At 35.5% G+C, this 72,089-nt stretch overlaps 3 protein-coding genes across 6 annotated transcripts; all 3 read left to right on the top strand.

Annotated features, from left to right (window-relative positions):
* The first annotated feature begins 3,749 nt into the window (after positions 1 to 3,749).
* Positions 3,750 to 4,430, top strand: LOC110466119. Its single transcript, XM_021522449.1, has one exon. The coding sequence runs from the start codon at positions 3,750 to 3,752 to the stop codon at positions 4,428 to 4,430; it is 681 nt and encodes a 226-aa protein (XP_021378124.1).
* A 10,591-nt stretch (positions 4,431 to 15,021) lies between these two features.
* Positions 15,022 to 41,952, top strand: LOC110466095 (helicase with zinc finger domain 2-like). 3 transcript variants are annotated; one of them, XM_021522398.1, is made up of 12 exons: positions 15,022 to 15,113; positions 15,331 to 15,398; positions 16,451 to 16,679; positions 28,620 to 32,122; positions 32,416 to 32,501; positions 33,059 to 33,202; positions 33,298 to 33,435; positions 35,222 to 35,847; positions 36,980 to 37,219; positions 38,947 to 39,121; positions 39,290 to 39,457; positions 40,670 to 41,952. In XM_021522398.1, exons 4-12 carry the CDS (start codon positions 28,788 to 28,790, stop codon positions 40,762 to 40,764), a joined length of 5,007 nt encoding a protein of 1,668 aa, XP_021378073.1. In that variant the 5' UTR covers positions 15,022 to 15,113; positions 15,331 to 15,398; positions 16,451 to 16,679; positions 28,620 to 28,787; the 3' UTR covers positions 40,765 to 41,952. The 3 variants fall into 3 exon arrangements, with proteins under 3 accessions (XP_021378073.1, XP_021378075.1, XP_021378074.1); XM_021522400.1 differs by lacking the exon at positions 15,331 to 15,398 and having other exon boundaries at positions 16,615 to 16,679; XM_021522399.1 differs by lacking the exons at positions 15,022 to 15,113; positions 15,331 to 15,398 and having other exon boundaries at positions 16,354 to 16,679.
* An 18,263-nt stretch (positions 41,953 to 60,215) lies between these two features.
* Positions 60,216 to 68,778, top strand: LOC110466096 (kynurenine/alpha-aminoadipate aminotransferase, mitochondrial-like). 2 transcript variants are annotated; one of them, XM_021522401.1, is made up of 12 exons: positions 60,216 to 60,515; positions 60,735 to 60,834; positions 61,239 to 61,335; positions 61,918 to 61,986; positions 62,170 to 62,302; positions 62,599 to 62,673; positions 62,998 to 63,273; positions 63,942 to 64,024; positions 64,956 to 65,052; positions 65,502 to 65,628; positions 66,508 to 66,713; positions 66,906 to 68,778. In XM_021522401.1, the coding sequence occupies exons 1-12, from the start codon at positions 60,513 to 60,515 to the stop codon at positions 66,957 to 66,959; spliced, it is 1,320 nt and encodes a 439-aa protein (XP_021378076.1). In that variant the 5' UTR covers positions 60,216 to 60,512; the 3' UTR covers positions 66,960 to 68,778. The 2 variants fall into 2 exon arrangements, with proteins under 2 accessions (XP_021378076.1, XP_021378077.1); XM_021522402.1 differs by lacking the exons at positions 60,216 to 60,515; positions 60,735 to 60,834; positions 61,239 to 61,335 and adding an exon at positions 61,703 to 61,751.
* Positions 68,779 to 72,089: the final 3,311 nt, after the last annotated feature.

Here is a 72,089-nt window from a genome sequence, read left to right as displayed (position 1 = left end):
ACATTACTATTTGGGATATGTACATGTAGGAAGTAAATAAGGTAATAATCGTTATTCAGGGGGGACGTTACTTCTGATTAAATAAGTTATTGTTCCGTATCTCATTCGCTTCAAAAATGAAACCGGTAATATTTTCCAATGTACTCATGCTCGTAGACGAAAATTAATTCCAATAACTTTAGTCTATTTGGGTGATGAAAATACCTTCTCTTGATATACATGTGTCTTATCATTATGAGTTAAAGGAGTCATAAATAGCCGTTATATGCACATGCGTAGGTAAATCAGGTATACCTTTCTGTTTCTATAATAAATAAAAGGAATATGATATGTACATTCATAAAAATAATGACTTAGGTGTAGCAGTTAAGTATCATGTTTGTTAGAAGCTCAGCATTACATAGCAGGCTTGCGTATAAATCAATTATTGACTGCAATCAAAAACTACGTCGAAATATAAATTTCATCCAGTGAAATTTGATAACTCGTTAAAAATATAATCGCACCTGTTACTTAATTCTCCTGTTAAGTTTTATGTTCATAATTTGATGCTGACTATGAATAGCACATAAAAGACATATCGCTTCGAATACACACATCGTGTTACCACCCGTGTGGCTTCACGCATACAAAGTATTTGCCGTAAACTCGGTCCTTACATTGTACACGTTGACCTATACTTAGCACCTGTTGTCGCATATGTACACGGTACAATGATTTTTGGAAAACCCCGAATTCGCCGCCATATTACAACTGACTGGAGAGTAAACAGTCATGGTAGTAGCCAGTTAGGAAAATGGCATAAAATGGCGTCTCAGGCTCCCGTACCCGGATGTCTCCTCCATCCAGGAATGGGGTTTGTTTATATATGTAAGTCGTGTGGACACCAGTTATTGTGTATGGATTGTGTGGTAGAGAGTCATGATAGAAATCACACGCTCGGTAAACTGACTGATTACGTGTCGAAATAAAAACAGGAAATACAGCAGTAAAAATTGTTGCTTTCCAAAAAAAAAATTCTATTCCAAAAATTGAGAGAGATATTCAACAAAAGGATCAGGAATTTGAGACAGAAAGGAAACGCCTTCAGGAAATGAGTGAAGATATTTAATTGAAGGGACAATAGTTGCAAAAGGAGATTGACAATCTCACTGATATGTAAGTATCATTAAGCGCTGACCTTCAAAAGAATAATGCTGACATAACTGAGAAAAACCAAACTGTTTTACTTAAAATTCTGAAGGAAGAATTAAAACCGAAAGTAGACAGATGTCAACAAGTACTGACGTCTAGTACTAACGATGACGTCATTACTCTAGGGCGGGAACTGCGAAGTACCCCAACTGTCCAACCCAATCTTGGAACTTTAAAAACGATATCCTGTTAACCTGGGCCAGTGTCGTCTCACCTCCTGAAGCGTATGCTTGGTACTAGACTTGTCAATGGGGAGTATCAGTTGTCAAATCTGTGGTGCTAGTTGACAGGATAACGGGACGCTTTATGAGAACTATATACACCTCTGTTGGAAGCAGACCTCGATGTATCAACCTGCATAAGGACGGCAACCTCTTAGTCGGACACGTGGACGGTGTAATGCAAGTCATAGACTATGACGAGTAGACGTGTCAATATATCACAAATCATTGTATGTTACACACGGATGACACGTTCTTGTAGTAAATAACATCTCATTAAACTAAGGACAAACTAGATTACCTTAGGACATGCTCATTGATATCCTGATGTATCGGATTACCCTCGGACATTGATCCACTGACGTATCCAATTACTATCGGACATTGATCCACTGACATATCGGATTACCCTCGGACATTGATCCACTGACATATCGGATAACCCTCGGACATTGATCCACCGATGTATCAGATTACCCTTTGACAAGAACATTGATAACAAGATATATCGGGCTATCCTCGGACATTGATATCAAGATATATCGGGCTATCCTCGGACATTGATATCCTGATATATCGGGTTATCCTCGGACATTGATAACAAGATATATCGGGTTATCCTCGGACATTGATAACAAGATATATCGGGTTATCCTCAGACATTGATATCAAGATATATCGGGTTATCCTCGGACATTGATAACAAGATATATCGGGTTATCTTCGGACATTGATATCAAGATATATCGGGTTAACCTCGGACATTGATAACAAGATATATCGGGTTATCCTCGGACATTGATAACAAGATATATCGGGTTATCCTCGGACATTGATAACAAGATATGTCGGGTTATCCTCGGACATTGATATCCTGATGTTTCGGGTTATCCTCGGACATGAACATTGATATCCTGATGTTTCGGGTTATCCTCGGACATTGATAACAAGATATATCGGGTTATCCTCGGACATTGATAACAAGATATATCGGGTTATCCTCGGACATTGATATCAATATATATCGGGTTATCCTCGGCCATTGATAACAAGATATATCGGGTTATCCTTGGACATTGATATCAATATAAATCGAGTTATCCTCGGACATTGATATCAATATATATCGGGTTATCCTCGGACATTGATATCAAGATATATCGGGTTATCCTCGGACATGAACATTGATATCCAGATGTTTCGGGTTATCCTCGGACATGAACGTTGATATCCTGATATATCGGATTACCCTCGGACATTGATCCACTAACATATCGGATTACCCTCGGACATGAACATTGATATACATAGATTACGATGTAAACTGTTTGTTCGTTAGAGATTGAATGTCTTTGTTAAAAACTATCAGAATTACTTGTAGTTTGTATCAATATTCTTTAACATTCTCTAAAATGTTCGCTTAGATTTAAAAAGAAAAGTATCTTCTAGTCCATTGGCATCAATAAACAAAACGTCCCTGATCCGGCTTTTTAAACTTTTTGCATAGTTTCTCTGTATCTTATATCTTTCTGAACTATGAGGCAAAGCAACGCGAGTTAATATAGACGATTTCTAATCTACTTCCATTTCCCAACTCAGGCATGTTAAAAAATTATGCAGGAATGCTATCTCTGTAATATCGATACACTTATCTTTTAAATGGTCACACATTTTATCAGTAGAACCAAAGTTGTAAATGATAACGAAATAAATAGATAAAGTCTCAAATTTATTCATGGAATTTTCTTTCCATAAATAAATTTGGGACTTTATCTTATCAAATACAGTAGTCAATAATTGCAGTTTTTGTTATCCTATTCTCCTTTCTGATATATTATTTCAGCATATCATTAATTTGAATTTCAACAATGGCTGCGTTGTCGTCCGAAAGTTCCCCTTCGTTTCGAATGATATTTAAAATAAAAAGTATCATGGCAGTTTTCATGTACAAACAGAGCCCATCGTTCAACGGGAGGTAACTCGAAAAAATAGACGTTCGATATTTATATAATTTCAACCGGTTGACGGTAGTAATTAGGATGTAATTATTTTCTCTTTGGTATGAGAAACGCCAATAGATGGCGATATTTGTGGTATTTGCACGTGGAAATGGTCTGGGTTGTTACCTATACGTGTCGTTCAGGCGACACAGGAAACAAGAAGCACACGTGCATTTTTAAATTTTTAAATGGGGTTATTATATTGAGATTAATAGGTTAGGAGTTATATGTTTGTGTGTGAGATGTGCATTATTGTGTGATTGTGCTTATTAATCATGATGATTGTAAATAAACATCGGTCAGTGCCTATGTCGCTGGGAAATACAGTTTTTATATGGAACAGAAAGGGTTGTTCCTGGCGGTATCATTAAGAGGACAAGCACAAGATGTCCTTGGAAAGCCCGACGACCGGCAACAGCATTACTCAATACTGATAAAGTCTCTCGAGGATAGGTTTGCGCCGCCACACGAAACAGAACTATACCGTGTCCAATTGTGGGGTAAGAGGCAAAAGCCTGGGGAGACCCTGCGAGAGTTAGGGCAGGCAGTACGGAGACTAACGACCCTAGCGTATCCTACAGCACCAGAAGAGATACAGGAAACACTTGCCAAGGAGCAGTTTATCGACCCTTTAATTGATTCCGACATGCGTATAGGAATAAAGCAATGCCGACCTTCTAACTTGAACGAAGCGGTACGCTTAACACTAGAGCTGGACATGTATAAGCGGGCTGAAAAACGTCATGATGACGGGACCGGCTTCTTGCGACAGACCGTTGTAGAAGACGAGGTCACAGAGAGTAGCGCACCGGAAAACGAGCTGGGGTTAATGATAAAGGCATTGACAAATCAACTGGCAACCTTACAGAAGGACGTAGGTAAATTGAAGTCTGTCACTGCATCAAGTACTCGGGATCAGCAAAGGAAAGAGGCTGGAGAGACAAAAGGCAATGGGAAGTTCCGGTGCTATAACTGTAGAGAGCAGGGGCATAGCAAACGGAATTGTCCAAAGTGAAAGAAAAGCACAAATAAGCAGGTTACAGCCACAAACAGTGACACCGATGACGAACAACGCTCTGTGGGCGCCGCATCATGTTCACAAGAGGCTGGTATGTTTATTACAGTCTATGTACAAGGGACTAAGGCCAATTTACTCGTTGACACTGGGGCCACGGTTACACTTATGTCTATCTCACTTTATGAGAAAATGGTAGATAACGTCAGTACGCAAAGTATCACAGAAGATAGTGACAGCCAGCGGTACGCCATTGCGTGTGAGGGGCAAAGGTGCATTTTCGTTGTATCTTGAAGATAATGTAAGGTATACTGACGCAGTTGTGACTCAGATTGGTGTTGACGGAATACTGGGATTGAACTTTTTAAGGGCAAACCACTGCAAGGTGGATATGGACAAGAACGTGTTGATAATGAATGGCATCAGCATACCTGCGCAGATTAGAGGAGAGGTTGGATGTTACCGAGTGAGTATTACTGCCAAGATTGAGCTTCCAGCGCGCAGTGAGGTGATCATACCGGGGCGTGTCATAGTGCCTGACGGTGCCCTAGAGCAAAGCACAGATCTTATGCTAGAAGCCTCGGAGAAATTCCTGCAGTCAGATAAAGCACTAATAGCAAGGTATCTGGTTAAGTATGAAGAAACTGTTCCAATACGTGTTATGAACACAGGGGATAAACAACAGACAATTTACCCTGGTACATGTGTGGCTACGGTAACGAAAGTTGAGGGTGTACAGCAAGACAGGGAATCGCAGGAGAATGCCTGGCGAAAAGACATCGAACAGTTAATAGATCGGTCCAAGGCCCATTTATCTGATGAGGAATTAAATAAAGCGAAAAGACTGCTGTTCAAATACAAGAATATTTTCGCTGCAACAAACTCCGACTTAGGGCGCACAGACAAAGTGAAACACCAAATAGACACGGGCACCGCACGGCCCATCAAGCAACGGATGCGACGCATCCCAATTCATCAGTCCGTTGAAGTAGACACGCATGTGGAAGATATGCTAAAGAAGGGAGTTATTGAGCCCTCAAACGGTCCATGGTCCTCTGATGTGGTATTAGTAAAAAAGAAGAACGGCACCACTCGTTTTTGTGTCGATTACCGCCGTCTAAACGACGTGACAGTAAAGGATGCATATCCGCTCCCGCGGATTGACGATTCGCTGGACAAACTTGCGGGGTGCTGCTGGTTCTCTACACTCAGGTTATTGGCAGGTCGAAATTGGACCCCAATGATAAACCTAAGACGGTGTTTACCACCAGGAAAGGTCTATTTCAATTTCGAGTGATGCCTTTTGGTTTATGTTGCGCACCAGCCACATTTGAAAGGCTGATGGAGTCTGTACTTGCCGGTTTGCATTGGGACATCTGTGCAGTATACCATGTAAACAGTGTGGATACCGGTCAGATTGGGAAGAACAATCTCTTGCTACAATCAATGCTGCGGCAGCCGCCGACAGCAAATGCAGTGACCCTAAATCTATAGAAAATGACCCAGTCATACGCCAACAACAGACAGCTGACAAAGATTTGAGCATTGTAATACAATGGTTATAGAGAGGGGAAATGCCTTCATTTGAAGACATTCGAAGTCGGAGCTTTGTGATTAAATCCCTCTGGTCACAATGGAATCAGCTCATGTTGGAACAAGGAATTCTGTACCGAACTGGGGTTCTGACAAATCTCAAGGCACTCTACAGGCCATAGTACCTTGTCTATCCGTCTATCTGTCAACTCATTCTAAAGTAGTGGACCAATTTCAACGAAAGTGTCCAGATATCATAACTGACACCTGAAGTTGTGCATCCAGGTATTATTTTTTCATTCTGACAGAGAGGAGAGCCTTCCTACAACAATGTCATGACAGTAGGACAGCAGGGCACCTGGGAATGCGGAAAACTTTCAGCAAGATACGACAGGGGTACTATTGGTCTGGCTTACAGGGGGACACTAGGAAGTATGTTGCCGGGTGTGAAGTTGGTGCAAGGCGTAAGAATCAAGTAAAGAAAAACAGAGCGTCGATGCAAATTGTACAGTCGGGGTTTCCAATGGAACGAATAGAAGTCGACATATTGACTTACTTACCGGAAACAGAGAATGGCAATAGGCATGTACTGGTAGTAGGAGACTACTTCACGAAGTGGATGGAGTGTTTTGCCATGCCCAATATGGAGACTAAGACTTTTGCGGCGGTGATAGTCTAGGAAGTCATATCGAGGTTCGGTATGCCTTATGTGAACACTCCGATCAGGGCGCTCAGGTTGGAAGTAGGTTGTTTGCTGAGATGTGTCAACTCCTAGGTATCAGGAAGACACGCACTTCCCCATATCATCTTCAGAGTGACGGAATGGTGAAAAGGTTCAACAAAACCTTGGTGACAATGCTTAGTGCTTTTGTCAAAGACCACCACACAGACTGGGATGAGTTTCTGCCATATGTAACAATGGCCCAATGCTCAGTAGAGCAGGAGATCAAGGGTTGCACACCAAATTACCTGATGCTTGGTAGGGAGATTACAACACCACTGGACAAACAGTATGAGATGCCAGTAGATGGCAAAACCACACCTAAAAAACTGGGTATGGGAGCTACATGACCGAATGGAGGAGGCCCGTCGTTTTGTGAGACTACACACGGAAGGGGATATGAGAAGACAGAAGAAATATGACCAAAAAGTCTCCTGGAGCAAGTTTCAGACAGGATATAATGTATTTGTCTTCTTTCCTCACGTCAAGCCTGGGAAATCCAAAAAACTAACCTCCACGTGGCAGGGACCGTTCAAGGTGACGGAAAAGTGTACGGACGTGACGTACAAAATACCTTGTGGGTACCGAGGAAAGCAACAGGTAATACATGTGGACCGCATGAGGCGACATCGGTCACAGATACTGCGCGGCGAGACCGAGTTGCAAACTTTAGAAAGCCAGTCTCCGGAGGGCGATGGGGAAGAGTGGACGGAAAGCAAGGACATCGTCGAACATCAAGAGTTGGTAGAAGATACAGAAACCGGCGGCGCATCCAACATGGGGCTTGAACCCTCACGCGATCGTCCGCGACGTTACAGACACCATCCAAGCTGGCATCGCGATTTTATCTGTTAGGGACACAAATGCATATATTGTATGTTATGCGTTATTTTGTTGATAGCTGATTTCCCTGAGTGAAAATGCACGGGTTCTCTTCATTAGATGTTTCAGGATCATGGTTAAAACCAAGACAACTCCTAGGAAGACAGGGAACCGCTGTCCGGTGTGTGCAGCAAGGTTAGATGACACGGCGGAGTGGTCAGAGCACCTGGTAGAATGTGGAAACCGGCAAAGAACATTAAAGAAAGGTAGGGTCAACGCCTATGGAGATTTAACATTAGCGTCGGCCCCACTTGGAATTTCAAAACAAGAAAAATCCAAAAAGGTATGGGTATAGGAAGCTTAAATCAGGAACAATTAGTTTCAGAATTTATTTGATGATAAATGGGACCTCCTTGACTTACACCTGTGTGGGTGTTAAAGTTGCAGTAATACAATTCCTCCTAGAGCATTTAAATGGCACAATAACTATTAAATTATACCATCATCGTGTGCAACGTATTTCAACTGTTATTTTGATACCGAATATTACACTATTTCAATAAAGAATGGTTCTTTTTATTTAAGAATCAAACAGAAAAATGTGTGAAATTTCATTTCTTATGAGAAATTTTTTCATTTTTGACACGTCGATTCATATAGTTCCAAAACTAGTCTATTTTTCTTACTTGTTAAAAAGTTGGCTACCAATAATGTCTTTCAACATCAGGAATTTCCAAAAAATTGAAAACCGGTTAATTTGGTCCAAAATAAGAAAAACATAGCTTTCTTTCCACATTTCCTTTAACCTAAGTTTCTTCATGACTAAAGGTCATTGGGTGTTGATATTTGGTAAGAAGGTTGTTCATGTAAATGAGTCTAAGTGTTGTAAATTTTGATGACATTGACCTTTGTTCAAGGTCACAAAAACCAAATGTGCCGAAATGGTTTTTTTGTATGGAGAGTCAGACAAGGGTATCTTTCCTTGCTCTATTTGTTTAGAGTTAACGATATAAAATAGTGTAATATCCATTCATTTTTGTTAAATAAATGGTCAAAAGGCTAAATAAATAATAACTATAACTGTAAGCCAAAGGTTAACTAAGGCAAAGCATTGCAAATTAATCCATAGTCTCCCACCAGTAATTATATATGTATATATGTCACTGACATACTTCTTGTACTCCCTCCCTATGCCAAAACATACTTTCATACCACATCTTGTTAGCCTAGTTGACCCACTTTTGCTGAAATCGTTCTAGTAGTTAAGGAAGAGTTATCAAGACAAAGATTTTTAACAAAGGGCCATAACTCCCTAAAAGGGTCGAAATGAACAAATACTACCCTGATGCAAAACATCAGGGGTAATACCATATCTGTAAGCTTTCATGAAATTCACCCAGAAGTTCAAGAGGCAGACAAAGTTTTTTTCAAGAAAAGGTCATAACTCCTTTTTAAAGGGTCGGAATGAAAACATACTTCTTGGATGCACAATGTCAGGGGGCAGTTACCATATCTGTAAACTTCCGCTGAAATTGGCCCAATAGTTTTGGAGGAGTTGTCTGGACAAGAGTTTTTCAACAAAGGGCCATTACTCACCGTAAAAAAAATGGTCAGATTGAAAAAAGAATTCCTGGATGCACACCATCAGACGGTTATAACTATATCTGGAAACTTTCGTTGAAATTGACCCCTTAGTTTTTTAGGACATAGCAGGACAAGGATTTTTCAACACAAGGCCATAACTTTGAGGGGAAAAAAGGTCAGAATGAAAAAATAATACCTGGATGCACAACTTCAGGTGTCAGTTATCATATCTGGAAACTTTCGTTGAAATTGGTCCACTACTTTAGAATGAGTTGACAGATAGACGGATAGACAAGCTGATTCCAGTATACCCCACCCCCTCTACCCCCATTCCCACCCTAACTTCGTTGCGGGGGTATAATAAAGTGTATACTAGTTTTGTTATTAAGATTATTTTATTTATTTTTAGATAATTGCATAGCTTTGTCTATAACACAATCTCAAACCTAAAGTAGTTCTCCAGAGGAAAGATGACTATCACAGATATCATATTCATGAGTTATTACTACTGTTCATGACTTGAAAACATGCCTAACATAATAAAGTGTTTTAGTATGACACAAAAACAGAAAAAGTATCGGTATTTATCATAATAAACATTGATAATCAAATCTTCAAGGTTATGTGAAATTGGGCATTGATCATGTTTGGCATGCTAAAAAAGTACATTACCGGTTTTGATATTACATAAAAATGATTCTGTAGACAGAATACATGTATAGGAAGTTTCTAAAGAAGTTTAAATTATCGACTACCATTGTAACTATATAAAGGCAAGTTGACAATGTTAGTTTTATTTTAATTTTTGTGAAAAATTTGCATGTTTTTCCAATTAAAAGTATCACTACGTCTACTTCATGTCTACCAATATGACATATTTAGTATCAAAATAACAGTAATTTTATACACTATACACTATCATAATTCATTTCCAAATTAACATTTGCCTGTGATATTAACCGGTCATTTTGTTAGGATACCCCCGTCACTCAACCTGGTGTTATGCAAGGAGGTCCACTACGGTTATCAGTGACAATTATGAATAATCATTTATGCAGTTATTGATCATTTTTATGTATCCACATATGGCAAAAGAATAAAGGAAATCAAAGTGGGGGCCAAATGTCGACCCCTCCTTTGAATGTAGAGGGTGTGACTACGCAGCTGTTAAGAAGTGTGATTTGGACAGACACGTGAAACGCACTGGGCACTAGGAAACTCAACAAGCATCTGGAAGTGAGGACGAATGGGAAAACCAAGATCCAGGTACCCTCCGCAGACCACTACCTCTGGAGTAGAAGGAAGAGCAAGATGGAAGTATTGCTCCAGATCCGGAGAAAAGCGATGTTTTTATGGAAGTTGTTGAAGAGAGAAGTGCAACAGTATCAAAAGATTATGGGCCAACACCCGAGGTGCCATCTGTGAACCAAGAAAAGGTTCACTATGTCAGGAAAGTGGTCCAGGATCCAACAGTCAGGAAGGGCACATCTCCACTTCCTGTCATAACCTCAAAGCCTAAGGCAGTTAAATCCGGTTCTGGCAGGGAACAGAGGAGCAGCACGGAGGACCAATTCACCATGACTGGGGTCCATGGCTTCATCTATAGCAGACTAAGCTTTGATGCCAGCTCGCAGACAGAAGCGCCTGTCAAGACCGTAACAAACAAACAGACAATAACATACGATAAAGAGGCAAAACGCATTGTTAAGGAAGTTATCACGGAACAGTGGGTTGAATAGGTCGCCAACAAGTAGCTGGCTGATAGTACCCCGTGAGAGTGACAGTTTCAAACTTCCGATTGTGTTTAAGACTTTCGAACAAGTAATCCTTATCTGTCATTAATAAATAGTAACGAATTGTTATAGGCATTCTTTTGGTTTTGAAATTTTGGTATGTGGGGACACTTATACCCGGAGGCGTGGGTAATGTAATGGAAAGCGAAAGTAAATCCAGAAGGAAAGAGTCTTGCTACAATTAGATCCACGTAAAACGTGATGGAGATACAGATGGATCCGATCACGTGGGTTACAGAGATGAGCTGAGCCAGTCATCGTCCGCGAAGTGTAGTCTATAAACCCATCAACCAAACAACCAACCAGCCGGCCAGTCATATTGATACCGATCACAGTGCGATACAGACCAAGCTAACAACGGTAGGTTTATTTAGGAAGGCAACTAAAGCTAGTTAATAAGAGCGTAGCTCTCGGGCGCCGAAGGCGCACGAGCGAAGCTCTTTAAGGGTAACACATGCGTGCGTAAACAGAGTTGTTTCCCCTTTCTACACCTTGCTTTTAATTTTTTTTTCGTCCGGAGGTAGACGACCAGTGGGGAAACAGAAAGTGTATCCTTGAAGCAAAGACAATTGTGTTTCAACCTATACATGAAATTATTCATATAGTGAAAACAATCTTAATTTTTTATTACTTGTTTATTTAGATAAAAAGTATATACATTCTGAGTGAAAAAAGTCAATCACATAAAAAGTGTTACTAGCGGGCATGAAACTTCGTTCAGAGATTATCATACTATGACGTCACAAGCACGTCACAATCGATCGGACTTCATCCGTTATTTCCATAAGGATGAAAAACAAACGGAAAATCCTGGAACTGATATCTGTTGCATTTATCTTTTTGTCGGTGCTTCAAGACTTTTTTTCAGTTTTTGCCACAGGCACAACAAGTGAAAATTCGGATATTTTCTGAAGATCTTTTTAGTCATCAACCCGGTTCTGTTAATATTTCTACCGGGAGATATCTTCAAAAAGAGCCGGCATTAAAACCAATAGGTCAACGTGTACATTTATTTTTTCATCATTTAAAAAATTTCATCAGCTTTTGATTTTCATTTATTGAGAATATGAACGAAATAATTAACATTTTTTAAAGTCTAGTCATAGCCTTTACATTATTTGTTTATGCATCACCACTCATAAAAACCCCAATTGAAAATGCATTTATGACGAAATTAACAATAATTTTCCAGACAACCAACCAGAGTTCAAGGCCCTTTTAACTGTTTAATACTAATTGGCATCATTACCTGTCAAACCTCGGTGACAGTTACAAAATTTGATATTCAATCCTGTTGTTTCAGGATGGAACAGTAATTGAGACTACATATCGATATAAAGATAATTTCAGTTACATCAAAGTATTATAATATTTTATTTTTTCAATTGATTTTTTAACTAACATCTCAATAAATTTACTAATCGTCAAATATGTAATATGCACTTTTTTCAATAGCAATTACCGAACAGTTTTTCCCCAGCTTATCTCAGTCATTCTTTTTGTGCCCTGAACGAAGCACGCAGAGGCTTTAATTCTTAATATGGGAGGAAGCTAGAGTATCTGGAGAAACCCTTGGTGAAGACGAGCGCACTATCCACTGCGCCACCCGACCCATCATATAAGTTACGCACAAGAACAAATATCTACTTTAGCTTTGACTGGAAGAAAATGACGTCATTGATGCAAACATTATATTGTGAATACATTTTTACCACTCATCAATGATACAAAAAATCTATATACGGGAGACCGGGACAAGTTCGGCCACCCCTGATATTTTTGTTTTTGAGCTAATATTAACAACTTTAAGGATCTTAGCAGTTTAGATGGCTGGGCATTCAACGAAAGAACGTCGAGGAAAACTAATGTAAAATAACTAAACAGGAGAAAATTACTTTTGAGAGGGTGGAAAGAAAATCATGATCTCGCTTCTAGTTATGCGAACTGTTAGAAAACGGAATTGCTATTTTTTTACAGTCAAACGTGTTACACACTGACAACTTCAAATGATAATACATAAAAGCCAAGCCAATCACTCACTACCATATAAGATAAGAATTTATTGAAATATCAATTTGGACCCGAACAGATTCGGCTTAAATAATGTTCACAAACGGACGTGCTACCATACATGTACTTCCTAGAACGGACTTTAATAAAAAAAAAAAAAAAAAAAAAAAAAAAAAAAAAAAAAGCCGAACTTGCATATGTCGGTCTTAATCTCATTAGAGTTTGTTTCATTGTTTTTCCTCGACTTGCCAACTAGAAATAGATACAGTTGATCTTATCTCATTCTGAAAGCTGTATTCTGAATCAGTTGATATGAGAGATCAACAAAAGCTACGCTCTTTCAAAGCTTTGTCTTTTCATACTATATATGCCCGAATAGCGTGCCTGAATAAGGCCATACTATATCAACACCGATAAACTGTCAGCGGAGGGTAGTCTGGGAGACGTGCACGTTGGCTTTCACTACTTACAGTGATAGGTAGGTGATCGATGGGGCGGTGTTATTGTAGGTGGCGGTCTGGTGTACAGTTAACATACACAGCGCTCCGAAGAAACCTCGCACGTGTACATGGTTGGTAGCGGAGCTGTTAGAGTGGCGTGGTGACCAGAGATCGCGCACTGTTATCGCCCGCCACCGCGGTACTAATAACACTTTTGACAGCAGTATGTGCAGCTGCGCCTTTACATAGGTATAGTTACCGATACGTTGTGGTCAAATAACCACTGTAAATATCTTCATGTGACATTAGCATGCCCGGGCGGCATGTAGTTGTAGTAAATCCGATACATATATATATATATATTGTACTAAGGGGACGGTGTAGATATCTCAAATCCCAGGCAGTGACCTGGTAACGAACCCCCTTACACGTCACACTCGAACACGGTTTTATTACACGAATCAGGATTGATGACAAATAATCGCTAGCGCGCGTTTTTCATTTCATTCTAACCCTGTTTCATTGTATAAGACCATAAACCAGAACAGAACGCTGTTTAAGGTTCAGGTTAAGTCTGTTTTCAACTAAGTTACAAAAGGTCATAATTTCTTGAATTTTACCTCGATAGCCCTTATTTTGGTATCACTACGATCCTTAGGATAATATAAGTAACAGTATGTATTAGCTTTAAGTTAAGTTCAATGTGATTATGACAGAAATAATCACCATTTTTTGACACCTGAAAACAAAAAAATGACCGCCTCCATTTGACAACACGATGACTTTTGATTTAACCAAAATCCATGTATGGATGTTTAAACATAACCTTACTTCATAGGAGCACCTCACTGTATATAATATCTTATTTTCCCCAAAGTTTCAATCTCAAACATGAATAGGTTATCAGTTCTAATTTTCCCCCAAAATAGAGGCAAAATATTCACGAGTCACTCATTTATATTTCAAATAACACTATTTACTGAGTGCGTGGCAAACGTTCAATCATGGCTATAGGGAGTTTGAATTAATAACTTCTTACATTGAAAACGACAATTCAGCACTGCCTGAAGGTCATGTATTAGTGTTTACATGAAGCTTAATGTTTAAAGGGCGCGGTGTGTATGCAGTGGTTGGATACGATTCTGTGTGACAGGCTTGTAATTATATATAAATACTCGTGCACCGGGACACCTAAACATGTCGGAATCCCGTATAACTGAAATATTGCGGGACCCATTGCTTTTAGGCACTTTCACTCTTCAGAGAAAAATCGCGGCAGGTACGTAAATGATTGTTTGTATACTCGTCTTATCGTTTTTATAACGCTTTCAAGTAAGTCTTAGAATGTTCGAGAACAAAACAATTGCACAAAACAATAAAGTAATGTGGCAGTGTGGAAGTATTTTGTTTAAATAAAGTTTGATTAAAATCTTTCAAACTTTCTTAATATTACCAAAGTGGTAATATTAGTATTAACTATTTTGTACTTTTAAACTATTTTATTACAGGTATCTCTAACGCTATATATTTTAATACATGTACTTGTCAAAACCTGTTTGTGCAGTTCACATGTCCACCTGAGTATTTTTCACCTGTATTGTATTGTCATGTAACTGTCTTGTCACGTGATTGCGTGTTCGTACGTGTGCCTGTGAGTTTTACCGGCATTCCTGCACTTGACATGAAGAGTACCTGACGTACATGTAACACGTTCTCGTACAACCTATATAGACGACCTATACCTGCAGACTATGAATTTAAAGTGCACCAATATCATAAAGTAAGTAATAAAAATTATAAACCATTTTAAGTTATGCTATCAATAACCTTTAAGGAATTATATATTTTTCAATCAGAGGAGGCTGAATTATCTTTCCTTTATTTGACATATTTTTGGTGTGGTTCGTCATACTTTTTATAATGAGAACCAATTGTATTTATTAAGCCTATTTTATAAATTATTTACTTAATTAAGATGTTCTATTTTTTCCCTACAGATGAATTGAATATATAGACGACAAGCCATTATAAGTATTATCATTAAGACCCCTGTCGGTTTGATAGGGTAGGTATTTGTTAATTAATACGCTATGTAAATTATGGGACTATTGAAAATAATGTATGTTAACTAAATGGATAAATTGTTTAATTTATCATGAAGCAGAATGATATATTTATTATAAAGTGTTAATGTTAATTGTATCCGTTACGGGGAATTTGTATTTGATATGTATGTGATAAAGTATATTTCTCGTGTAGTGTACATGTATATATCACAGACTAGTTTTATCGTACTTGTTCTTATATGTTGTATTTGTGTTACTGTAGGGTCTTCTTTGTGATATGAAATAAACCACTAAAATGGAATCACAGTATTGGTTATTCTGTCATGAACCAATGTAGAGTTGACCTGGCTACAATAACATTTCTGTGACGTCACTTATTACACTCGCATCAGGGCAGGGAACATTTCCCCATGCTAATCAAATGGGGAAAGCACGTCAGAACCCTGTTTTTTTCAGCTAATCAAACGGGGGAAAGCGCGCCAGAACCCTGTGTTTTCGTGCTACTTGTAGGTGTTCACAACTGCATGGAGAAAAGTAGGCACTTCCCTATGGAAAAGTTGATAAGTTTCATTTGTTAAAACAAATATGAACTGGTTCATGACAAAACGGGAATGAGTTCAGTAAAGGCCTCAATGAATAATTGTTATAAATCTATTTATTACTGAAGGTCACAAGGTCACAATTTACGTTTCACAATGCCACTGTTGCTGTCGACAACCAGGGAACAGCTGTCGGTCGCTAATCCTTGGTATAATTAATTTAGAACATTTCATTCAAAATAACCACAATTGATTTTAAAACAGTCCTTGTAGGGCCGGTAGTTGATCACGTGACACTTTCAACAGATAACACTGCTTGTTTATGTTATGAGATACGATTATGTAACCATGAATGTGATTTGAATGCATTACTGTGAAAAAAATCAATATGCGTCGTGCTTTATTTATAAAGCAATATGCGAATGTTCTCGTTCGTTATGCCAACGGGGTATTTAAAAATGAAAACCCCATATTGAATTGCATGTTTCAATGTGCCCCTTTGCGTTTAACAGTAGTGCATCGAGGCGTTCATGTACGTTCCTGAACAGGCCGGAACCGATACGTCACTAACCAACGTCTAGACATGCACTACACAAACTACGGTAACCGGGTTTAACACTCGAATACTAAGTGACTTTATATACCTGCATCAACGTTTTTCTCACATGAAAAACAGGGGAACAAACAACGATTACATAGTACCCGGATGAAGAAATGGCAACGATTAACGCATGCAGGCCAGTATGTTACATTACTATTATCAGCTAACTACACATATCACAAATATTGCTATTTAACCAATATGCTTGCGGGACGTAGCCAGCCCTTGTTTGAAAGGGCTTCATTTAGAGCAGGTCGGCGGTAGTGCCTTGATAAGGGGAAAATGGGGTACAACAAACTAGCAGCGGTTTTTTTTTAAATGGGCAGATTCACCCTGTTCGTGTGGGCTTCCCGACACATGACAATTTTGTCAAACAATACAAATACTAGTAGACACGACTCGTGTCCATACTGATCGTCGTTAATACAATGCAATTTCAAGGATTGCGTCCCCTTCAAGCGATAACAACTCTATTTGCCCTGTTGGTTTTATATGTCTACATATATATATTTATCGCACCTCGGACAAAAATGTCCAAAAAACATTGGTTTAGAGCTGTCACATGGTGACCCTCTAATTTTCTATAGAGGGTCAGTAGGATTGCATTATAGGGCAATATTGTCGCCCATTGCTCACCGCTTCAAAACCAAAATCTCACAATTAACAAATGAGAAAATGTTAACGATCTGTGTGATATCTTGTTGCAAGAACAAAAAACTGTTACATGTTATGTTTTTGTTATATAATTTATTTTATTTTCATTTACAGTGTTGATTAAATTTGTGAAATATTCATATTGTTTTGTTATGCATTACATCATTTCTATTTTAAGCAAAAAGGGTCCTCGATGCGATAAATTCGTTATATAGTCAGTTACTGACCCTCTTCAGAACCATAGAGGGTCAGTTAGATGTGTAGGATGCTCGGGCTCCGCCCTCGCCCCCTATAAATCTTACTGATCCTCTATGGTTCCGTAGAGGGTCAGTAACTGAATATATAACTAATAATATATGGACGATAAACAACGTCTTCACGAGAGTGAATTAAACAGTATATCAGCTGTTAGTTGATACGACCTATAAGCCAGTTGTATCTGATGTAATGTCAGCAGTGGTTTGTTGAGTTGTCACATGTCTTGACGCCAGTATGAAATTGTTGAATTGACGAGTGTCTATAGTGCAGTAGTGAGTTATTGAGTGGCTTGAAGCATATAATATATGGTTGATAAGACACGTGTCTATACGCCATTTTTATCTTATTTAATGTCAGTAGTGGTTTTTTGAAGTGACACGCGTTTATAAGTCAGTAGTAATTTGTTAAGTTGATACGTGTCTATATTCCTTTAGTAATTTGCTGATACGGCACGTGTCTATAAGGCAGTTTATTTCATGTAATGTCAGTAGTGGTTTGTTGAGTTGACACGTGTCTACAAGCCTGTAGGATATGGGCTATAGAAATTTGTATCTGTTGTAATGTCAGTAGTGGTTTGTTGAGTTGCCACGTGTCTACAAGCCTGTAGGATATGGGCTATAGAAATTTGTATCTGTTGTAATGTCAGTAGTGGTTTGTTGAGTTGCCACGTGTCTACAAGCCTGTAAGATATGGGCAATATAAATTTGTATCTGTTGTAATGTCAGTATTGGTTTGTTGAGTTGACACGTGTCTACAAGCCTGTAGGATATGAGCTATAGAAATGTGTATCTGTTGTAATGTCAGTAGTGGTTTGTTGAGTTGACACGTTTCTACAAGCCTGTAAGATATGGGCTATTGAAATTTGTATCTGTTGTAATGTCAGTATTGGTTTGTTGAGTTGACACGTGTCTACAAGCCTGTAAGATATGGGCTAAAGAAATTTTTATCTGTTGTAATGTCAGTAGTGGTTTGTTGAGTTGACACGTGTCTACAAGCCTGTAAGATATGGGCTATAGAAATGTGTATCTGTTGTCATTTCATCAGGTTTTACTGACTTTATATATGTCAATTGGATTGGACATCAGGCTAGGCCTATTTAAGTCCTTTCCGAACTTATTTACAAACATTACATATATTCTATCATAACAATCCAATTAAACATTGCAGGGGAGATAACTCCAATTTAGCTTGTGAAATTAACATGTTCAACTTTGCTTTAATCATTTTCTGTGTATATTAATAATTAAATAAATCATATTGTATTCTTTATATTTATTGACAATCCATCCTACATAAAAACCAAGGGATACAGGCCCAAAAGTCCTTGTGTATAAACACATTGGCAATCCACCCATTGGATATATAGGATAAGTTACCATGAAATAAACATTTTGTAAAATTTCTGAATATGATATGGATTCATATAGGAAAAATGTAGTTATTATGATATATTATTGGAGTTGATTCTCTTAAAATTTATTCAACAAGGCACTATAGAATATTCATGTTACTATGAAATAGTTAGAACAGGTTATAAAATAGTACACTCATAAATTCCATCCAGTCCAGCCGAATACCAGAGATGTTGTGAAGATAGATTTACACCATTATCAATACTTATTAGCAGAGTGATCATGACACTATAACTAATAGCATCTCTTTCAATGTGAAGTTTTGCTGTGAGTGAGATTGCATATCAAGCCTATTAGTTTGACAAATGTAGTCAGATATACTTTTTAAAATGGATATGTTAATATCAGCGCTGCATATTAAGCATCCCTTTCATAGAGTTTTTAGATTAAAATGATCATGATTACCAGTTATACAAAATTGAGAATTTTTTATTACTAATCGCATTCTAAAGTTGTTATAGAGTGGGCATTCAAATATAAAATGAAATATATTTTCATTTTCATGTCCACATCTAGATGCTGGTGTGTCATTCAGATGATCCATATATCAGTCACTATTTAGGTTGCTAGCATGATTTCTCAGCTGACAAATTATGATATTGAATTTTCTTGGCCTATAGTATTTAAACATTCTAGCAATATCTTCAGTGTTGTTTATATTATCAGACTTGATGAAATTTTTAAATTGTTGAAGGGAAGTAGCATTTAAAGTTTCTGCAGACAGAAGGTTAAATTCTCTACACATTGAGGGAAAATAACTATTGAAATAATTCTCAGTTCTACAGAAAGGGGGATTAAAAATACGGCTATTTCTTAGTAGGTATCTTACATTTATATTGCTGTGAAGGTATGGTTTAATGATGTCTTCTAAGTACTTAGGCGATTCATTATTTAAAATTTTGAACATAAGTGCTAATTTAGGATTTTTTTCGCCTACAACAAAGTGATTCAAGTCCAGTTTCTGCATAAATCTTACAATGAGAGGTCCCTCTACGCAGTCTTGTAATAATCCTTAATGCCTCTAGCTGGATTTACTCAAGAATATTTTTTATTTTGGTTATTACAGTTATCCCATACTACATCCCCATATTAAAGTATTGGTCTAATAAAAGAGGTATATATTGTTATTAGACTTTTTCTATCCAATTTGTGTTTTAACATTCTCAATATATTCATTCTTTTATAAGCTAGCTCATAAATATTATCAATATGATACGTCCATTTTCCATCACTACTAAAAGTTAAACCAAGATGCTTATGAGTTTGTTTGTTACTTACAGTTTCATTACCAAATAATATATCTGGATGATTTAGTTTCCTTTTCCTCGAGAAGATTACAGATTCAGTTTTTAGTGAATTAAATTTGATATCCCATTTTTTTGCCCATACATTAATATTACCTAGATAATTTTTTAATTTCACTGCAATTTCATTTCGATTGTTGTCTATTACTTAATAGAGAGAGAATCATCTGCAAAAAGTTTTATTTTACTTGTTACATATTCTGTTATATCATTAATATAGATTAGGAAAAGAAATGGACCAAGGACCGAGCCTTGGGGTCCACCGGCTTTGACATGCTTAAAAGTTGAATAAAACTCCTCTGTTGATACTCTCTGCTTTCTATCAGAAAGATAATTACTAAACCATTGTAATATTTTCCCTTTGATGCCATTCGATTCCAATTTAAAAAGTAAACCTTCATGCCAAACTCTATCAAACGCCTTACTCACATCACAAAATACAAATCTGATTTCATTTTTGTTGATCCAAGTTATTTACAATAGTGTCATATATAGATAATAACTGGTTTACAGTCGAGTCTCTTGGTAAAAGGCCTGATTGGTGTATCGTTATGATATCACATTCTTTCATATAATTAAACATATATTTAAAAATAACTTTTTCAACAATTTTGCTAAAACATGATGTAATAGATATTGGCCTATAGTTAGATACATCATTGCATTAATATTAGCTGTTTTCCAAGAAAGAGGTATAATACCAGGTTCAATAGTCTTATTACAAAGAAAGTTAAAGTACATACTAGAGAAGGTGCTAATTTCTTTATTATCTGGGTATCATGCCATCTGGGCCAGGAGGTTTTTATCATTAAGTAAACACCGTTGATCTTTAATTGTCCTCTTCAGATATAATGATATTGTCTAGAAGGAAGGGAAAAGTATGTTCATGGGGGGTAAGGGGTTCAAGATTTTCAGAAGAAGTTAATATTGAGCTGAAGTAGTTATTTAGACATTCTGCTTTTTCAAATGGATGATGTGTTAAGTTATTATTATCAGAAAGAGGAGGAAGACAATTTGATACATTATTTGAATTCATGACAGATCCAGCAATTTTCCACTACTTATTAGGAGGCACAGATTGGTCACTAAGTGATTGTTGTAATTTTTCGTAATAAGTGTTTTAAGCTTCTCTAACAAGGTCTACTACTTCATTTCTAGCCTTTCTGAAAATTTCCCAATTAATTGCAGTGTTGTTATTTAGAGCTTTTTTTATGTAATCTATTTCTCTGTCTAATTTTTTGCCTTATAATATTCCTCATCCAAGGTTTATCATTAGGGCGATCAGTTATAAGTTTGGATGGTATACATTCTTCTATTTGATTATTAATAGAATCTGTTAAAAAAATATCAAACTCATTCTAGTCAAGTGTATTTATTAGTATTTCCCAATTTATTTCATTTAGAGCTATATTCATTTCATCAAAATCTGCATTCTCATAGTTAAGTATAGTTTTCTGGTAGGATTTTTGCTTAAATACAGAATATGAACAGGTAAAATGAATAACAGAATGATCACTGCATATTGGTGTATTCACTGTTTTATGTTTTATAAGATTAATATTATTAGTGAATAAAATATCAATACCAGTGGCAGTAGGTTGTGTTATCCTGGTATGTTTATTAATTAGATTTGTAAAGTTATATTTTACCATTAGTCTATTTAAATGGTGGTTAGTAGGTATATTCAACATCTTTACATTTATATCCCCAGTTATTATGATGTTAAGTGATGTGCTACATGCATTATCTAGAACATGGTCTAATTTATCCCAATATTCAACATTTGCTTCAGGTCTATAAATACATCCTAATACTATTTTTTGCTTATTGAATAATACTTCAATCCATATCATTTCTATATCTTCATGCTCAAGATCAATTCTTCTTTCGGTATGTACTGTGTCTTTGTGATAAATAATTACTCCTCCCCCAGGTCCAGTTTTTCTATCAAGTCTGTAAATGTTATGGGAATGGGAGTTAAGTGTTATTTCAGCATCAGTTATATTTGGAGAAAGGTGTGTTTCAGTAAGACATAATATGTCACTTTCGTGTAATTCTGCTTCAATGATATCAAGTTTGGTTCTGAGAGATCTAATATTAAGATGTGAAATTTCTATGCTACATTGGGGTCCTGGATTTAGTTCAATATCAGTGCAAAGAAGAAATATATTTTTAATGGTACATAAAAGATATTCAATGTTTCTAAGTTTGAAAAAATGTGATTCATCAAAAAGTAAACAATATGTAAAGTAATAGCTAGGGTATGTAATTTTACCTGCAAATGCTCGGATGATCAATGTGTTCATATAGTAATAATCCTCACAATATAGATGTGTCCAAATAAATATAATTACGATATTCTTATATTTATCCAATATCAAAGACAATTGAGTGGTAAACATTAGGACACATCAATAGGTTTCTGGTGTAAACAAACTTACGATAGACATAATGACAATCTCTGGAATTCGTCTGTGCACTGAGTGGATTTAGAGTAGAGTAAAACAGTACATTACATGGAAAGTATAACAGAAAAGTTAGTAAAAAGACCGTATGCAAGGTATACACATCATTAAACTGATTCATTACCTTAAGGTAATAGGATTGTGTCGCCATTTCTCAGTAGAATTTCTTCAAGTTTTGTAGTTATATTGCTTTGAAGAAGAGAACATTTTCTGCCACCAAAAAAATATAGGTTGTCAGAATTTTAAGGATTTTTAAATGGAAATTTATGTAAAAAGGAATGAATTTTGAAAAAAAAAATGAAACACACAATGCTTTGCAAAATAAAGTCAATAAAAATGATACTGACATAGATAAGTATTGTATAAATGTATATCAATTTCATAAATGCTGAAATTGTGTAAAATCAATTATCTATAAACGATTAAAAATTGACATTTTAAAATGAAACCATATACACATAGGAATTGCATGTAAGAGTTATCGTTCTTGAAAAACTTCACAGTAGTGAAATAGGTAGCCGGTTTCCTGAAGTACATAAAAATGGACACATGTGACTCATTGATTAAAAAACAACTGAAGTAATGCCTTGATTGCTTTGAAATACTTTAATATTGAAAGTACACACTGTTCTGTCAATAATAAGCATACACTATATTCATCATTATAACATTAAACATTAGAATGTACGGAAATTGTGATACTGTCTCCCTACATTGGATTTTCAACTAGGCATGTACTTCCTATTTCCGTTTAGCAATACACTCCTATGACCTTAACAAGCAACACGGAATCACTAAATATAGATATTAACGTCACAAACATAGTAGTGAACAGGATTTGGTTTGCCTTCAATTATGGTGTACGTCCTTTCCAATCAGCATTATTTACATGTATTTTGATGAGATATATCTGACATAGAATATTTTGATTAAGAATATAATTATAATGGGAGTCCTATATTTGACATTTCCATGTACAATACTCATAAGTAATTACTCGTGGAATGTTAAGACTCAAATAATTCTGGTCATTCTATTTATGTTGTAATGTCAGTAGTGGTTTGTTGAGTTGACATGTGTCTATAACTCTGTTATATATGGTTGGACTGACACGTGTCTATAATCCTGTTAATTTCATGTAATGTTGGTAGTGGTTTGATGAGTTGACACGTGTCTACAAACCTGTAATATATTGTTTACATGACATATGTCTATAGCAAGTTTTATCTTTGGTAATGTCAGTAATGGTTTGTTGAGTTGACACGTGTCTTAAGGCTGTAGTTTGTCTAAAGCAAGTTTGATCTGTTGTAATGTCAGCAGTGGTTTGATGAGTTGACACGTGTCTGTAACCAAGTAGTAAGTTGTTGAGTTGATCCGTGTCTATAAGTCAGTAGAAAGTTGTTAAGTTGACAGTGGTCTATCAGGCTGTATGTAGTTCATGGTTGAAATGACACATCTCTATAGCCAGTTTTATCTAATGTACTGACAGCATTGGTTTGTTGAGTTGACACGTGTTTATAAGTCAGTAGAAATTTGTTAAGTTGGCAGTGGTCTATCAGCCTGTAGTTCATGGTTGAAATGACACATCTCTATAGCAAGTTATATCTCAAGTAATGTCAGCACTAAGCTGTTGAGAAGACACGTTTCTATAAACCTGAAATAAGATGTTGAGATGACACCTTTCTTCATATATAAGTCATTTGTAATTTGTTAAGTTAATAATGTCTATAAGGCAGTAGTACGTTGTTGAGTTGATACGTGTTTATAATGCAGTTTTAAGTAGTTGAGTTGACACGTGTCTTTATGGTAGCAGTAAGTTGTTGTGTTGACACGTGTCTTTATGGTAGCAGTAAGTTGTTGTGTTGACACGTGTTTGTAAGGCAATAGTAATCTTTTGAGCTTATACGTGTCTATTGGGCCGAAGTAGTTATTGTATGGACACGTGTCTCTAAGGAAGTAGTAAGTTGATAAGTTGATATGTGTCTATGCGGCAGTAGTATGTTGTTGTGTGGACACGTGTTTGTAAGGCAGTAGTATGTTGTTTAGTTGACACGTGTTTATAAGGCATTATTAAGTTGTTGAGTTGACATGTGTCTATGAGGCAGTTTTATCTGATGATATGTCAGCAGTTACAAATGTGGGAGTACTGGTTTATCACATTTTACCAGTGAAATATTAAAAACTATTCATTCTATGAAAGTGATTAAACATTTATTCAAGACAAATTAGAAACAAGTTCACCAGCAAGTAATTGCTCACAAACATTTGCTTTTCACAACAACATTGTTAATCTCTATAAATTGCCTTGATGGCTTTTTTTTATGATAATATTTGATTTAACAATTATCGTGTTATTTTTTTTCAGTTTATATTGTAATGTGGTTTATAGACCATGGCTTATTATTCGCCAAAAAAACATTCACGCGTGTAGATCATAACAACGTGTTATTTTGAAGGTTATGCGTCTTATTTTAAATCAATTTCTGCTGGTGTTCCACAAGGTTCAGTTCTTGGTCCTTTTTATTTCTTTTATTCATTAATGATATTACTCATAAAATTAACACTAATGTAGAACTTTTTGCTGATGATACGTCTCTTTATGTAATAGTTGACAAAGATGTAATTTCTCCAGCAGAAGAACTTAATGATGATCTTGAATCCATTAATAATTGGGCAAAACTCTGGCAAATCAATTTTAATTCTCAAAAAACTATTGCATTAACTGTAACTAAGAAAAATAGACAGCAACCATTACTTATATTTGATAATCAGATAATTCATTAACATAAATCTCATAAACATCTTGGCGTAGTATTTAATTCTAATGGTTCTTGGGGTGATCATATTAAATATATTTATGATAAATCATGTAAAAGATTAAATATTCTACGTATGCTAAAACATAAAATTGATAGGAAATCTTTAGAATTACTACATCTCTCCTTCATTCGTCCTACTTTAGAATATGCCTCTTCTGTCTGGGGTAACTGTAACATTGGGGAAGAAAAACTAATTGAATCTGTTCAAATTGAAGCTATGAAAATTATAACTGGCCTAAGAAGGGGTACATTTCATCATAACTTATACTATGAAACAGGTTTTGAAAAATTAAAAGATCGGCGAAATAAGCATAAACTAGTCTTTATGTATAAAATCCTCAACCAATTAACACCTGATTATTTATTTGACATCATTGAACCTTATATCAATATAGAAGTCAATCACCATCTACGGACAAAAAGAGTTTTAACATTCCTCAATCTAGAACTAGTATCTACAGCCGTAGTTTCTTTCCTGATGTCATGCGCCTATGGAACAATCTCGATCAGTCTGTCACTTTTTCTCATTATCAGTTCTTTTATAAAGAAAATAACAAAATTCAAACACCTCCCAGGAACATTTCTGAAGACTTCATCACCTGTAATCCAAACTAAATATGTTTTTGTGTTAATTACGTAAAAGCGCTAGCAATTTAAATTTTGATAAATTCAATGATCACTTGATAGTTGATCCATCTTGCTCTTGTGGCGCATCTTGTAAAAATGCTGAACACTATTTCTTCTTCTGTCCACTTTATACTAACTATAGACATTTCATAACTGACATCACTAATAATTTTGGATATTCATCTGTTGGTCTACTTACATCTAGTAATGCTTATCTATCTTCTGATGATAATTTATTTATTCTCTCAAAAGTTCAAAATTACATTTCTGCTATTAACATATTTAATTAGAATTAGGACTGTTGTCATTTTATATTTTATATTTTATATTTAATTACATGTATTTTGATATATATATATATATATTTATAGATTATTTATTTATTCAATCTGCTTTTTGAGTAAGGGATTGTGTGTGTGTGTGTGTGTGCGCGCGCGAATGCAAATTCATATATGTGTGTATGTGAGTGTGTGTGTGTAAGTTTTTAAATGTCATCGAATAATGTTTCTTTTTCTTTCTTATGATTATAACTTGGTTGAATGTTCTAGCCTGTATGTTTGTAAGTGTATATGAGTGTGTCTTGATATGTATTAAATTCATGCTTTGTCCATCTATACCGGATAGGAGAATACGTATATAAGCTAAGACTGTTGTCTCGTCCAATTGTTCAATGGTTTTGTCCAATAACATTTGTTGAAATCTAAATCATTACCTGTGCTTAAATGACTATCTATCTTACCTTTATATAAGAAAATATCTATATCTAACTCTTTTCATGTATCTTTAATCATGCGTTGAGATCCGGTCATTATTTACTGACCATTGAGAAATTCTCAGGTATATTGAAGATACTAAGATATGTTTCAAGCAGTCTGTATTGTGATAAGATTGTAAAAAAGTTCACTAAGCACGACCAGTATAGCCTTTGTGTGACCTTTCGATGACTAGTGCTGTCATCAGATTTTCTGATGAAGGTGACGGAGTACGTGCCGAACTACACTGGTTGTGCTACATGAACCGTTCTACAGTCAGTACTTACACAACCTGAAGAAATTGATTAGAAATGTCGTGTTGAGGATAATAATGATCTCCAAACAATTTTATTCAATTTGGATACTTTTCACAACAGATATCAAGTCTTTAGGAACTTAATTATCAGTAAATAGACGAAAAAAGGAATCACCCATTTGGATATTTAGTGTTCCCATGCAAAATTTCCGCAAACTTATAACGATTGATATCATTCACATTTTGAAAAACGTTATCACATCATGAGCATTTAAGTAAAACGTGTGGTTTGTATTCAACTTTTAAACATGTTTTATCTACCTTTTCTAGGCCCAAATCACCCCTTCTTGTGTTGATGGACCGTTAAGAATAAAAAATAAATAATAGCCTTCAACTACATTTTAGTTTTACAATAACACTATATTTTTAGCATCAGGATTTTATTTACTTATTGTAAGGCCTGTTTCGTTGGCTAATGGTGAAGTTTAAGAACCAAAACCAGACATTTAGGTTCTGTGTTCTTTATTCAGGGTATATTTTACATAAGACTCAGTTGTTATAGTAAGTTTATACTTGTTTGTATGGTTATGCAGTGTAGTATATTTCCTCTCGATCATTATTCAAAACATTACCAAAAATAACGGCTTACTATTAAACTGTACGGTAAGTGGGACGATTTCGACTTTTCGAACGTGATCTTTCCATTTCTTGATACATTTGTAGTTATATTCCTGCTTTCCAAACCTTAGGTGTTTACCTGTCGTAGTTGATTCGGTATTATGGAGCTTGCTCCGAATGTCGTGCTTTTCCCTGTGGTCCCCATCATAATCATATTTGGAAATATACTATTTCTGTGTGTGATATGATGGTGTATTTCTTTTATTATGCCCCTTAATGTGTCTTGTTGTTTGGTAGGCACTACTCTGGTTCTCCCAATGGTGATGTAACATTATATTGATTTGACATAGATGTACAAGGCGGATGTCGTCGATGAATCCGAAGACGCTGAACCTTCCGAACACCTGAATTATTGTCCTTGTTCTAGCGCCTCCATATCAATATTTCATGTGTTCATATTTTCCCTAGTTTACATCGAATTTGAGTTTTGGTTTACTTTGTTGTTGACACTTGGATAGTCTCTTGTTGTGGTTTTCAGTAAACATAGTTCCTGTCATAACACAGGGAATTAAGCCAACCCTCCCTTCAAAAACTTGTTGTACAATTTCTTATTTTTTCTCTCCAAAATATATGATGTTCCTGTGCAGTTCTGGTTGGAGATTGTAAAGGGGTTAGTACTGGTAATTGAAGCAATAATTTCAGTTTTTTGTTAAATGGTTGAGAGTGATGAAAGCAAACATGTCAGTTAGTATCAATGGTATGAGAGACCTTGATATGATACTTAATATTATAATCTTTCATACAAATGTCACAGAAAGCTGTTAATATTGAACCCAATATAATTCTGTATATGTATTGCAGTTAACAGTATACATACGCATAGATAAATCTCAGGTTGCAGATTTTATCTTTCAGATAGAAAGACACCAGTGCATAGATATCACTCGGAGTCCCTCAGAGATTCAAGGAGATTAGCCATGTGAGCAAACAGCTGTCAATCATTTGGGATGTGGATTCCTGGTCTGCCGCTTATTGCTTGGTCTGAAACAATGACCCACGGATAGTTGACTGTATACATAAACTATGGCTTCTGAGTCACACAACCGTGACGACTGGTTTCACAAATCAGATTTGGAAGAATATTGTGATGACACTGATATCGACATTCTAGACCAAAGGTACCTTGAATATGGGCTGGATCTTGACGAGAAGTTTTCAACACCTCTTAATGGTATAGACGAAAATAAGATAATTTACTCATTTTCGTCCAAAACAACTGATACAAACATAGTTAAACTATGTAAATCGGAGCCAGAGAGATATAAAAGATGTACACTCGATATTGTTGGTGTCAGGGAGGCTGTGTGCACCCCACTAGACGAAGATCACTATCCTGCGGAGAAGATTTATATTTCTGGGAGATCGAAATGTGGCCAGGCCTTCAATGAGGATATTGTAGTTGTCGAAATTATACAAAACTGTTATGGGAACTCACAATCCGATTGGCCAAAACGAGTTGAGGGGAGGGTTGTAGCGATTGTAGAAAGGACAAGATATAACGACATCGAACATCCTGTATTTGTTTGCACTGCAGCTGATATGGAAAGGAGGATAATGTTTCCGTCGTGCAAAACAGTTCCAAAAATATACATCTCAAACAGGCGTGTTATGAAAGAAAGGAAACAAGAAGAACAGTATCTGATAGAAACATACAGATACAACGAACTCGAAGGCTACTTAATGTTCGACAAATTTTTCAAAATCAAACCTGAAAAAATAGAAAGTCTGATTTTTCTTGTCGCCTTTCTTAGATGGGATGTCGTCTGTCAATACCCTCTTGGCGCAGTCATCGGAGTTGTCGACGTTAATAGTTCTAATATTTTGCGCATCACAGAGCTTCGGCACCGGATTCCTTCACGCTATAAACCGGAAACTATGCGGGCAGTACATGATATCATCAAAGAAGAGAGCAGAAAGCAAGAATCCTCTGATGTTGACGACACATTAGTGTTTACCATCGATAGTAAAAATACGAGAGTAAGGGATGATGGTTTTAGTGTTGAAGGTATACCAAATGCTGCAGATACAGAAACTGAAACTGCATACAGAGTTGGTGTGCATTTAGCAGACGTTTGTAGACTTGTGCAAAAAGATGACCCAGTTGATCGGGAGGCAATGGAAAGATGTCGGACAAACTACGCTGGTATGGGAGCGAAACCTTGCCATATGCTGCCGGAGCCTTTGAGTACTAATATGTTGAGTCTGATACAAGGTAAAACGCGACATGTATTCTCTCTGTATTTTGAAATTAACAAAGATGGAAAGGTACTGAAATACCCTGAACCACAGAGTATAAAAAGACGTGTGATCAAGACAAGAACAAACCTTTGTTATGAAGAAGTACAGAACGTGTTGTTAGGAGACAAAGATATATATGTTCCGGGGTTGTCAACAAAGTTAAAAATAATGTATGACCTAGCAACAAAGCTAAGAAATAATCGGCTGAAGAGAGCCCATTTTGCCTTTCCTGGAAATGCTTTACTTGGATTAGAGGAAGACAAGGATAATGCCATTCACGAAGCTCATTATCTTGTTGAGGAATTCATGATTCTGACAAATGTTGCGGTTGCAAATATTTTAGAAGATGTTTATCCGAACAACATTCCACTACGCACCCATGCTTACCCCGACGCTCAACAGACAAGTGCTTGGTTGGGAGAACACAACGGGATTGCAGATATCATCATGGATCTCCAAGATCGTGACTTGCCAGATGAACCACATATTATTGGACTTCAAAACGGTATCAGAAAAGAAAAGATAACAATTGACCGACGAATTTGGAATGAACTGCGTAAGGCTTATGCAGCGAAAGATCACAGGAGACTGAAAATACTTCTTAGAACGGATGATCACCATCCAATGCAAAGTGTCGCATTACAGAAGTGGAAACTATTCCAACGTAAGGCAAAATATTCTCGATCGCTAAATGGCACGGATAAACTCCATTTTGGTTTGAGAGTAGACCTTTTTACACATGCTACATCTCCTATTAGAAGATATACAGATCTGGTGATTCAAAGGCTACTCCTTGCGTCAATCGAAAATGAAACTTACCCACCATACACTGCACTGGAAATAGATGACATATGTGATCGATCAAACGAGGGAATACACAGAGAAGAAAGATTTTACCAGAAGTACCGAACGCACGTGCTAGCTGCTCATCTGAAGAATTCGAACGCAGCCAAAGTGTCCGCTATCGTTGTAGGATTGCTAGATCAAACGACAGTTGAGCTCATAATCCTAGGATACAAATTTACAGAAGAACCATTTCATTTACGATTTAATCTGCTAGGACTGTGCTCCCAGCCGGAACTACAGCCTCTCGACGGAAAGACCAGACAAGTGATAGCAAAATGGAAGAAACCTATCTACGATACATGTCGCATAGCCTTTCACTTGAGAAAGGAAATCCAGAAAAACTGTTTTACTATTGACCCGAATGGTAACTCTGTCTTCGTGTCGTACACCGACTGGGTTTCTTTGTTACAAGCTTCCATTGATGATACATCGAGCGAATCGGAACAATTGTTTATTCGTCAAACCGAACCACAACCTGAAAGCATCCGAGGCAATGCAGACGACAATAGGTTTTACGCTCCAGACGTATGCTCTGAGGTAAAAAAGCATGAATATATACTTAAACATCTGTGTTCCTTTGAAAGGATTTTTGAAGTCGGACAAACGCTAAAAGTTCAGATAAGTGGTCAGCAAATGGATGGTTGTCTTGTACCCACAATTCAACTGGTATATGTTACAGAAACCATTGCGTTTTGCCTCCAACACGTGGCAGATCCCATTCCTTGTCTTTCGAGATATACCACAACGCCAACAAAGAAAACCTACAAAGATGACGGAGACTATCTCAGAATTTGGATTCCAATACTGGAAATGGAAGAGGTCACAAACATCATACGCAATGAAGATTCTCCTCTTGTGAAAAACGTCCCAGTGACATTTGATACAAAGTTGACTGGGACATTCACTCTGAATGCCAGATTCTGTAAAGAACGGAACATTGATTTGGGTTTTAAGAAAAAATCCAAGGAGGACAATATCGCTGATGAAGACGATGCAGAAGATGACTTTGACGATGATGATGAACATGATGTTCCATTCCATCCGGTCGTATGCTGTGACTTCCTTTGTATTCGTCTGCCATGCGAAGACAAGAATGTCAGTAACCAAACGTATGATTGGGTAGGCCATGCCAGGACAACAAAGACAAGACGACTAGGGGCAAAGACCCGCGCTAGGTATGAAATAGGATTCGATCTTCACAACTGTCCAGACATACCCGACAAAGGAAAGTACCTGTGTACTTTGGAACTGCTCACGAAGTCCAGTGTTCACAGGTAAGTTAGTGAGAGATTTCTTTCTAACTTAAACGGTAACAGCTGACATGGTATCAAACACATACCTACATGTCAGAAAATGTGGTGTGTAGGAGACCCAATAATGTTTCACTTCAAGAACTTATATCACATGAGTGTTTACAACAACATTATCTGCTCTATTTGTCATGTTCTTCTTTATTTAAATATTGATGAAAAGTCATTTAACCGTTTTTATTTATCAAAATGTATCGACCGTCAGTGATATTACAAGAAATGTTATTGGATTTTGCTTTTATTTTTCCTATCAATAGGCGTGCAGAAGAAACTATTAAAGGTCTCCGGGATGCGACACAGTTAGCAAAAGCAATTGCTCTGGGAAGGAAAATTCCAGAATTAGGTAAGTATTTTCATAAATAATTACTTGAAAATAATGTGTCCCGCCGAAGATATCACGTTTTATTTCTTACGATAGTACCAAAGGTCAGCACTTACTCTTTCAAGACAAATAAATTACAGTATATTAATGCATTGGTTTTCTTTTCAATTAAATTCATACCCAAATTCTTGTTGGTGAATACTACTCACTTAAATTTTTGACCGGTTAAAATGTTCAGTTCAGGATAAAATTTGTTGATGGTGAATGGATAAATTCCCCCAGGCCAATTTGAGGGCTATTTAATAATAATATTACAACAAAGCTTATATATCTTGTATCTTGTATCTTGTATCCGTATTTCAAGCGTCTGTTTTGGTCGTATGGAATTTGTGTGTTCCGGATTCTATTTGGAAACCAGATTTTCGAAGCTATAACGCACAGGCAAATACTCAGATCACTATATCTCCTGAAAGTTGATCAAAATGTTTCCTCGTCTCAGAGATTTTGTTCAAGGAACCATTATTAAAAAATGAATTTAAATTAATCTTTTCAAATATCTTGAATCAAATTTGTTTTAGAGCGTTACCATTTACATGCCGTAGAGAGTCTACCGCGGGATATCAATGAGCCAAATGTTGATATTCCAAAGAATAATGCGATGCAGCAAGAAGCGATTGATGCAGCCCTCAGGTTGTCGTTCAGCTTAATACAGGGACCACCCGGTATGTCGTCTATTTCCATTTGTTCTGTTCCATTTGATTGCCATCTTCTGATATTGCATTTGAATATATTTAACATGATTCTTCCCTGATTTCAGGTACAGGGAAGACGTTTACAGGTCTCAAACTGATATACCTATTTCACCAACTCAACAAAATGGCTGAGGGAGTCGGACGAGAGAGAAGACAAATACTTTTCTGTGGACCGTCCAACAAATCTGTGGATCTCGTCGCTAGTGAGTTTTTAAGTATTTCTTTTTGATTTGTTTGTTTATTTATTTATTTATTTTGTGAGAAAATCACAGTACGCATTTTCTGTACATGACGTCATTGTTGGACCTGTATATATTGGTAAGTGATGGTGATATTTTGCATATTTGACATGAGCATAATTCGTTACTGTTTAATTAGCTGGCTAATTTTGTGTCAGTGTTTCAAGAAGCCATTTATTCTGTATAGGCATATCTTTCCTTTCGTTGTGAACGATTTGGTATATATACTTGTTTATTTTGGACATTACATATAATATACCAACTCCACTTGTGAAAAGGAAATATCAACAGTTTTGCCCGGAAATTATTCATGATCGAAAAGAAAAAACAAAAATCATGATTTCTTTATAAAAACAAGAGCTGTTGGAGAACAGCATGGCTCGCCTATTAGTGATTTATGTTGAAAAATAGCAAATATCAATAGAAACCAATGAACAGTAAAATCTCGATAAAATGTCCGTCATTTCATTTACCACCTCACTTACTGCCAACATATTTTCAGGTCCCTTAATTATGTTTTTCTTAAGAATTCCTTACACGTTTCCCTCAATTTATCGCCAAGCCCCTTTATAATGCCAACATTTGTTTGAGCAAATGATGGCAAGTCCAATTAAGCTGTTTTTGGCCCATAAAATATGAAAATATGGTTCAGCACATTGCTTACACTCCATATAAATATTTCAACCTTATAATCGACAAATGTGTATTGAGTGTGATGATCCAACACGGTCTAAAAAAACTTGCCTAAAAATGTTAACCTCAAATTTAACTAATTTCAATTAAGCTGTGTATGGTCCCTAAAATATGAAAAATGGTCAAGCATATTGCTTACACTCGATATAAATGTCTTAAACTCATGATAGACAATTGTGTATTAGTGTGATGATCCAACACTGTCTGGAAAAAAAACTTGTCCAAAAACTTTAACCCCAACAGGTGGGACGCCGACGCCGACGCCGACGCCGGGTGACTACATTAGCCTCTCCCCCCCCCCCCCCCCCCCCCCCTATTCTCCGGATAGGCGAGATATTGATATTGTATTATGAAATCATGAATACTTCATGTACTGAAATTAATATTTATTATTGTAACAAAAGGAAAAGGCAACAATTTGAAAAGTGTACAATGTGTTTTTACTTATAAATAAAAATGCAAGCAAAGGAGGAAAACAAGATCGCCTTAAAGGAAAATGTATTCGTTTGCGAGGAGACATGATCGCGCGAAAAAGAAATTAACGCTTTAGAGCAATATGTTCTATTTTAACGTTAAATTATTTACGTTATTGGACCAGTTAAGTATAATATAATATATCATATGCTTACGGTATGTGAAAGGTTTCAGAAGTGAGATTTCATATCACCAGCAATGTCTACCTTGTGTTACGTGGTTTTGTCATCACGTACCGTTACGACCTGATGGTAAAAGGCAGAATAACCAGACCAGTGAAACAAATTAAAGATGATCGTAGCACATGGATGACCATCACGGCATACTGGCATACTATTATGTAAATTAGTTCTTTATTAAGTGTCCTTGATGTTCAGACAGGAAATGTTCTGTAGCTATCAAACTAATTTGCCTGATTCTACGGAAAGTTACTTCTTAGCCAGATACAGAATAAAGTGAAAGATATTTGTATTTAGTTTGGTAATATATATTTTGTTTTGGTGATTGATGATAAGGTTATACATTAATATCTATCTATGTTTTGTTGTGTTGTATTGTTCTATTTGGTTCGATATTGTTTTAGGATGGATGAAGGAAAGGTTCATGAACTGTCCGAAGGCGCCCCGGTTGGTGCGGTTTTACAGTCAGATTTATGAATGTGTGGATTTCCCTGTCCCCGGTCGCATAGAATCCGCACGACGGTCTCTGAGAAATGCTAAACCGGATCCTTACCTGACGAGGAACCATGTTGTCGTTCACTATTTAATACGGAGAGAAGGAAAAACATATGCTGATGAAATACATCAGTTTGACGAAAAGTTCCAGGGTCGAAAATACGACGTGACTTTTGATGATGTGCAATCGTATTTCAAGATAGTGAGCGAAGCAACAAAAGAAGTTTTGCAAAATTGTGACGTCATATTTTGCACAACTGCCATGGCTGCCAACCCGAAGCTGTTAAAAGCAACCAAGGGCAAAATATATCAGTGTATCATAGACGAAAGTGGAATGTGTACCGAACCTGAGACGATGGTACCAATAATAGCTACCAGAGCGGCGCAGGTCGTGCTGATAGGAGACCACAAGCAGCTTCAACCAATTTTACAGTCAAGGGCTGCAAAAGAACTTGGACTTGTCAACTCTTTATTTGAGAAATATGCCGGTCGTACAACAACACACCTAACGATGCTGAAGCAACAGTACCGCATGGTAATACATAGATCCGTATTTTGGTAGAATCTGTAATATTTTCTGACAAAACATTTGTACAAGACATTTTTTCTTTTCATGATTTATGAACATACATAACTTGCCTTTAAGACAATAGTTCCATATTTAAAGGGGTCGGGCAGAAGGAGCTGAATTTTTAGGTCCGGGTAGAGTTAAAGGGGGGGGGGGGGGTTAGGGATGTAGGTTAGCTTTTCGGCCGTCCTAAAAGTTCGTCCGGGGCATATCTTCTAAAAGTTTTTACATGCAGCAACCGGATTTGATCTGCAAGTACATAATATTGAGATGGCTAAGTGTCAAGCACAAAAAAAGATCAGAGTGACGTGACCTATGGTCTGACCTTAGACTTTAGCCTTTGAAAACAATTTGTCTGAGACATATCTCATATACGATTACACGTGAAGCAACCAAGTGTGGTATGCAAGTACCTCTTACGATGGCTGAGTAGTATGCACATTAAGTAGGTCAATGTGACCTTTGGCTTGACCTATAGCATTAACCTATGAAAAAGGTTGTACTGTCCGTCATTCTTTCTATACTGTTTCACCTGGAATTTTAATTGCTGTTGCACATACATGATAACCGCTGTGGCGTCTGATTGGTCAGAAGATGGCCCACTGTTTTCTCTGGAACTACACAGCAGATTCCAATGAAACTTTGTATAAGCATGTGTAGATGAGTAAAATCTGCAACTGTGCATCGAGATGGCTTTCACGGCATCTGTTTGGTCAAAATTAAGATATTGGCCAATTTCGATCACTTTATATATAGGTAATACGCCGTTAAAAGAGTACAGTGTCTTAAATTAGCCTCATTTTCGACTGTTGGGGTAGTTGTTTTTACTTTTGTAACGGCCGCTGTTACAATTAGAACTTGATGGCAATATTTAGCTCTGCCTCCTAACTTTACTTGATTGATTTTGCCCATTAGTTTTAGATATTACTCACTGGTAAGGTCAAACTATATTGCAACTGCCATATTGTTTAAGAGCGAAAAAGAGACGACCATTTTCAGTTTTAGAGAACATTAGCAATCTGTCAGAGAAATTTTACTTCAAATAAACATTCTTTTTTAAATTATAAATATAATTTCATATTTTGTTTGTTTATAATAGAATCCATGGATATGTTCCTTCCCATCTAAAGAATTTTACGGAGACAAGCTAACGACAGACCAAAAGTACACGGCTGGTTGGCTAGTGAATCGTCCATTGAAAATCTGGAAGAACAATAATCCAAAGAACCATATTCCGATCGCTTTCGTACATGTTGAAGGGAAAGAGGTCACGTTAGAGGTTTCCACAGAAGAAGGAAACGAAAAATCAAAGAGCAACCTAGAGGAAGCTAAACAAGCCGTAAGTTTGATCATGTGGTTTGAACTAATCAGCAAATTTTTATATCAAATTGATATCAAATTCTGTATCAGACAAATTTATTTTAAATTAAATATAATCCCGAAACAATTTTATGAATTTACTTGAATTGTTCTATCTGTTCATCCGTCTGCAGACACAGTTTTGTACCGAGTACAGATATGCTGCTTCAATTACATTCTAAATTGTTTTTATATTTTCGGTGATAGCCATTATAGGATGGCGATAATGCAAACGGTATACTTCAGCCTCGACAATAGCCACTGTAGTTTTGAATTGGAATACTGTATCTTATAAACACATAGAAGCATAAAATTGACTACTCACACAGTTCCAGCTCCTGTTCTCAGCTAAAGAGATTCGTGTTATATAGGCTGGTTGTTCTATTTATCGTCGATATTGTGTTATAAACACTTGGAATACAAAGTAAGTAAACGCATATCTACTATGTCCAGGCTATGATATTTCAGTGAGATGACGCTCTAAATTGGCCCATAATTTACCCCATAACTATGGAAACAATTTGAATATGACCTCATGTGTAAGGAAGTCTAAAACCCCAAACCTAACAAATATGAATGTTAGCTCATAGTTCAGGATTATACAGCAACGGTTTACATAGTAACAGTAAAACAAGTATAATACATTGACTGCTTTTCCCTGTTTGGCAATACATTGTCACTAAATATTTAGTTTGAAAGCTTTTTTGAACACAATCACATTAGAGAATAGAAAGTTTTTTAAAAATATAGATAAATGATAAAAATATAGAATGCTATATGGATAACATATTAAAAAATAGTTTTCTTTGTTTTGTCAATTGTTTGAATAGAGCATTGTTTCTTTTTAAAAGCTTAACGTAGTAAATACACGGTGAATCTTACTATATTGATGCAATCAATATTCTTCCTCATCCTCGTATTTTCTGGGATTCGCTCCCTTTATTTTCTGCATCTCTAGACTATGTCATGCCAAAACTGAAGGCTGTGTGCGCGCAACCCCAGTCGATGACACAATAAGACTAGTTAATCCTTTGATGTACATAAAAAAATAACTGACTTTGAAGTCGGGTGTAGCCTGTTTGTGTCTTCAAAGGACAGGTATCAGCCTAGTGATTTTTCAGGGTTTTTTCACCTGAAACCAATCTAATAGCTAACTGCGTGCCTTCGATTTGGTCATGACATTATTCAGGGTTGCAGAGAGCGTAAGTATTTCCGGCCACTCATATCGCTTTGTCTACTGTTGTTGTTCAGTTTAAGCCTCCGGGAAGTAGAACATATGAATAACAAATGTGGGTAGGCTTGTTTATTGCAAACAATAACACATTTGTCTTTGTCTGATAAAGAGGATAGCTCGGGTTTGTTGCGCACTTGTAATACATGTAATTTCAAATATGATACTTATCTAATCTCTGGTACATAAATCATGTTTTAACATCTGAATACTTCTCCAGACCAGGGCACCGTTTCTCAAACCTAATTAACTTAGCTACACTTAACGGACACAATTTAAGCCGGTATATTTAATATGAAATTCAAAACTGATGTTGTATGTATAAGGATTCATAATGACAAGAAAGCAAAACAAAACGTAAATTTTTAATTACTTCATGATGAAGGCACATTAGAAAATATCCAGCTACATGTAATACGATTTTGAACAACCCGGTCCAGATATAAAGATTGTATGGTGGGTTTTTTTCAATTCAGGTGGAGATCTTTGAACATCTCGTAAAAAGAGAAAAACTAAACGTGGCAGATATACGTATTTTGTCACAATACAACGCCCAGAGACAGCTCATACATAGGAAGATAACTGAAATAAAAACTGAAGAGAAAATAGCATACCCCGACGTCAGGGTGGACACCGTCGTGGCCAGTCAAGGTTTGTCTGAACGAACAACTTCACTGCTAAATAATTAAACCACTAAATGGAGTAGTTTTACATTTGATTCTTATTATGTTTCTCACATTTTACATTTTTGTTAACCTTTCGACGGTTATGGACGTTGATTGATAATAATGAATGTTTTTGGATGATTTCATTGGTTAGGAGGAGAGAGCGACTACGTCATCCTCAGTACCGTTCGTTCCATGCCTAGGCCACTGATCGAGCATCGTCCCGCTCTAGGATGGAAGCTACGGCATCTGGGATTTATCACAGACAGACACCAAATCAACGTTGCGCTAACGAGAGCTAAGAAAGGACTATTCATTATCGGTAGGTACTGTTATATCCAACAAAAACAATTTAGAATACATGTATCATTAGAAAATATAGATACTAGATTTTGTATAGGAGTGGCCATATCCATTATTTCATAAACTGTATAAAAAGTATACCAAAGATGATAATAGATATAAAATAACAATAGTCTACGGATAACAGAAAAGTAGAAAATGTTTGACTAGGAAGGAAAAACAAAGAGCTATTTCTTATCGTCGGCTTCGTTCCGGTGTTATTGTTTTGTTTAAGCTTTCAAATAGACAAATTAAACACTTTAATTGGATAATCATACTTTGGCAGAAACAATGATATGCATATGAAGATCGTTTTGTATGCATTTAATTTAAGCTGTACCGTACCTATCCTATATGTTACATACAAAACAAATCATAGATTTGATATTTCATTGGTTTGAACATATGTATTGAGTTGGCAATAATGTTTTTTGGATTGCAATAGTGGACTGATCCAACGACTTATTACTGTTTATTTCAAAACAGACATATCCACTTTATGTGTAAATTATAGTACGATATAATTTTAATATGCAATATGAAGACGTTTGAATTGTCTTGCAGTTATAAAAATGTGCAGATCATGGTTAACAGTGTATGACACGTTTTACAACTGGGAATTAATTAAACTATATATTACGAACTTGCCAATTTTTTTTTTTATGATCTCCTCATTCGTAACCTGCTTATGGATTTCAAATACCACAACTACTTCGCTTCCTACAAGGGCCTGAGTAACATGATCTTCTGGAAAGATACGCCCTATTATAAAACTAGAAAAAATAAGGCATGACTTTCTTCATGAAAGACTTTTGATTAAACACATTATGTTGAAGAATTGTTGATGGTAGTCAGCACGACCTGCTATATCCAAATACGGAATTTCAGTTTCTTTTCCACGATGAAATATATCATTAGTTACTCAATACCTTCCCCAGTTTAACTGGCTACATCATATGTAGTGCTATGCGTGGCGAAGGAAATGCTTTCTAGGTTTTGCTTGGGTTAATATGAGTTGGTTTATGGATTTGATGTGTTCTCAGTTCCAGTTGTGTTTTCGAACAACATTGATATACGGTTCTTTCTCCTATGTTGTTTTCGTGGTATATATATGTGTATATTATATTTTATTCAATAACATGAATTAACTCTTATTTGTAAAATTTCATTGTTTTACGATTTCTGTTGACAGGGAACAAACATTTGCTTAGATGTGATAAGACTTGGGAAAATCTACTGAATTTCTACGAAAACAATGAGCGAGTTTTTAACGACTTTCCGCTGTGATGAACTGTGAAATCTTGGAAACGGTGGTATAAGTGACTCAAAACTGTTTATATTGAATAGTTTCCTGTTAAATGCTGCGTCTGATCAGTCAGGGAACATTATGATAAAGTAGCATCCATTTCCTCAAACCAAAACAAGTATAGTTTCAACTTTGAGAAGACACATGTATTTTATTTGGAAGAGGACTGCGTATATTATCTCTCGTTAGATCATTATCATTTGTACTTAAATACCATCAAACATGTTCAAATATTTTGAGTATTTTACTTATTAGTTTCTAGATCTAGTTTATAGTAATCAAAGAGTGATAACTCACAGTATTATACATATGCTTTCATCCTGTCTTTATCATTCATCATATATGATTAATATTCTATAACTATCTGGTGGTATATCCCCTTTGTTGTTTAGGGTCAGCCGCTCCCGGACACACAGGTTCTTTGTTGAACCACGCGCCTGGTCAGAGGGTGTGAATCCTACACGAGCACACGATATGTTCGTCATGCTAATTGTAAAAGTGGACTTTTTTGACTGCGGTGTGGAAACTAATTGTGAAATCTATATATTCTGTACAACTATAATCTTTGTAATCTATAAATAGATATTCGCGGAAATGTTGTTGTTGATTTAATGTTAGTGTTTGTTGGTATATCGCCTTGTTTTGTCAGTAGGTGTTAACCTTCCTGTACACATAAAGTATTCGTCATACCTGTGTATTGTTAAATATGTTAAGTGCATTTTCGTTAGATTTAGAGTGAATCACTATCCGTGAGATTATTATAATTTATTAACATGACTCGTGTGTCGATCACGAACTTAATATCTTTCTTTATTAATTTAAAATCCACGCAAATAAAAACAATCGCGAATATAAATACTCACAAAGGATATGGAAGCTTAGGAATAATAAACGCCTTAAAGTTCACGGTGTTCAATAGAGGGACATTTAACAGCGTATTCCACGTATCTAATAGGACGCATTGTCTGTTGTGGTGGTAAAAGAGACAAATATGACTGGTTAGCTCCTATTTTTGTCAATCATACAAGAATACTGAATGCAATTCATATTTTACTCTATATCGTGCATTGAAAACAGTTGTTGTATGTAAAGGATATATGATTTTATTGATGTATATAATAGATTATTTGTAAATAAATTATGTCTGCAAAAGACGTGAAGGATTTGTATTACATATGTACAATATCAAATATGTTTTTATATATAACATTTATGATATATTTAATGAACTGAAGCAGAATTTAGACAATATTATATATAAAATATATCTATAATTATAGAATAAAAACATAAATCTTTCAGATCATCCGCTAGGCCTTTCTGCCTTCTAGGACTTCTTCAGGCGGATTGATGTTTCATATTATATATAATCTATAATTATATATGGATATGAATAACTTGTAGAAGTTGTAAATATTCTTAAATATAAGATACATTTATAGAGAATATGTGCCTTTTTAATCATCATTAATATTGTACATATATTCAACATACAAATTAACTGTATTTTTCTTCATGTTCAGCATAATTGTTATTAAGTGAATAACATGCAGCGGAGTTAGTATAATAATTATCTGACAAAAAAGGTGTGTGTCTGTGTAGGTGTCAATGTGTATGTGTGTGTGTGTGTGTGTGTGTGTGTTTGTGAAGGTGTCAATATGTGTGTGTTTGTGTAGGTGTCAATGTGTGTGTGTGTGTTTATGTTTGTGTAGGCTTAATCTGTGTTTGTGTGTTTGTGTGGGTGTTAAGCTGTTTGTGTGTCGATCTCTGTGTGTATTTGTGAAGATGTCAATCGGTGTGTGTGTTTGTGAATGTGTCAATCTCTGTGTGTGTTCGTAAAGGTGTCAATGTCTGCGTGTGTTTGTAAAGGTGTCAATCTCTGTGTGTGTTTGTGAAGGTGTCAAAAAGGTGTCAATCTCTGTGTGTGTTTGTAAAGGTGTCAAAAAGGTGTCAATCTCTGTGTGTGTTTGTAAAGGTGTCAATTTGTGTGTGTGTTCGTACAGACAAGGTCTTTGCCCTTCATTCGTTGGTCTATTAAATGGATATATGATAGATGCGTCTTATGTGCCATTTTAATCATCACATTGAAATGTACATGTACATGACAAAAATACAATAAGCAAATAAGTATGGTGTCAAACATTATTTGACATAAATAAAATAAAACTTTCTTTTCCCTGTTGTAACACAATTTACCCATCACAGTAGATTTGCTACCCAGTACCTATTAAAAAAAGTAATGATTTTCCAGGTAGTATCCGCGAAAAAAAGAAAGATACAAAATTAGTTTTTGTACATTTGAAAAATATTTTTACTATCTATGTTGTCAGATTTGAAAATATAATGTGATCACGATCGTTGAAATCATATGACAGAAATTTGATCGTATGCAATTTTGTAATATAGTAACATGAATTTCCCCAGTTGTTTATGCAGAATTGAGAAGTTGAAAAAAGTTTTTTTTATTATTTTTGTATTATTCATTTAATTTCTTAAGGGAGGTCTGCATTTGTTATCCAGCAAGCAGTCGTCTTTTACAGAGACATACGTTGAAGATATCATACACATCATATATATTAACATATATAATATCATATTTTTAGTTATTGTATTTTTATAATACATATTACGCACAATTTATATGTGTGATCCAATATTTTCAGTTTTCGTATCGTCATAATATGTAATACGGTTAGTTTTTGTATTTTTATCTTGTGCTTTAATGAAACTAATGCATGTATCTATTTTTGTATATGTTTTATAATACTACTTTTTATTTATGATTCAAATGTTTACTTTACTAAGATTCTTTCATGAATATAAGGAAATATATCTTAAGATTTAAAACATTTGTGACTATTTTTAATCACAGTCCGCATTGCATACTCCTGTCACAATATCCCCCTATAATCAACGCCCCTGGTGGATTCCACCTCCCCTCTATGCGCCTATTCTTTTAACCTCTTGTGTACTTACTCCACGTTGACTGTGCCCTTATTCCCCTGAACAGTTTATCCCATTTAATTTAGTTGTCAATATTTTGAAATTGTAACGAAATATCCAACCTTTAAAACAGTTCTTACTTCGTTACTACGTCCCTCAAATCATTCTTACCTTAAACTAAGTCACTAAAATCGTCCCAAGAAAAGGTATTAAAATCAGCTAAGCGACCTTGATGTTAAAGTAATGATGGTAGAATTCCGAAAATCTATTGGATATTTCGTTCACAGTATCAAAATATTAAGTATCTTAATTAATTTAGTTGGATAGACTCGTATTATGCTATATAATGATGTTTTGATAAGTTCTAAAGGTACTCGAGTATGTCACCGCCCTCCATACAGACATATGTGTTTTCCTCCTACAATCCCGATGTTAGGTGTTTAAAAGATGTATATGTGTCTATGTTTATATTATATATTAATATGAATGATGATTGGACTGTAGGAATGGTTTTTATGTTGATAATGCCTTACTAAACTTTAAGAACAAATCGAGTAAAATTATCAAATCATAGTATATTTCTGATTTTCATAAAGGTAAGGTGTTGTACTCCTAATGGCTGTGATTTGAACTAAGATAATCAAAGACTATCAGCTCCCTTTTTTATTTAAGCTCTTCTTATCATTCGGCAGGCAATTCATCAGCAAAACCTTCACAGTATAGAATTGGAAAGCGGGATGGGGTTTAAAACAAAATATTAATCCATCCAGTTGTTTACAATTTTTACCCGGAATGGTTCGAACATGTTTTTTTAGGTAGCAGAGTACAGTAGAGGGTTGTGGCCATGGGTGATATTTTTGTTAAATGGCTAACCCCTGTATAATGATATGTAAAAAATTATAAAAATAAAACTGTACTAAAATTGGTATAAGCATGATGAAGTGGGCTATGTGAGCTTCACATTTGTAAAAAAGAAAGAAGATTTCTTTGGTTCGAGAATAAAATTTTGGCCATAATACGAAAGGGTGCGTACACATGAAAAGCTAGCTTTACAGGAGGTAAAATTTTGACAACAGCACACGACGCAAAATTGCAAAAAATCAAGTTCTACAATTTTACTGCGACCCAGATAATTCTGCAACCAGGTAGGTAATCTTTAATTTCAGACAGAGCTTAGGAAAAAAATTACTACTTGCGGGGGTCAAATTTTGGGTTAAAAATAGCATTTTTTGGCATTTTTTGGTAATTTTTGATGTGGTAACCATGGTTTTCACACAAGTGACATACATAGAAAAAAGAGGTTTATACACTTCTCAGTGCTTTATATGTATTGTAAATGTAATGCAGTTTACAAATATATATACATGTATACATGTGTTGTGTAGGGTAAATCCGCTGTGTTTACATTTCCTCGACATGTGCCTTGTTTATCAGAGTCGGGCCATTTCTACTGTATTCTGCTACCTTATGGTGTTATTTCACTTTATTTTTCAATCTTCTGGGTATTTTTCTTGGATCAAAGGTCTTTTTCTAATTAACTAATTTCAATAGAAATTATACTTAGTTTTGCTTTTATGCTATGGACATTTCAGCTTTATATCATGTTTATGAATTAATCAAATTCCATAGCAGACAGAATATTTACGTACCGGTAAAAGGAATTCAAGATAAGGTGTTTGAGAGTTGTACAAAGTTTCGTAAAAAAAAGGGGGTCTAATGATAACAGGAGATACAAGAGGGGTTTTGGTGCCTACTATTGTCCGATCGTCATTAGTTCGACCTTTTCTGTTCTTATCTGTTGGACTGTCGGCAGTAAATGCACCATGTGGTTAACTCAAAACGTCATACTGCTGTGAAAGACATCGCTCCTGCCGGGTCGATAACACAAAACGATAAAGAGCTACAGTGGTCAAATTCATGAGTGACTGCCTGGCGGCCCTCTTGTTCAGTTGATCACTTTCAAAATGAAATATACAGAGTTGTGGAATAGACGGGAGATATTTATGAAATGTGAGAAGAACCGTAAGTTAACTTCAGTTAACAAACTACAAACTAAGAGGAACACAATTTGAGAAGGATCCGTTACATCCTTTCCAATAAACAGAGATAATAAAACTTAAGCTGTAGCTTTTACGATGTCTGCCTAGTGTCTGCCTTTTTTCCTGACAATCGTCTAAATTTGTAAAAACAAACATGCAAAACAGAACCAAGAGAGGCACTTTTAAAAAGATCCCTTTAAAATAATTGTATCGAGAACTAGTGATTACAATAAATATATTTTACTCCCAGACGGCCGTCTGACACCAATGTTTTCTGATCAGTCTAAAAAAGAACATTTGTTTTTTTAATACAATGTAAAAAAAAAACAGCAAAATTATAAGGCGTAACTTAAAAGAAAATGTTTGATGTTCTGTTTGACTTTTTGTAATGTTTCCACGCATGCTATTGTCGCATTAAATCATTTTCATGTGAATGGTATATTCGTTTTGCCACTCGATGACACTTATATATTAAAATTCTATTTCAATGTATTAAATGTATGCTACAATTCTTGTTTGACATGTAAGTGATACATTTATTTTAAAAATAATCAATTATTTTATGCAAGTAACATCAGTGGTAAGCAAGTTATTATTTATCCATATAACAATATGCATATTCATATGTCAGGTGTATCTGATATAGAGTACTGGACTGTCATATTATACATGTACTGGCCCTAAAGTTTATATTAGGATAGAGGATGGTATATAGTCAACAAAATTCTTTATCAGCAACAGGTAAATATAAGGAATGAAACGTTAAGAGTATTCAGATGTATAATTACTATAAGTAATATATCTTCGCCAATTCCAGGTATAAACTACAATACAGGAGGATATTTAATGTTTTAACATTGAATATCATACGCATTTCATAGGTGTGGCAGGATACTGTAAAATGTAAACGTGTGCAAGGAAATTAAAGTATCGTTAAAGTATTGATTGAAAATAAAATATTCCGAAAAAGCATGCAACATAATATTTATTGATGATAGAAAGGTTGGATGCCATTTTTGTTGTCGCTCCAGATATTTTTGCCTCAGGAAAATTGTCATTTTTAACGCACCTGGCCCGGAGGACCAAGGGAGTTTATGCCATGGCGCAACGTCCATCATTTATTATTTTGTTCCCCTTTAAAAGCTTCTAGTCCTAACAGCTCAATGTACTTTGACCTCATTTAGTCTGGAGTATCCTTAGCCAAAGGGCTCTGATTTCTGTATAAACGGATGGTATCGACTGGAGTCAAAGGTGAGAGGCCAATAATGGAAATAGAGGCAAATCTTCAAAACCTTTCCCTTTGTTACCGATAGAGGGATTTTAAATGAGTTGTTCTAGAGCATCTTTTGGCAAAGGGAACTCAATTCTGTATAAACGGAGAGTGTGACCCCTTGGGGGAAGAAGGTATGTACCCAAGAAGAGAAATACAGGAAAATCGTTCTCCTTTTGTACGAATGGACGTATATTATTCAAATGTGGTATGGAGCATCATTAGCGAAAGAGGACTTAACTTTGTATCAACTGAGCCTGTGGCCACTTTTAAGGGCAGAGGGTTGGGTCCAATAGGGGAAATACAATATATATAATATATATAAAAAGTCCCTCTCCTTGTGTACGAGTAAAGGGATTTTAACGAAACTTGTTCTAGAGCATCTTTTGGTAAATGCAGATTCATTTTTTTATGAACAGAGGGTGTGTCCTCCTCCTCCTGAGGGCAGAGGGACATTGCCCAGAATGGGGAATAGAGGAAAGACTTTTGTATGAATAGAAAGATAATCACCAATCTTTTCCAAATCATCTAAAGGCAATGGAGACTTAATTTTGAATGTTGACCTCTTCGCATAAAGGGCGAGGCCCAATAGAAAATTACGCTAAATATTCAAAATCCTTCTTCTTCCGTACGTTGGAGGGATTTTAACACCATTTGGTCTAGAGCATCCTTTGGCAAGTGGGACTCAATTTTATCCAAACGGAATACCCACCTCATAACCAATATACAAAGGTACGAAATAAAAAAGTGGTAGGCATGAAGAAAACATCCATGCTACCAGAATTGGCTCGGAGGTCCATACCCATCCATTGAGACTAACTTTTTGGGTCATAACATGGAAACAGTTGAGATCCCCATGTCATAACCATATACAAAATGTCTGGAAATGAAGAATACACTCATGTTCTTGGTGTCTTACCCACCCAAACAGATTTAGTCCTTCTTTGTATTTGTATTTCTTGTACTCCATTTGATAAACTGGTATAGTACTTAGCACTTATCAGCTTTTAAATTAAAAAGAAAATACCAGGTGAGCTATTTAGGCCCCATGACCTCTTACTAAGATAACGTTTTACATCAATCATGTGGATGTCAACTACACAGTACAAATACAGCATCCAGTCTCCTTATTACATTTTCCATTGGTTAAAACCTTTAAAGCGTTTTTTCAATGGTGAAAACAAAACTTTTGTTATTTCACATTGCGATGAAAATGAATGCATTTACTTAACGACTATTAATACATTATTAAATATCGTATTATAAACATCTATGCATTTATAGTACTGTGTGGTACTTTTTATATGCACCCCTCCTTGTTTTCAATGAAGGATAAGAGTCAATAAGTGATTTTCAAATCGACAGATGAGATGAAGGTTTGAAGTAAAAAGTGATTATATGACGAATTAAAATGATTTAATAAAAAAATAAACAAATTAGATAATTAGATTTTGTCGTTATTGTTTGTGTTTGGTTTTGCTTATCATGCCATTGTTACAGTATATAACATTTCTTTAAAAATTGATTCACTACACTAACAACTATGACGTAATTATGGGAAAGGTTGAAAGTAAAATGTACGGATTGTAATTTCTTGATCACTCAAAGCAACCAACTGACAAATCACAGAATTATATGTGATTGGTTGACCGTCTTTTCTGTCCTATAATTAACACCTTTCAATTGAAAAAAAAAGTAAAAAAACTAAATAGAATATCACAATGTCAAAATGACAAAAACAAACAAACAAACACATTGAAAAGTGACAACGTCCAAACAGAAGGGACATCAATGTAGCCTTTCATTGGTGTGTCCTCTATTAGTGATGATATAGGGGGGAAAAAATCTCACCTGTTTGATCTGCTACCTAGCCCTCTCTTATACAAATTCTGAACTTATTATATGCATATGATATATCAGTATTTCGATATTTTTTGTGAAATCTATAAGTTTAAGGTAATTAGATAAAACTTGTATCAGATTTTTTTTTAAAGACAATCTATTGTCTTAGATTTTACATACATATTACAATAATGTTTTGTTTTTGTGTGTGAGTGCGTCTTTTTTTTTGCAGACAGAAAACAATAAATAGAATGAATAAACAATCAATTAAGGGCTTAGTATATAGTACAATATTCAGTTGAATTCAATAGTGCATCTACACATGAAACAATAATTACTAAATGTTTTAATATACAATCTGTCATAACATTACGAAACAAAGATAAAATAATCACTATATATTAAGAGTTTACATTCAAATATATAAATACATTTACATTACTTTAAATAAATCAAGAGATGCAAGCTAACGTACAATCTGCTAAATATGTTCATTTCAGTCAAATCTACAGTTATATTAACATTAATAAATGGGTATGTACATGTAGGAAGTAAATAAGGTAATAATCGTTATTCAGGGTGGACGTTACTTCTGATTAAATAAGTTATTGTTCAGTATCTCATTCGCTTTAAAAATGAAAGCGGCAATATTTTCCAATGTACTCTTGCTCGTAGACGAAAATGAATTCCAGTAACTTTGGTGATGAAAATACCTTCTCGTGATATACATGTGTCCTATTATCATGAGTTAAAGGAGTCATAAATAGCCGTTATATGCACATGCGTAAGTAAATCAGGTATACATTTCTGTTTCTATTATAAATAAAAGGAATATGATATGTACATTCATAAAAATAATGACTTAGGTGTAGCAGTTAAGTATCATGTTTGTTAGAAGCTCAGCATTACATAGCAGGCTTGCGTATAAATCAATTATTGGCTGCAAACTAGGTATTAAAATAACAATGAAAAAACTACGTCGAGATATAAATTTCATCCAATAAAATTTGATAACTCGATAAAAATATAATCGTATCTGTAATTTAATTCTCCTGATAAGTTTTATGTTCATAATTTGATGCTGACTATTCATAGCACATAAAAGACATATCGCTTCGAATACACACATCGTATTACGACCTGTGTGCCTTCACGCATACAAAATATTTGCCGTAAACTCGGTCCTTACATTGTACACGTTGACCTATATTTAGTACCTGTTGTCGCATATGTACACGGTACAATGATTTTTGGAAAACCCCGAATTCGCCGCCATATTACAACTGACAGGAGAGTAAACTGTCATGGTAGTAGCCAGGTAGGAAAAGGGCGAAAAATGGCGTCTCAGGCTTCCGTACGTGTCGAAATAAAAACAGGAAGTACAGCAGTAACAATTGTTGCTTTCCAAAACAGACATTCTATTCCAAAAGTTGAGAGAGATATTCAACAAAATGATCAGGAATTTGAGACAGAAAGGAAACGCCTTCAGAAAATGAGCGAAGATGTTTAATTGTAGGGACAACAGTTGAAAAAGGAGATTGACAATCTCACTGATATGTAAGTAGCATAAAGCGCTGACCTTCAAAAGAATAATACTGACATACCTGAGAAAAACAAAACTGTTTTACTTAAAATTCGTTAGGAAGAATTGAAACCGAAAGTAGACAGCAAGTACTGACGTCTAGTACTAACGATGACGTCATTAATCTAGGGGCGGGAACTGCGAAGTACCCCAGCTGTCCAACCCAATCTTGAACCTTTAAAAACGATATACTTTTAACCTGGGCCAGTGCAGTCTCACCTCCTGAAGCGTATGCATGGTACTAGACTTGTCAATGGGGAGTATCAGTTGTCCAAACAAATCCAAACACCGTTGTTTCTGCGGTGAAGGTACCGTTTCCTTACACATTTTGATGTGCATGCCCCATGGAATGAAGAGACTTTTTATCGGATTTATCTTAAAGAAACATAAAAGAGCAGATACAGAGTTAAGTCAAAGTACAATCGATCACAGTATCTCCGACCACGGGGAGGGTATGGTTCTGTGTAAAGGATGACAGAATTATCCTGGAAAACACCAAGAATGGCACCATTGTTAAACAATTTATAGTGGACAAACAAACCGGCTCTTTGTGTTTCCCTGGCGATGAAGTCATAGCGGTGGGTATGTTGGGAGTAACACAACTCTACACTTTAGACGGCCGGCCAGTGATGGCTCGAGGTGTATATCTCTATACACCGGAAGTGGTAACTCCCAGTAGCTTGCCGTACACTTCACAGAACGGGGATATATCAGCTGTTGAAACGGATGATATGTCCTTTGATGACTACATTGCTGGGGAAAAAGCCAGGGGGCAGCCATGCGTCATATTGATGGATAAAAACTTTAATATAAAGTTTCGATGTAATCACATTGTTGCCATGACGACTCATGGAGACGAGATTCAACAGCCTAAGTTCTATCCACGGGATGTTTGTTTTGACCACGCCGGTGATATTCTTGTTACAGAAATCATTAGCAAGTCTGTGGTGCTAGTTGACAGGATAACAGGACGCTTTATGTGAACTATATACACCTCTGTTGGAAGCAGACCTCGATGTGAACCATATACACCTCTGTTGGAAGCAGACCTCGATGTATCAACCTGCATAAGGACGTCAACCTCTTAGTCGGTCACGTGGACGGTGTAATGAAAGTCATAAACTATGATGAGTAGACGTGTCAATATATCATAAATTATTGTATGTTACACTCGGATGACACGTTCTTGTAGTAAATAACATCCCATTAAGCTAAGGACAAACTAGATTACCTTAGGACATGCTCATTGATATCCTGATGTATCGGATTACCCTCGGACATTGCTATCAAGATATATCGGATTACCCTCGAACATTGATCCACTGATATATCGGATTACCCTCGGACATTGATCCACTGATATATCGGATTACATTCGGACATTGATCCTCTAATATATCGGATTACCCTCGGACATTGATGTCAAGATATATCGGATTACCCTCGGACATTGATGTCAAGATATATCGGATTACCCTCGGACATTGCTGTCAAGATATATCGGATTACCCTAGGACATTGATCCACTGACATATCGGATTACCCTCGGACATTGATCCACTGATATATCGGATTACCCTCGGACATTGATCCACTGATATATCGGATTACCCTCGGACATTGATCCACTGATATATCGGATTACCCTCGGACGTTGATTTCAAGATATATCGGATTACCCTAGGACATTGATCCACTGACATATCGGATTACCCTCGGACATTGATCCACTGATATATCGGATTACCCTCGGACATTGATCCACTGATATATCGGATTACCCTCGGACATTGATCCACTGATATATCGGATTACCCTCGGACATTGATCCACTGATATATCGGATTACCCTCGGACATTGATCCACTGATATATCGGATTACCCTCGGACATTGATCCACTGATATATCGGATTACCCTCGGACATTGATCCACTGATATATCGGATTACCCTCGGACATTGATCCACTGATATATCGGATTACCCTCGGACATTGATCCACTGATATATCGGATTACCCTCGGACATTGATCCACTGATATATCGGATTACCCTCGGACATTGATCCACTGATATATCGGATTACCCTCGGACATTGATCCACTGATATATCGGATTACCCTCGGACATTGATCCACTGATATATCGGATTACCCTCGGACATTGATCCACTGATATATCGGATTACCCTCGGACATTGATCCACTGATATATCGGATTACCCTCGGACATTGATCCACTGATATATCGGATTACCCTCGGACATTGATCCACTGATATATCGGATTACCCTCGCACATGAGCATTGATATTCTTTAACGTTCTCTAAAATGTTCGCTTAGTTTTATAAACAGAAGTATCTACCAGCCCATTGACCTCAATAAACAAAACTTCCCTGATCCGGCTTTTTAAACTTTTTGCATGGTTTCTCTATATCTTATATCTTTCTGAACTATGGGGTAAAGCAACGCGAGTTAATATAGACGATCTCTTATTTACAATATGTACTTTGTATATGCCATTTCCCAACTCGGGCATGAACCATGCTTGTTAATCGGCCTAATGTTAAAAAATTATGCAGGAATCTCTGTAATATCGATACACTTATCTTTTAAATGGTCACACATTTTATGAGTAGAACCAAAGTTGTAAATGATAACTAAATATATAGATAAAGTCCCTTATTTATGGAGTTTTCATATTAAATAAAGTAGTTAATAATTACATTTTTTGTTATCCTATGCCCCTTTCTGATATGTAATTTAAGCATATCACTAATTTAGATTTCTACAATGGCTGTGTTGTCGTCCGAAATTTCCCCTTCTTTTTGAATGATATTTAAAACAAAAAATATAACTGCAGTTTTCATGTATTAATAGAGCCGATCGTTCAACGGGAGGTAACTCGAAAACATAGACTTTCGATATTTCCGGCTGAATGTTGTGTACATACAAAGATACACAGATTTTATTCTGACTGTCAGCTCAATACGGTTTAAACAAATTCTGACAAGAGCTTGGCCATTTGAATTACATTAATTATTAATAGTTGAGGTGAAAAAAGTGAATTATACATAAATTGTCAATTAGAGCAATTAGTGTTAACAACATGAATTTGATAATTAAATATTTAACTAATGAAATTGGATGACAAATAATAAAAGACGACGTTAGACGTGCTGTTGTTCTGTAAAACAAGACGTGCTAATGTTCGAAACGTGAGCCCGTCTCCATCTTGAAGATAAATGATACAAGCTACCGTTTCGCTTTCATAACCGAATTCGATTTTTGTAGACACTGTGTTATAATCAAGATCTTGTTATGACACAAGAGGAATCTTAAAAAGATCTTATTCAGCAGGTAGCCCGGGTTTCCTCTGGCCCTGACACCAGACTTAGACATTTTGACAGATAGATGTCTGGTGTGGGGCCAGTGCGCACCGTTTTGGTGTAGGAACATTTTTAAGGTGCTGACAACAAAATTCGACTATAACACAACACATACCTCACACATATCGATAAATGGATTATGTATTGATCCAAATCCGCTCTTAGTATCACCAACAGATGTTAAATTCCGTCAGTAGAGTCCTCGGGCCAACAGATGTTAAATTCCGTCAGTAGAGTCCTCGGGCCAACAGATGTTAAATTCCGTCAGTAGAGTCCTCGGGCCAACAGATGTTAAATTCCGTCAGTAGAGTCCTCGGGCCAACAGATGTTAAATTCCGTCAGTAGAGTCCTCGGGCCAACAGATGTTAAATTCCGTCAGTAGAGTCCTCGGGCCAACAGATGTTAAATTCCGTCAGTAGAGTCCTCGGGTTACAATCGTACATCCTCTGGTCACCAGACATCTATCTGTCAAAATGTCTAAATCTGGTGTCAGGGCCAGAGGAACCCGGGCTATTCAGCAAGCTGTACCGAAAACATGCGTTGCACCTGCAGCTAAGAAGTAATGGGTCTAAAAGAGATTGACGAGTGTCACCAAAATGAGCTTATAAAGATTAACTATGCTATAAGAATGTGTATTGTTTCACGAAATAAATTCACATTGATATCACCCACTGAAATTACCCTGGGAGTAGGTGTTCAACTAGTCTTCAGATATTCAGATGGAAACTTTTACTGGACCGGGATCGGAATTAATATCAGTACAGGTTAAAAGAATTACATAAGGGGTGAACAAGCAAAATTTTAAATCAGATCAACATGTGATATACTTCACTTTTCTTAATGAACATGCAGGATGTACATTTCAAAGTTATTCCGTCTTTGCGTATTGCAGGGTTATCTTCTCTTGAGAGCAGGCATTGATTGTTACGTCATTTGTTTGTGAGGGTATTGTCATCAATTTTTGAGAAAATGCCGTCATTTTCTCACACGAACCAATGACGTAACAATCAATACCTGCTCTCAAGAGAAGATAACTCTGCAATACGCAAAGACGGAATATAGTTTACTCCGACAACCAATTCGCACCCCTCCCCCATTAGTTATAGAACTTTACTGATTATATTATGACACCAACTCTGTCTCTCTCGCTATAAAAGGATATCTCGACAATATCTAATTCAATAGAGATACATGTTAATCGAAAAATATTGAAATCAATTACTTTAATTAAATAAAGACAAATATAGAATTGTAAGACATTAGCAGCTTGAGGTCCAACAGAGATGATATAAAATTAGCGGAATCTGTGTTATTTCGTAAGTCAAACTTACTACTTATGAACTTACGTAACACCTTACCTCAAATACTACAAGTAAACCTAATTACTTGTAAAAGAAAACAGCCGAGACTTCCATCTCCGTCTAAAATCTAGTTCGTATTACATATGAATCACATTTTGAAAATGACTGTTAAGCTTTCTGTGACACATTTGACATATTCCATTTTTGTACAGTAAGTAATAAACTGAGTGTAATCTCAATTTTTGTTGCATTCATTACTGTCTTTAATGTCCCTTCGTCTGTTAGCACACAGCTAGTTCAAACATGTAACCATATACTTGTATAAGAAAGCTCGATCTTTTATCTTTTAAAAAGATATTTTTCGTTCATATTATTGTAGCACTCTGTTATTTTCTTCCTAGATTGCATTAAATCAAAATAAATATATGTGGTATAAAGAATATTAATGAAAACCAAATGTTTTGACAATGTTTTTTAAATGATGCTTTTGTCCCATAACGATATAGCAACATTAGTCTATCAAATGGTAGGTAATATGTAGCATTGATCAGAATATACAACACATAAACAAAACGATATACAATGCAGTATGAATCTGTTTTCATTCCTCATGAGTGAGTTTATTAATTTATATCTACTTGCAAAAAGTTCTGATAAAACGACCAATATACACATTTGCTAACTTAAATAGACTTGTATAATAACGCTACGAATTATTTTTACTTTTGCAATATTGTTTGCTACTTTAGTGTTCCAACATGCAACACATGGTAACTTTGATATTCAAATATTAGACAAGGACATATGTATAGATGTTCATCTGATGCAGTTGTATAAGAAACCAAACATGCTTCAAAACGTGTATTTCCTTTACAAAATAATTTAAATAATTTTCCCCTAAATAACATAATTGTTGCAGTACTGTGTCTTGTTTTATCGGTGTTTTGATCGCCAGACCAAAAGAAAGGACTATCTCACCCAGTTTTCTCGGAGGAACTTTTGAAATTCACTCTGTTTCATGTCATCTAACAAATTAATCGTAATCCTGTTTTCTCTTCCTTGTCGAAATGAAGATCTACTAGCTACTGTTTGCCATTCGTATTCAAGGAATTTACAACTTACTACAAAAACATTGATGTGAATCGTCTATGGTACCCATAATAATATCACAAATACCTAATGCATTATCGAACGTGTTCTCGTCGGCACTATGTCTGCTAACATGTAGGGGTACTACAGCTAACCTACGTCACAGACACAGATCACAGACACACATTTTGACCGCCATTTGTACCGCTTCAGTGGTAAAATATCAAGTATTTTACTGAGCTTAAATAAGCCTTAAGTGCACGGAAAGCTAAAAAACATCGTAGATGTGATATATATCAATTATATTGATCAAGTACTTCTAGTTTTGCTAAATACCTCAGTGTTTTGTATTTTATGCGGATAATACGGTCGCACACTTTTCAATTTGAACACGTTACCCGAGAGCTTAAAGTAGCATCGGCAAAGCTTATTGGTACACTCATGTATACAACTCTGTGTCGATGCATTAACAGATCGTGACGGTCACACTTTCATACGAAGATGTGTGTATGGTTTGCTTTATCAGATACACAACAACACTTTACCAATGTACAGCATTCTCATCCTGTTATTGTACAGCCAAACATTCCCAGCTGGGTTATTTCATTGATGTAAATAGAAGAAAGTTGTAGGTAGAGACAATTATGTTATTATCGTTAATCTATTCTCATTAGCCCGAATGTGTCGAATTTTGTGAGCAGTGGAGTCTAGTTAGTATAAAATGAGATGGTTTGCTTATATACATGTACATATATCAAAATATATGTCCATGCAATTGGTAGAATGAGTTTCGCTAGTACAGACTGTTAGTTTCGTAGTAACAGCGTAACATAATTATACACGACATACTTGATGGTACGGAGATTAGATATGGATTTTGTGTGTATCAATAACTTCTTTATCTAGACACACTGATCAGTGAACTAGTTAAGGGACCTAGATTTGTAGGATAAGGGACCTAGATTTTTGTGATAAGGGACCTAGATTTGTGTGATAAGGGACCAAGATTTGTGTGAGTATGGACCTAGATTTGTGTGAGTAGGGACCTAGATTTGTGTGATAAGGGACCTAGATTTGTGTGAGTAGAGGAACATTTTCAGTCTCAATATTTTGGTGCATCTGTGTGTAGGGGCAACTTGTTATTCTGGAAAATTTGGCTTATGCACAAATTAGAACCATGTTAATCTGCACAAACTTTGCCCGTAAAATGGCACCCTGTCAACCTAATCTTTCCGTTAGTGTGAAAAGTTAAACCCTGCTAGTCATGGCGTTTGATGTGTGTGTATGTTGGAACCTTTCTACTGTAGGGACTAATTTATGTAAGAATTTTATTATTTTCTGAAAGGTTTAGCTTTTGTTTACAATGTGCTCTTACTTTTTCAAATACTTCAGTTTTTGCGTTCTTTGAAATATCATTAGTCTGGATAGTTTGGATTCTCTCCGACAAACTAGACTTTTTAACCCACCAATATGCAGAACTAATAACTACTTTTACAGCTTCTTTCCTTTAATGTGCCGCACAGCTAACAACACTGATACTAATCTTTTTGACTCTCCTACACTTGCAAGTTTTAAATGGCGGTTTGATAAAAAATGCTGTAACTGATAGAGAATCTGTTAAAACTGAAGGTGATAGAAGGGCAAACATTATTATTTCCCAACTTAGAAATTATTGTAGTGTTTTAAAGTTTGATTTGCATCATGACCACCTAACTGATAATCCAGTATTAACTTGTCCAGATGAATTGGAAACAGTCTCTCATTTTTTTCTAGAATGTCCTATTTACTATGATTTGTGGATTAATTTCAACTCACTCAGTAATTATGTCTTTGACCATAACCATATCGGTATTGACATTATTTTACGTGGTTCTCCTAGTTGTGAAGGTAATACAAACAGACTAATGCATCGTGATATACATTACTTTATAGGGAAAGATCTAGAAAGCCGTTATATCGACAAAAAACTGTAAACAAAAATATGAAAACAGTTGAACATGGTTGTGAATTTATTTGATTATGTAATAAATATATATTTTCACTTATTTGTTTTGTGCTCCTCTACACAACGTTTTACTCATACTTTTGATAAATGTACATATCGGGTTAATTCTGTTTATTTAATAGTAGATTAAATAGTTACATATAAACAAATTAATACACAGTTTAGGTGGTGATGACCGTTGCAGTACTTGAACACGGACTTTTGGTCTATCTACCTAACTGTATCGAATGGTAAAAAGTAACTCATGTGTACACGTATAATTATGATAATTAATAACGATATTTATGTTTTGTTTGTGTGTGTGTGTGTGTGTGTGTGTGTGTGTGTGTCGGTGTGTGTATGTCCAAGGTTGTATTGGAAGTAATCAAAAGTGAGTTACCTCCCTTTAATTACTTTATCGTTTACATTTATTTACAAAATATCTATAAAATATATTTAGCTAAAGTTCTATAATATTCTTGTAAAACTCTAGCTACCTATGGAAAGAATTTATATAGGCTGGCCTGTTATTCGATCCATTTGACCATAACACCATGTCAATAAAACCTGTTGAAATGAAATGGATAGTTTGGTATGTGCACATGTGAACCGTAAATACATTTGTACTATATTTTATGAGCACTTTGAAAGCATGTTAGTCTTGACACAAGGATTAATTTGTACCTTGTAAACGGTTAACTTTAAAATCTTGTTATTCGGAAAACACATAATTAGCCTTAGAATAAAGAGGACTTTGTGAATGAAAAGGGTTTTTTTTAATTCACAATATTGGCCAGATGGATGGATTCGAACGTGTTATTTCAATTTTCTTAAACTAGGATATCGTACAAACATCTGTCGTCGACACACTTCACGGTCGCTCCATTGTATTCCTCAATTACTGCCTACTGTTATGTAAAGCTTGTAGTGCCCTTTTTGATCATATTACTCCTCCTTAACCTGAAATCAAGGACACTACAGGCTCTTCTACTTAATTTGGTTACCTCGAACTTTTCTGACAATGGTCATTCAGGAACGACTTACTTCTTGAATTTAATATGGGGCCTAATTTATTCAACAGCTAACCATAACTGGTAAGTAAAGTATTATCAGGCCTTTCAAATTCAAATCAAGTACAGTAAAAACACGATAAGTGGGACAATTTTCCAATACCAGCTTTACTTTTGTTGATATTTATTTCATTCTTGTCCTGCGCTACGTTGTTTTCACGAAGGAATTATATTCGGTATTTAAAAGTTGTATTTTGTAACACAAGACTTTATTCTCCTTGTCTTATCCTAACTATCTTCGCGTACATCTGTGATTTGAACCTATTTTGTACTTATTCAATTTTGAAATCGAACTACGGTTTTACTAACACTTTGGTATTTGTTCTTGTTGTTGTCTCTGTATTAGTGGATACTTATCCGGGTTATCCATCTCCCGATTATAATTCATTCAAAGCCAGAGTAAGATGTTAATGATTTAGTTTGTCGGTTTGTCCCTATTCACGAACAGTTGATAACTTCTTGTTGTGTCAACGTGTTCTTTCCCCAGACTTCACCAACTGCTGCCGAATCCGTCAAATAATCCAGTGCTCCAAAATGCGCCAAACTATACATTACCATACTTTTTTGTTAAGATTTGATGAAATTTCGGTCAGAAGGAAAACAAATGCCAACTGATTTTCAGTCAAATAGTCCTCAAACTAGAGTCCCACATACATTTACTCTGTAAATTAAAAAAACAACCAAGAATACAGTTATGCGTTAATTACATTTAATCATTTAGTTCATTTATTTCCCTTTGAAAATCAATGTATTATTATTGACTCAAACATTTCCGTTCTGTAAATTACAAGAAGATTTATGCATAGTATGAAAAATGTGTTTTCAATATAATTGTTTTGTTCAGTGTGATGGTCAAGGATGTTTGATACCTAATTCTATTTTAACCGTGTATAATAACATATACTAGAATACCCAAACATGTTCTACTTCTTCTAATCTGAACAGGATTGTATAACGATGAACATTTCTTTGGTCCTAATGATAAATTAACACAATAACGTGGTGGATAGAGAAAATGAACCAGATGAAGTACGGTTGTGTATGCAGTTAGTCATATCATCCACAGCTTTGTAATTAAGCTCTGAATGCTATGGCATGAACGTGAATATTCATGATGAGTGTCTACATGTAAAACGTACCTCAGGTGTGGCATTTCAACATCTATATAGCCATTGTGCTAATCGTCCTTGCAGATAGAAGCATACCTGTATTTTTCAGCGATGGTGAGTCATATCTATGCTTTGTTACAGTAGTTTTGTCTACTTTTTATATTTTCAAGTGATGTCTTACATTATGTTGTGTATATATTCACAGATAAATTAAACAGGAAGGTAGATGCTACATATATGAGTATATATCAATTTGTCCATACAACTCGAAATTGTGGATTGATATTTTTATTTCTTTATCAATTGAAAAATGATCCATAATATTTTGCATAGGATTCCCTGCATAATGACAGCTCTTACGGCACGATGAATTATGAGAGATTTCAGAACGAAGCCTGCATCGCGAGAAGATCCTCTCCACTTAGAGACCTACGTAAGTGTTATCGTATATTATATTCACAGGCATGTTCTATGAAGTAACAGGCAGACTATTGAAGTGTGTCTCATTGAGATATACTGCGAAAGGTTAGTTTAATAGTGCAAATTGTCACTACGAGTGATTACCATTAAGTTCACGGGGCAGGAAGGTTGTTTTTTTTATCAGTTCCGATATCCCCGTTCAGGATGATATGGCTCGAAATCAGCAGCTTTAGAAAATGATGACTTTTGTTATTGAGGAAATAACTATTTTGACTTCGTGTCGCTTTACCTCTGGATTTAAATCAAAAATACGTTATGGTGAAATAAAAAGTGTGTCAAAGTGCTTTATATTATAAATTTATGAACATATTCAAATTGAACTGGTAGTACAGATACTTGTTTATCTAAAAATCATAGCTGAGATGCTCGATGCCAGGCCAAACGCCATCAGCATGGCAGGAGGTCTGCCCGACCCAGTCACTTGTCCGTTCATAGAAGCGACGATTAAACTGAGGTAAGACGCCAGGTCTTTTTAACCTTTTAGGAATAGAGAATAAAACTGACAGAAGCTGATTGATATGTTTACTGGTGTGTGAGGGTACAAAAGGTAGTGTGAGGAAGTAGGCGGGGATAAGTGTGAGTAGGAATATATAGTATCTGTAAGTATATATAAAGGAGATGGTGTCTATCCATATATGAATACTAACTTATATATTTATAAAGGAATACTAGGATATGTAAAGATACAGTAAAACTAGGTTATCTATGTAAATATACAATGCATACTAATTTATGAGTTTATATGTACAATGTATATAAAACAAACAAGGGTATCTATGTGAAATGAATATTAATAGATATATATTAATGTATGAATACTAGTATTTGTTCGATGCAGTGTTATTACGACAGGAAGTTTATGTATTAAATGTTCGGACTAATTTACATAAAACACTTTATATTATCAGTATTGATTTTGTACTAAAAAGTATAATATTATCTGTGTTTGCCTGCCGTTATAGAGAGGTCATTGCCTCTTAAACATAACGTAACATTGTGCAGAATACATTTCAGTATGTATGTTTTTATTAAACAGAGATGGTTCACAGTTGCAGATAGACAAGGACGAAATGAAGTTTTGTACGCAGTACTCCAATACAGAAGGGTAAGATGATGTCAACATTATTTATCTAGCTTTCAGAGGTAAACTTATATCTTAAAGTTGTTTTGAGAGAAAATTAATCTGATACTGGTATCAACCAATCAAAACTCCAACACAACCAATGAACTTTGATCGGATCCCAAAAATTTACGTGTTAATTAATTGTTGTTTATATCCTTCTGTCAGCTTTCTTGCCCTACGTCAGTGGTTTAAAGAACTACAGAGGAGGGTACATAATCCCCCGGCAATGGAGGACTCGACTCATCCTGGACAGACGGATGTTATCATAATGAACGGGAGCCAGGACGCGTTGTGTCAGGTAACAATGTATTAAAACTAATATTTAACCCTTAACAAGCTTCTTAGAGAGTTGTGTAAACCGCGATATTAAGCTAACCAACCAGCCATTAATCCAACCTACCAATCAGCAAATACCCCAACCACGTCTGTCGGAGTTTGTGGTACATGATTGTTTTTAAAAATAAAAAATGAACTTTTATGTTTTCTAGCATTCCCATAGTGAGATATCTCCAAAATCACTAAAAACACACCTAGCACACTTAATAAATCCACTTAAAAGTTTGTTAAAAGTAAATGAGTGTTTTGTGTTGACAGTCACTGGATGCTATGGTATCCCCTGGAGATAATGTACTGATTGAAAGTCCATCGTACCCCGTTCCAGTCAGTATTGTAAGTCAATGATGCTAATCGACATTCAAGTTAACAATATTCATGTTATACGTTTATTGATCTCAATTTACATGTGCACTAATTGAAAATACGTGCAACACTGAACTGATGAAAATATGGCGAGTACATGATTTTAATTATCACCTAGCTAATACCATAAAATTCATTTGATGTATGTATTTAGGGATTGTTTGACTATTCAATTTGTTTTTGGTTCTGGACGAGATAATCGAACTCCCAAGCTGTCTCGTAAGTCACCTTTTAAGATAATGTTTTGTTATCTGTATTAAAAATAAGGAAACTGCGTCTGTTGGTCATTTTCAGTTACAACCCCTTGGATGCAATATGTTACCCGTCGAGTCAGATGCAGATGGTATGGATCCAGACAAACTACGTCACATCCTGTCCCGGTGGAGTCCCGCAGACGCAAAGAATCCTAACAGTGACATACCTAAAATACTGTACTGTGTCCCTACAGGAGGAAACCCCACTGGATCTAGCTTGACCCTGAAGAGAAAACAAGAAATTTACAGGCTGGCCCAGGAGTACGATATCATGATCCTTGAGGACGACCCGTACTATTACATACAGTTTGCTGAGGTAAAGTTATGGGATGTATGCGGGTGTATTTATCCCTAGTTATTAATGCTTATATACATAATATATATAATAATAATAATATTAATAATTGTATTGCTCATTTATAGTTACATAGTAACTTGAAGGCAAATAATAAAACAACAAATATACAAAGAAACTGCAATAGTGAACACTATATAAACTTATACAGAAGCCAGGCCCACACTCCTCATTTCACGTGACTGTTTTATATTTAAGCACGAGTCAAGTATAAGTTGCATATTGTCAGAAGACAAAATGTGTATTTGTGTCTAGTATAGAATAGTTTTGATTATATTTACTTAAGTAGTCCTTTCTCAGCTGTGCATTATAGCCACACCTGAAGAAGAAGTGCCTCATCTTCTAGAACAATATCTTCATACAAGAGTAACTTATTTGTATCTGTCATCGATTGTAGTTTCTTGAAAACGTTAGTTTCAAATTCTTTAAAAATGCTAGTTTATATAACTATCAGATTTGGCATTAGTGTTTGCATATCTTGAATTCAAAGTCTACTTTGGTATGAGGTGGCTTGTATATCGATATGTTAGTTATTTACCATATAAAAGCTGTAAATGGCGTACATTTCACCCAATTTTGTCTAATTTTCATATATATATTTTTTATTAAATTTTAATATTTCTTATTAGACATTAGTTCCAAGTTTCCTGTCCCTAGACGTTGACGGAAGAGTGATGCGATTCGACTCGCTCTCAAAACTCTTATCACCGGGGTAAGTTATGTTCTTATTATTACTCGATCCGACTCTAGAGTAAACACTGATATACTATTTTCATAGATATTTTATGTTAAAATCTGACTCAGCGTTTGGTTGAAATGTATATTACCACATATCCAATTTGACTTGCAAAATCGTTGTGCTTACTACACTATACATTCATTGAAAGTATAACTATCAATGCTTACTTCACTAGACATTCATTGAAAGTATAACTATCAATCCTTACTTCACTATACATTCATTGACAGTATAACTATCAATGCTTGCTTCTCTATACATTCATTGAAAGTATAACTATCAAGGCTTACTGCACTATACATTCATTGAAAGTATAACTATCAAGGCTTACTGCACTATACATTCATTGAAAGACTTTACTATTAATGATTACTTCCCTATACATTCATTGAAAGTATAACTATCAATGCTTACTTCACTATACATTCATTGAAAGTATTTACTATTAATGATTACTTCACTATACATTCATTGAAAGTATAACTAACAATTCTTACTTCCCTATACATTCATTGAAAGTATAACTATTAATGATTAGTTCACTATACATTCATTGAAAGTATAACTATCAATCCTTACTTCACTATACATTCATTGAAAGTATAACTATCAATGCTTACTTCACTATACATTCATTGAAAGTATAACTATCAATGCGTACTTCATCATAATTATTTTCATTGCGACTAAACAGCAAAACTTTTTATAAATAAGTTGTTTTAAAATAATCTCCGTTGCAAAACAATGGCCACTACAATGATATACAATAATATACAATGATATACAATGATGTACAATGATGTACAATGATATACAATGATGTACAATGATGTACAATGATGTACAATGATATACAATGATTACAAATGTAACCGTTTTCTCCCATATGATATACATTTTACAGGGCGAGACTGGGATTCCTGACGGGTCCACGACCTCTGGTGCAAAAAGTTATATTCAAAATCATGTCTTCAACAATGCATGCGAATGGAATTGCACAGGTAATGCGTCATATAATACAATAACTACCCATCCTAAAGCTGCATCCTATACAAAATACAGTTCTGGTTTGAAATTTGGACATACTCATTATTAGTACTCTTTTAACAATTTTGTTTAAAACTTTTAACAATTTTATCGCCTGGTTGACGTTTTAAGGCAAAACCAATATATCATTTATCCTATAATCGGGCTTTATAAGCAGTACTTTGATCGCCATATATAGATAAATGTGTACAAATGAAAAATGGTCACCAAAAGCAAGATTGAAAACAATTTTTGGAACCTTTTATTGCCGATGATGCATAATTTTGTCAATTTTAAAATTGAAAATGAATGATACGGAAAAATTAAAATAACATTAACTAGTCACATTTCTTTCTGAAACAACAGTAACAGAACAAAACAAGCAAACAACAATGATTTAAAATTATATTAAATACTTTTTCAGATGTTCGTCCTTTCAGCTCTAAACAAGTGGGGGCACGATGGATTTCTTGCTCGTGCTAAAGAGATCAGTGATCTGTACCTAGAGAAAAGTCAGCAGTGTATTAAATACATGAAGAAACATTTAACAGGTGAGAATAATTCCGGAATAGAAAGTCGACATCCTATTTTACGAACCTCCTATTATATGTGGTAAATGTCTTAATGGCAGGATAACCTGTGATGTACTAACGTTTACCAAAGCATACTTTTTCATATTTAACAAAATATCCATGCCCCCGAAGTAAAACTTTGGATTCGATGTATTGTAAAACATGTCTATCAAGGCCGTCAAAACAAACAAACAAACAAGAAGGTTTTAAAGACACTCGTTTGATATAAATGGTTTATTATTATGTATGTAATCATTTTGAGCTTCTTAAACAGGTACTTATAGAGAGTTTGGTGGGTTAGGGATATATATATGCCAGATAAACATCTAAACTTGCAACCAAAGATGGCTTGTTAAAGTGATTATTATTGTAAAGTATGTTCTAATGTCTAAATACCAAGGTAACTCGATACGCAAATAGATACTGAGATGAAATCGGAACAGGAAACACGAGTCCCACAAAATAAGAAGATGAAAACAGCCGCCTAGTCTGAGTCAGCTGTTCTTGCATGTATGTGACTCCCGTGACGCTAGTAGAGGGCCGTAGCATACCAGGACGCACAAGATATCAAAAACGTGATTGATAATGAAAATTAAACAAATCCTTCAGTTACCATGTGGTCTTGCCTTCGTTTATAACTGTGTCAACTTTGTCAACTGTGACGCATACTCATATATTTTCGAGTATTAAATGTTAACAACTAGACATAGGAACTTATGTCAGACATGTGCAGTAATTGGACTAAACAGTGCTCTGTTTTCAGCTTCCGTCATAGTAGTTGTCATTGTAAATTTATTTACTACCTATAACGATACTGAGACCTGATTAATACTTCGTTTTGTGTCTTTTCAAGCGTAGGTCTTGCAGAATGGACGGAGCCTACTGGAGGAATGTTCATCTGGATAAAAATTCTCGGTATCACAAACACGACTGATTTGGTTTTTAAGGCTTACCTTAAGGACGTCCTCTTTGTCGGCGGAAATGTCTTCCATGTCGATCGCAGTGCCCCCTCTGAGTACATCAGGGTATCTTTTTCTCTCGCCACATGTGAAAACATGGACAAAGTAAGTTTGTAAATTGTAAATAGCAATTTTTTACAATTTGTTTTCTTTACAAAATTCATGGTGAATTACACGAAAAGCAAAACTGATTTGTCTGTAAATCTTGATGTGTGAGAACTTGTCAACTTTATCAATAATACAGTCAACATATGTATATTTTATAGTTTTCATTAGTTCACGTTTGTTTCTTTGCAGGCTTTTTCAAGATTAGCAGAGTGTTTGAAGGAAGAACTACCTCCAAAGACATAATTTATTAAGACAAACAAAAACTTACATCAGTCTGTATATAAATAGGTATAGTGTATAAAGGATGAGCATGTACCAGGATAAACGTTCCTTGTAATTAGTGGAGATGTAAATGATTAATCAATAATGTGATTTACATGAATAATTTATTTATATGTCTTATAATCAAATAACCCATTGCAATTTGATGAAAAAAATGACGCTATGTAATTGAGGATAAAATAAATAAAACATTTATTTAGCCGAGAAGGATGAATCCACAAAAATGCACAAGTAACACACAATTGAAGAGAAATATCCTGTGCAATGTAGCAGAAATAACGGATTATACAGCATTCCATGTAGCACCGCATAAAGTATCCCATTGTAAGCTGCAGACAACATCCCCATACAACGTAGTCAATTATAGAGCTATGCTTACAGCTGTGGATGACAGGTTTACATCATTAGTTAAATCTGACTTTACTGACACCTGGATTTACTGACACCTGGATTTATTGACACCTGACCTGACTAACAGCTGACCTTACTGACAGTCGACTTTACTGACACCTGGATTTACTGACACCTGACTTGACTAACAGCTGACCTTACTGACAGCTGACTTTACTGACATCTGGATTTACTAACACCTGACTTGACTAACAGCTGACCTTACTGACAGCTGACTTTATTGACACCTGACTTTATTGACACCTGACTTGCCTGACACCTGAATTTGCTGACACCTGGATCTACTAACACCTGGATTTACGAAAACCGATCTTTACTGACACCTAGATTTACTGACACCTGGATTTGCTGACACCTGGTTTTACTGACACCTGACTTTACCTGCCTTCAATGATATACGGTATTATCTGACAGAAGCTTCGTACAGAAAACAACATAATTTTTACCGTCACGTAGTAGTATGGACACTCTGTATTCCTAGCAACATACATTATGTTATGGTTGAGTTCACGGCAAAAAAGAGACCATATTCCGACATTTGGCTTTAAAATCATACTTCAATATCTGTTTTTCACTGAGTTTTCTTTCTAAATTATTTAAAATTATATATTTATTGATTAAGGTCCCGTATGCATGGATTGTTATTTGCAAATCATTGCCATATGATTAAATTAATTTAAAAAAAAAAGTGTTTTCGTGCTTTATTATTAACAAGATAAATATAAAGTTTCTAGCATCCTAGACTACAAGCCACATGTTGTAAGAGATGCTGTCTGGTTATCTGTACTGTATGTAGTCTTATTTGATTTTTGTATTATATGTATATACAAAGAAGAAATCTGCATCGCTTTCATCTCTCCAATGAGATTCAATGATATATATAGATATTATTTCAAATAAGAATCTGTTATACGGCGTTGTTCACGTTTTTGTATTCCGTTGTAATATGCTCTTTGCTTTGAGTCAAACAAAGTCTCCACGGACCTAAGATGTTAATACATTTATCTTTGTTTGTAGGTACCTACAGGTTTAACTTTTGGACTTTGCATTGTCTGCTCGTTGTGTTTCATACCGATCACCCCCATTTAATCATAATTGGTGGTTTGCTAATAAAGACAATGACACCGAAAGTCAAACATTATGGACAAACGCATACACTAAGCTACAGAAGGAAAAAAATAATAGGTTCTAATATACAGGAAACCATGATATACTCAATAACATGAGGATATAATTTACACAGATTCAATACATGTTACACATCGTATCACGCAGGGGGGATATCATAGAAGAAATACGTGTTAAACCTATGAAAGCCATGTTCTTAAATAATAAACAATGTACATACATAAAAATGTAACATGGAGACCGTAAGACCTAAATATAAATATGTATATAAATGATGTCTTTTGTGTTATTTGATTATCGTTTTATCAATTATATTGATAAAATATAAGAACTGCTACAAATATCAGTCAAGCTGGTCAAACATTAACAGTACATTCTGTTTATACACTGACACTATTCTGCTATCCTGTCGTCCCTTGCTGTTGTCAAGCAGACGCAGAAATCTGGCAATTGTTTTACTGGTGGTAAATCTAATAAAAAGTCAAGGATCTGCATTGTATTTCTAGATCATTTAAAGAATAAAGTTACGTGCATGTCGACATTGAGTCTATGACGTTCATTAAGAATAGTTATACTGTCTACACTCTCAGCATACCTTGTTTTTTTTGTGTAGCCTTTGACAATACGTCCAATCGAAAGACATTTGCTACCTGTTGCATTCTCATATGGTCGACCTATGTGTATGATAATGACCTGCATTTCGTATTACCTGAGATAGAGCCGGTCTCCAGTCCCGATGTTTGCAATACAACTGTCTTTACTAAGTCTCGCTATTATGATAATAATTTCGCATTCATAAATGATTTTATGCCTACTCAAACATAAAACTCAACGCCAATATAGAATTGAACGAGGCCATCATAAGTTGACAATTTATTTTAAATGACATCATAACACAAACTATGAGAATGATGTTTACTGCTATGAAAATGATGTTTACTGTCAATTTACATCCTTAGGTCGGGATTCGACAGAATTACGCCAACATATATATATAGAATAAAAAGCAAACAATATTAAAGGGTGGCATGTAAGAGTTGGTTTTTCAAAAAGGCAAATTTGGTATAAATTTCTAAAAAACAATATAAAAGGGTGGCATGTAAGGGTGGGTTTTTCAATAAGCCAAATTTTGGATAAATTTCTAAAAAGATGCTGCCTCAAAATGGTGCCGTTGACAATTTTCTTACCTTACATAGTTTAGCGCAATAACCAGCGCTCTGAAAACACATATTTGCGTGCTGTTTCAGTTCTTTATATATCACTGCTTAATTACAAACTTCCACAACTCGCACTTCGACGATTTGAAGAAGCCAGGATTTATTTGCTGATATAGAACTTGTGTAAGTACATTGAGTTGTGGCGTGGTATTGGTGATAAACCAGTGCACAGTTCGATAGTTTATACCTAGAAAAAACTTTTGTAACTATCATCTTTCCAGCAAGCAACTACATTGTAACAAGAGGTAAGATTATTATTTTTCATATCATTCCGGCCAGTGATTGGCCTGGAGTGCATCACGTGTCCACCGATAAAACCGATATTGACTTTGAGAGCGTGATTTTTGTTGAAGGACTGGGTGTTTCTAAAAATAGAAATATAATGTGTCCCCAAACATCGCACCGTCCCGCTTCCGAAGCTCTTTAGTTGTTTTTTTCAGATTGCTTACATTACTGTTTTGAAAAAACAACAAAACCAAATATAACATTTAACTTGGGTCGATACCTAGATTTATCGACCCGAGAATAGATATATTGACCTGGAACTGCATCCACTGTTAATATATCTTTTCTCGGGTCGAAAAATCCAGGTATCGACCTCAAACAAAGGCTTTAATTGAATAAGATTTTATTGTATAGGTCTTTCAAACAAAACGATATGGGAAGTAGGAAAAGTCTATCAAGGCCTTCTGCTTATAATATTTATAGTAGAAATATACAGCCTAATGTAAATATATATAAATATTAATATGCAGCTATATTATTGAATCATCGATTGTTATAAGTTATATGGAGATTTTGCTATCAATAACGGCCAGTCGGTCGGAGATGAACGGGAGACCCCTGCGCTCACTGACAAAGCTATATAAATAGTATTGCATGTTTGTTAATCAACTACTTGCATATTGACAATAATTTGAGAAAAACTGTCAATTCGTATCATAACAAAACTGGGCCAATATCGACGAACTGGGCCAATACGTGATAAACTGAGCCAATATCGATAACGCGCTAATCGAACGCACGCCATATTATTCGGTACATTTCTATACTTATCGGGAGTGTAATAAACGCGAGCTGTGTAAAACTAGCTCCGCGCACGCACAGTTGCGTATTTTACTTCAGTAAGTTTAACTAACATCAATATAAAATATTATCAATGAAATTAGTTGATATATTTACATATGATTTATTGTATTAAATTATACATTTTAAAAGATTGGTATAAGAAAGCATATATTACTATATACTAAAATGGATGGAATAATAACGAGTTATTAACCTTTCCTAATGAGACTCGAGTGTTCCGACGACCCCTGGGGAACTTAGAAAATTCTGTGAAGTTGCTGGGATTAATTATAAACGACAGTTGGCTTTGTTGGTCTAAAGGAAATAGTTCTTATTGGTGAGAATCACTGTCGTTTATTAGTTTGTTGCGCGTATTTTTTAACCAGAATGAGACAAATGAAAGTAAGTTGTTCAGGATTTATATGGTGCTGGTCCTACTGAAACTGTGTAATGATGCCAAACTCGGTAGGAGCGCAGAATCAGTCACCTCATACTCAAATATAAAGTTAGGTTTAAAAAGAAATTTCGATTTATGTTATTGTTGTTCATATACAACATCGTTAAATTCTATTTTGGTTTTGTTTTGGGAGGGGTGTGTATGTCTGCCAAGGCATGTTCATGATTTTTTATCTGTTTTTCATTATCAATAAGGAGGTCATGGTTTAGAACTGTGATTGACCTGTAGATAGTAGAGGTATGCCATTTGTTCCAAGTTTCAGGTTGATAATTTGCTGAGTTAGTTGATCCATCATTTATCATGCAAAAGATATGATGATGTAAATGAGGTTGGTGATGATGATGATGATGATGATGATGATGATGATGATGATGATGATGATGATGATGATGATGATGATGATGATGATGATAATGATGATGATGATGATGATGATGATGATGATGATGATGTTGATGAGGTTGGTGATGAATTTCATCATGACACGATGATGAAGATGATGAGGATGATTATGATGACTGAGTGTAAAGATCATGATGTCTTTTTATTGTTTTTTTTATTGTGTTCGGTAATGGCACAATGAGGATGTATTCAAGGATCAATAAAATATCATTACCTGTGTCTTACTGCCAATAATAATGCATGCATCTTCGACTGCATTTATACTGAGGTGTATGTTTATATCTTTCCTATGAATTAACATTTCTGTGTAAACATATCTGCATTAAACAAACCAACACAAACTTTCTCCAATACTATGCTATCAAACTCTATTTAAGAAAATATGATTTCCTGATACAAAGACCTTCT

The sequence above is a fragment of the Mizuhopecten yessoensis genome, unplaced genomic scaffold, assembly GCF_002113885.1.
Source record: "Mizuhopecten yessoensis strain PY_sf001 unplaced genomic scaffold, ASM211388v2 scaffold11117, whole genome shotgun sequence".
NCBI lineage: Eukaryota > Metazoa > Mollusca > Bivalvia > Pectinida > Pectinidae > Mizuhopecten > Mizuhopecten yessoensis.
The sequence above is the reverse complement of the archived record's forward strand: the minus strand, read 5'-3'. Positions and strand labels throughout refer to the sequence as shown.

Bases quoted from the DNA above. Each gene is read 5' to 3' on its own strand.
- LOC110466095 (XM_021522400.1), top strand. From the start codon at position 28,788: ATGGCTTCTGAGTCACACAACCGTGACGACTGGTTTCACAAATCAGAT. The intron at 32,502-33,058 runs GTAAGTATTTTC...AATTTGTTTTAG, and splicing joins AAGGAAAATTCCAGAATTAG to AGCGTTACCATTTACATGCC. The intron at 35,848-36,979 runs GTAATACATAGA...TGTTTATAATAG, and splicing joins TGAAGCAACAGTACCGCATG to AATCCATGGATATGTTCCTT.
- LOC110466119 (XM_021522449.1), top strand. From the start codon at position 3,750: ATGGAACAGAAAGGGTTGTTCCTGGCGGTATCATTAAGAGGACAAGCA.
- LOC110466096 (XM_021522401.1), top strand. The intron at 61,336-61,917 runs GTAAGACGCCAG...TTTATTAAACAG, and splicing joins GAAGCGACGATTAAACTGAG to AGATGGTTCACAGTTGCAGA. The intron at 64,025-64,955 runs GTAAGTTATGTT...TACATTTTACAG, and splicing joins TCAAAACTCTTATCACCGGG to GGCGAGACTGGGATTCCTGA.